The sequence below is a fragment of the Hemitrygon akajei genome, chromosome 16 (assembly GCF_048418815.1).
Source record: "Hemitrygon akajei chromosome 16, sHemAka1.3, whole genome shotgun sequence".
In the NCBI taxonomy this organism is placed as follows: Eukaryota; Metazoa; Chordata; class Chondrichthyes; order Myliobatiformes; family Dasyatidae; genus Hemitrygon; species Hemitrygon akajei.
The window spans coordinates 64,242,734-64,314,822 of NC_133139.1; the positions used below are offsets into that span (position 1 = coordinate 64,242,734).

At 44.5% G+C, this 72,089-nt stretch overlaps 1 protein-coding gene across 1 annotated transcript; it reads left to right on the top strand.

Annotated features, from left to right (window-relative positions):
• Window positions 1-3,907: 3,907 nt before the first annotated feature.
• LOC140740123 (Krueppel-like factor 1) lies at window positions 3,908-56,355 on the top strand. The gene is made up of 3 exons (XM_073069047.1): window positions 3,908-4,162; window positions 39,573-40,584; window positions 54,201-56,355. Exons 1-3 carry the CDS (start codon window positions 4,076-4,078, stop codon window positions 54,374-54,376), a joined length of 1,275 nt encoding a protein of 424 aa, XP_072925148.1. The 5' UTR covers window positions 3,908-4,075; the 3' UTR covers window positions 54,377-56,355.
• The last annotated feature ends 15,734 nt before the right edge of the window (window positions 56,356-72,089 follow it).

Sequence of the window (72,089 nt, forward strand, 5' to 3'; positions counted from 1 at the left end):
TACAAAACATTTATTCAGTTTGCCTGATATTTCATTGTCCCCCATTACTACCTCTCCATCATTGTTTTCCAGCAGTCCAACATCCACTCTTCTCTCTCTTTTACACTCTGTGTATCTGAAGAAACTTTTGGTATCCTCTTTAATATTATTGGCTAGCTTACTTTTGTATTTTATCATCACCATCTTAATGATGTTTTAGTTGCCTTCTTGAATTGAATTGAATTGACTTTATTACTTACATCCTTCATATACATGAGGAGTAAAAATCTTTGTTACGCTTCCATCTAAATGAACAATGTGCAATTTATAGAAATTTATAATAAATATTATGTACAACATAATCAATAGTCAATATAACATAGAAATACAGTTGTGTCAGCATGAGTTAAGCAGTCTGATGGCCTGGTGGAAGAAACTGTCCTGGAGCCTATTGGTCCTGGCTTAAGTGCTGTGGTACAATTTCCCGGATGGTAGCAGTTGGAACAGTTTGTGGTTTGGTGACTGGGGTCCCCAATGGTCCTTCGGGCCCTTTTTACACACTTGTCTTTATAAATGTCCTGAATAGCGGGAAGTTCACATCAACAGATGCACTGGGCTGTCCACAACACCACTCTCTGCAGTGTCCTGTGATTGAGGGGAGCACATTTCCCATACCAGGCAGTGATGCAGCCAGTCAGGATGCTCCCAATTGTGCCCCTATAGAAAGTTTTTAGTATTTAGGGGCCCACACCAAACTTCTTCAACCATCTGAGGTGAAAGAGGTGCTGTTGTGCCTTTTTCACCACACAGCCGGTATGTACAGACCATGTGAGATCCTCGGAGATGTGTATGCAGAGGAACTTAAAGCTGTTCACCCTCTCAACCCCAGATCCATTGATGTCAATAGGGGCTAGCCCATCTCTATTAGTCCTGTAACCCACAACCAGCTCCTTTGTTTTTGCGACATTGAGGGAGAGCTTGTTTTCTTGACACCACTGTGTCAGGGTGGTGACTTCTTCTCTGTAGCTTGCCTCATTATTATTTGAGATTAGGCCAATCAGTGTAGTGTCATCAGAAAATATAATTAGCAGATTGGAGCTGTGGGTGGCGACAAAGTCATGGGTATATGGCTTATGACACAGCCTGAGGGGCACCTATGTTGAGGGGCAGAGGTGAGGGAGCCCCCTCTTACCACCTGCCAATGATCTGACAGGAAGTCCAGGATCCAGCTACACAAGGCAGGGTCAAGGCCGAGGTCTCTGAGCTTCTTGTCGAGCCTGAAGGGAATTATGGTGTTGAATGCTGAACTGTAGTCCAAGAACAGCATTCTCACAGAAGCATCTCTCTTCTCCAGATGTGTAAAGGTGGTGTGTAGAGTTGTGGCTATTGCGTCATCTGTCGATCGGTTGTGTCGGCAGGTGAACTGTAGGGGGTCCAGTTTGGGTGGTAGCAAGCTGCAGATGTAATCCTTGACCAGCCTCTCAAAGCATTTGCTTATTATTGAGGTGAGTGTGACAGGACACCAGTCGTTCAGACATGTTATCTTGGTCTTTTTATGTACCGGAACAATGGTGGATGTTAGTTGGTTTTTCAAAGGCTTCCCAATCCTTTAACTTCCCATTAATTTTTGCTCTATGATATGCCCTCTCTTTGGACTTTATGTTGGCTTTGACTTCCCTTGTTAGCCATAGTTGTGCCATTTTCCTTTAGAATACTTCCTCTTTGCAATGTATATATCCAATGCCTTCTGAATTGCTTCCAGAAATTCCAGCCATTGCTGCTCTGCCGTTATCCCTGCCAGTGTTCTTTTTCAACCAATTCTGGCCAATTCCTCTCTCGTGCTTCTGTAATTCCCTTTACTCTTCTGTAGTACTGATACATTTGACTTTAGCTTCTTTCTCAAATTTCAGGGTGAATTCACTTGTCCCTGAGCGATTTCTTAGCTCTCTGACTCCCAGAAAGCTGTCGCACATGGTCAATAATACTGCTATCTTAACTGGAGGTTCTCAATATGATTTATTACTTATGATTTTATGACTCATGAATCAATTTGTTGTGTTTAGCACATTGGTTGCTCGCCTGTCTTTGTGTGTAGTTTTACACTGATTCTATTGCGTTTCTTCATATTTACTGTGAATGCCCACAAGAAAATGAATCTCAGGGTTGTATATGCAGGCACATATGTACTTTGACAATAAACTCACTTTGAACTCTGATCTTTGATCTTCTTATGTCCGTGTCACACTGGAGAAGAGTTAGGGTCCAGTTAGACAGCAATTGCAGCAAATATTCTGTAAAGAGAAACAGAAAATATGAAAAGGTTTTGGCAGATACTACAAAGGGAGAAGTGGAGTTAATGTTTTGCAGTTTGTATTGACTGTTCCACGATCCTGCCTTGTAATAGGCAGTCTTTCCTGCTCTTTATTCTTTCTCTTGTGCTGTGTCCTCCCCTTCACGTTCTGCCTACATTTTAAAAACTGTTCTAAGTTCTAACTTCTGAAACAACTATTGACCTCTCTCTGCAGATGCTGACTGATGCGCTGAATATTCTGCAATTTTCAAAACACAGTACGGCACAGTAACAGGCTCTTCGGCCCACGATGTTGTGCCAGCCTTTTAAACTACTCTGAGATCAATCTAACCCTTCCCTCCCACATAGCCCTCTACTTTTCCCATGTAAGAGTTTCTTACATGCCCCTAACGTGTCTGGCTCTACCACCACCCCTGGCAGGGCATCCCATGCACCCACCGCTCTCTGTGTAAAGAACTTGCCTTTGACACAAGAACATTTTGAGTTTTTATTTTGGATTGCCAGCACCTAAACAGGAGATTTATCATGAGGAGGGTTTACTTGGAGTAGCCCAATGAGGTGATTGAACTTTGTTTTGAGTATGAGAGGCTGAGAGCTGGGCTGCTTTTTCTCCACTGATGGTCAGCATCACTGTGCAAGAGGCCATGCCTCAAGATGAGGCGACAAGCAATTTGAAATCAAAGAGATTCTTGCAAATGCTCAGTGGGTCAGGCAACATCTCTGGAACGTTTCAGGGCCGAAACCAAAAACTGGGCTCACGGGTGGAGTGAATGGAAGTGATCTGGAAGACAGCAATCCAGTCTGCATTTGAGCCCTGATGTAGAGGAGATCTATGAAGACGTGGACACAATATAAGTTGGGAGGGAGGAACAGGGCTTGTTTTGCTGTTCTTGCTTCATTGCTTATTGTGGTCTGTCTTGTTCTGCCAAGCATGGTGGGCGTGCTATTTTGGTGCCAGAATGTGTGACGGCACTAGTGCCTTGCCTCAGCACACCCCACCTTGGTGTATTGTTTGGTGACACAAATGGCACTTTGCACTGTTTGGTTTCAATATACACGTGAGAAATAAACTTGTATCTTGAATCTTAAATCTTGAAGCCTGAGTCTTGAATCCACCAAACTGTAGGAAGTGGAAGTCTCACCAGGGAAAGCACTGGTGTTCCAGACAGGAGGTAATGGTGAATTTGTTCTTTCTGATGGTGAGGTCTATCTCATTGCTGAAGGGTATCCCCTTGCAAACATAGAATAGTACAACAGCCTTTTTTTGACCCACGATGTTATGAAGAAAGAGCAGGGAGATGGACGATTTAAAATAGCTGGCGTACTCTCGCTGTCTTCCAACTGCACTGTATGGTGCGGAATGTGACCTAATTTTATTTAAAATTTCACAGCTTAACACCCTGCTTTAGGAATTCTGGTAGCTATGAAGTGTTTTCAAGGTTCCTGTGCAAACTCAGGCCGGACTTCAAAAAGTTCCCAAACTATTTTGCAAGAAGTTGAATACTTGTCAATTTCAGAATGTGTCATTCCCAGACACCGCCCTGCGCGGTATTAATATTAAACAGATGTATTTGCATATAAATCACGTGTACGAATATTAATCAGATACTAGTACTGCTGTGGCTCACCATCTGGCAGAGGAGAGGCAACCTGTTACCAAGAAACTTCAGAACCGGGAGGGAGTTGAATGAGTGAGTGAGTGAGTAAGTGAGGAAGGGAGGGAGAGTCTAACCGCTAGGGCTACCGGGACAGTCCCAGGTTGTAACAGCCCATCCCGGAATTACCATGGCTCTAACAGAAGCAGTTCTACCTTCCATCAGCTCGTTTGCCAGTCCCATAAACTTTCAAGAGAAGCAAGACGAGATTATCAAGGTAAGACAAGCAAGAAGAGTTGGGGCGGTTTCTTGGGGCGCCCGGGGAGTTTCGATTGAGGTGGTCAAGATCTGAGTCTGTTTGACACCGCACCGTCCCATTACACCTGGAATTCTCCGAGACCGCCACGCTGTCTCCGCGGAGCGGTACATAGGAATAATCACAGTTTATTATCGGTTTCCGTGGCCAGGATGCGGATTCCAGAGTAGGAGACTGTAGTTTCGGTCAGACACAGGCTGAAGCTGAGGTGACTCTCTCGTGTCCCGGGAGTCATGTCCTGTAGGAGTTAATACTGCGCCTGGTGTGTATGTACGTGTGGTATGTGGACATGGTGTGTGTGTGTGTGATGTGTATTTATATACAGTGGCGTGTGATGTTCGTGTGTACATATTTTATCTGTATTTGTTTTTATATATATACATTATATATGTGTTTCGTATCTTTGGAGTATGTATTTTCTGTGTATTGGTATGTTGTATGTGTATCTGAATGCGGTTTGTATATTTATGTGGTGTGTGTGTATATATTTGATCCATAATGTGTGTATATACAGTATTTTATGAGTTGTGCATGTCTCAAGTATGTACTTATTTATGTGTGGAGTGTATTTTTGTGTATGGGTATTGATATACGATGTCTGTATTTGTGTAGTGTGGTGTATATTTGTATGTGTGTGCACACTGTCAGATTGTCTTCTGCTCATACAGAGAACGGTACAATGTTGTTATTTGTGAGTGTGATCAAATTGCTTTTTATGTTAACTGGAGGTGGCCTCCTCTCGTGTTAAGCAGGTAGGCGGCTTGTCCTCAGGGGTGTGGATCATCCTCGGGTGGGATGGACAGTGTGGATGATCGGGAGGGGGGGGGAGGAGCTGTTTTTGATGACAGCTTTCTCAATGTCTCAGTATTGGTGGTAGGGGAGGGAAGATACTTATGTTAACTGGGAGGCTGGGGAGAGCTCTGGGTCAAGGAGTATCTGTGGGGCATGGGGAGGGGGAGAGGGGAGCGGAATTGTTGACCCTGAATGGGTGGAAACAAAGTTTGAGGTCTAGTGTTCAGGGTCCATCATCAGTGAGTCTGGAGTTTGAGGCCTGCTGTTTGGTGATCAGTAGGTCCTGTGGTCAATGCCAAGGATAGAGGTGCGGGAATCGAATTAGGAGCCCGGAGGTCGAGGCCTGTTGGTTGTAGACCCAGGCCTACGAATCTCTGCATGTCTGCTGGGGTAGGCAAAGGTCCAGTGTCTGAATCTGAGGCTGCTGGAGGCCGAAGCAGATGGACTGCCTTGGGGTTAGAGGACTGTGTGCGGGTGAGTAGGGATGAAGGAACAGGGCTTGCTTCTGTTTTATGTGTTGTTCTGCTAAGCATTGTGTAGTGACATTTGCAGGCTGCCTCCAGCACACCCTTAAGTGTATTGGTAGATCACGCAAATGATGCATTTCATTGTATATTATGATGCTCACATGACAAATAAACTTTAATCTTGACATTTTTGGGTTGGGATCCTGCATCAGGACTCATAATGTAGGGGCTTTGACCCAAAAACCAACAAATCCTCTCACCCTGGATGCGTCCTGGCCCGCAGAGCTCCTCCAGCAGACTGTTGCCCAGAGTCCGGCATCTGCTTCTGTGTCATGCGTTGCGCTTATTGAGTGTACAATCAGCCTGCAAAACCCTACTTAGAGCCCATTGTAATGCACAAAGCACCGGAGGATCTCAGTGGGTCAGGTGGCTTCTGTGGGTCAAATGGCCTTGCATTTGGACTGAGTGTGTGAAGGAGAGATAAGGAGGAGGGAGGGGTGAGGCACCACAGAAGCTGCCTCTCCTGCCGAGTTTGTGTGCTGCTCTGGGTTCCAGCATTTGCAGTCTCTCGAGTCTCTGTTTCAGAGTCTGTTTGTTTCCTCGTGCCTGTGCTGGTAGTGTAGTGCACTTGGACTTCAGAACAAGAAGTCATGAGTTCGAATCCGGCCGGCTCCTGGCATGCTTTCCATTCATGCTGAGCTGAGCATTGAGCTAGTAACTCCGCCACGTAAAACAGACAGACGCTAAAGAAATGGCAAGGTTGCTGCCCAATGCACCAAACAGGGTGTGGGAGGAACTTCGTTTCCTTTATGACACAGGGGGTGTAAGGGTGAAAGAATCACAATCATAATCGCAATTATTATCACTGACTTTTGTTGTAAAATTTGTTGTTTTGCTACAGTAGTACAGTGAATATATCAAAAATACTATAGACTAACATTAGAAATATATTGTTAAAAATGTTAAATTAGATACGTAGTGCTAAAGAGAGCAAAAATATTAAAGTGGGTTCATTGTCCACTCAGAAATCTGATGATGGAGGGGAAGGAGCTGTTCCTGAGGCATTGACTGTGTGTCTTCAGACTCCTGTACCTTCTCCCTGGTGATCGTAGAGCCCAGCTCACACCACTCTCGCAGGGGTGGCTAGCGGCAGTCAGAACACTGGCTTTGCAAGCATAATCCCCGATAAAGCCACCAGTCTGTACAAATCAAGATCCCACAGGCAGGGAAAACCTGTTGAGCATCTCAAACACAAAGTGTTAGCTTGGCACAGGGCGAATGTTGTCTTTGGTATTTACCCCAACACAACAGTTTCAGATGAAGGGTAGGGAGTGCGTGCAAATCTCCCATGGGCAAGTGATTGGCAAAGTGACTCATTTTTTTGGCATTACCATTGTGGTCACATGTGTAGTTTTCAAAGCCAGTACCTGTCACTCCAACGCTCACCTGTCCTTCTGACCGAGGGTCAGTACATGGGGACACCACACTGACTGTGTGTCGCAATAAGAATGAAATGAGTTACAGCTGTGTGATATAATTTAAAGCATTTTGAAACTCATTCATATTTCCTGAAAGAAAGCTTTGTGTAAAGAATGGGACCCAATTTGTAGTGAGCACTGTCCCAGAACATGCAATATGATGGTATTCAATTAACCCAGTTTAGTCAGAGACGCACAGATTTACACAATATAGAAACAGGCTGTTCAGCTTACCCTCAAACATCATTACTCCAATGCTAAAGAAGACCATTTTATTGTCCCATATTCTCATCAATAACATCCCCTCCCGCCACCCACCCTCACCAATTCTGCCATTCACCTACATACTGGGGGCAATTTATATTGGGCAATTCACCTGCCAACTTGTATGTTTTTGGGATGTTGGAGGAAACTGGAGCACCTGGAGTAAACATAGACAGTCACAGGGAGTACATGCAAACTCCACACAGACAGCACCCAAAGTTGGGATGGAACCCAGGTTTTAGAGCTGTGGGATGGGAGCTCTGCACACTGTACCACTGGGTCACCCCGATGTCGGCTGGGAGGCAAGTATTTGTCGAGGCACAACGGAGAACTTACAATGATTTTGTGGCAGCTGTATCTATTGTACCTGAGAAGGCAGGTAGGGGTGCATTATTATGCTTGATGTGAAAGCTGTATCCTGTATTTGTCCAGCAGTCCCTCAGTGGCTGCATCAGAATGCCAAGCTGGATCATGTGAGTGGGACCTGAACCCCACTCTTCTCTCTTCCAGAGATCAGGACCATAGGAATACAACACGAACACGAGAGATTCTGCAGACGCTGGAAATCTACAATAACACACACAAAATGCAGGAGGAATTCAGCAGGCCAGGCAGTACCTATGCAGAGGAATAAACAGTGGCGGTTTTGGGCAAAGACCCTTGTACACGAGTCATTTCGTATGTGACAACAATGTACTGAAATAGTCAAAGTTGAATTTACTGTGACATGCACAGGTTCATGCACGCATGGGTGAAATGAGAAACTTGCAGGAGCACCACAGACACATAGCTACATTCAGAAGAAAAGCAATCTATACAAAATTATGCAAGAAAGAACATAATTAGAACATAGTAGTGTCCAATGGTCAGTGTTGCCATACTGGGTTAGTGATAAGGGTTGTGCAGGTTGGTTCCAGCATTGACTAAGGCACAGGAGCTGAATTAGGCCATTTGGCCCATCGTGTCTGCTCTACCATTCCATTATTGCTGTTTGTTATTCCTCTCAACCTCATTCTCCTGCCTTCACCCCATAACCTTAGACACCCTTACTAATCAAGAACCTATCAGCCTCTGCTTTAAATATACCCAATAACTTGGCCTCCATGACAGTGAAATTCACATATTCACCACCCTTTTGCTAAGTAAATTCGAAGTACAATTATTGTCAAAGTATGTATGCCGTGTACATCCCTGAGATCTGTCTTCCCCACAGGCAGCCGTGAAACAAAGAAAATCATCCAAAGAAAAGCATCAAACCCTCCCACGTGCAGAAGAAAATTGCACAAACAGCTACAAAAAGAGCTGTGTGGAAAAACACAGAATATAAAGCTCAAAATTGAAAGAGTCCAGGCGTATTTAGTTCAGCTCCATGTTCGTTATCTGCAGGCCATCCCAAATAACAACAATTAACAAGAAGCAACCAGAAACTAGAAATGCATCATAACGTGAACCATAGAGTTCAATACACAAACCACATCGATTAAACCTTGCCTGACCCAGAACTCCAGCACCATCCTATGACAGCATTGAGGGACGGAGGGAGAGAGTGAGAGGGAGAGGGACCATTCGAATGCTGGGAACTTCCTTCGGGAGCAGTGTGTGAGAAGGAGAGAGAGGCTGTCGGAATAAGGAGGAAAATCCTCATTACCTCTGTTCTAAAGTGACGTCCTTCTATTCTGAGGCTCTGCCCTTTGTTCCTACATACCCCCACTATTGGAAACATCCTCTCAACATCCACTTTCTCAGCTTTTCAATATTAGATAAGTTCAAAATGAATAGTTGAAGGGAGTAGCTGTTCTGGAACCCCTGGAACAAACTGACCCTCAGCATATACAACAGGAGGGGCAGCACATAGACAAAAGTAGAAGCAGCTTAAAAGGCTTTACATCAAACAGCTTCTTTCAATACAAGAACACTCAAAAAGAAGTTAACGAGAAGCTGCAGGATCAATGTGTAAAGTTAGGTTCAAACCCATTTAATCTGCTGGTGGAACCCACCAGGTCAATCGACATCTGTGGGAGGAAAGGGGGAGAGATTGCCGACGTTTCAGGTCGAAATCCTACATCAGGAAAAGCACAGATTCTTTTCCCTCCACAGATGCTGCCTCACTAGTTGAGATCCTTCAGCAGATTGATTCCAGTATCTGCCATCTTCCCCAGAAAATTCCATCGACAGGGCCATCGTGAACAGCACCCTCACATCTGTCATTACTGTCTGGTTTATTGCGGCATCTTCTCACAATATACAAAAACTGCAACGAATTGTCGGATCAGCAGAAAGGGTCGTGGGCTGCAATCTGCCATCACTGCGGGGCTTGTATGTGTCCAGGGCAAAGAGGAGGGCAGGAAGAATCATTGTGAATGCTACTCACCCTGCAAACTACCTTTCCCAGAAGCTCTCTTCTGGAAAGCACTCTAGGGCTATCAAAATAAAACAAAACAAAAACTTCTCACCATTTTAAAAGTTCCTTCCCTCGGGCAGTTAATTTGATCGACCATTCTAGTTTGCCCCCTCCTCCACATCTATGTATTGCCCCTATCACTGCACTGCATTGTGAACACTTCAAACCACTTTTTATAATACCGTTTACATTGTAAGTACATGCTGGCATTTGTGTAATTATGCTCATTTTATTCCATATCTGTTCTATAACGTCTAACTTTATTTTTTATCTAACTCTTTATTCTTTCTAATTGTTGAATGTTGTTTTTTGTCTCATGTCGTGCCAACATGCCACAGCAAATTCCTAATACACATAAATATATATAGTGAATGAAGTTGGTCCTTGATCCTCTTGTGTCTCTAGGGTAGCACTTTAGAGCACCAGCGACCCAGGCTCATTTCCTGCCGCTGTCCGGGAGGAGTTCTGCATTTTCCCTGTGACTGCATGTGTTTCCTCCAGATGCTCTGGTTTCCTCCTATGTTCCAAAAACACACGTTTTTGGAACAATTAACGTAGGTTAATTGGGTGTCAGGGTCTTCTTGGGCCAGAAGGGCCTGTTACTGTGCTGTACCTCTAAGTAAAAATAAATCTATACTTCGAGTGCAGCACTGAACCAACAAGTGGAAGGAGGTTTGGGTTTCAAATGGCGTGTGTGGATTCTGAGATACATTGCTGTGGTTCGAGACAGGGTGGGCTGGAAGAATGGACCAGCAATGACGTTTCAGTAAACACCAGAAGGACTTGCTTGAATAGCCAGGATTTTGCATTCAATAAATTGAGCAGGATGTTTTTGCTGTGAGGGTGGACAGGATTCATACCTGGAAGGTTGGGCGGAAACGTCATTTTGTGGAGGGTAGATTTACTCTCACCCCTGGTATTGATGGCCATCTCTGGCTCCATCCCTGGTATGATCTTAAGCTTCCTCTCCTTGCCCTCAAGACCCAGTGTTTTGAGTGGTTTTCATTGTCGCAATCTGGAATCCCTGACCACCTCCATATCTGATCTCCTCATGCCCAGTCCTAATTACACTAGCAGTTGCTTTCAAACGTCAAATGTCTAAGCTCTAAAATTCCTTCCGGTTTTCTCTCTCCTCTGTGGAATTTCTTTGGCCAGTGGGTGGTGAATCTTTGGAATTAACTGCCATAGCTGGCTGTGGATGTCAAGTCATTGAGTGTATTGAAGGTGGAGTTGATAGGTTCTTGATTAGTAATGGTGTCAAAGGTTACAGGAAGAAAGCAGGAGAATGAAGTTGAGAGGAATAAATAGTTAGCCATGATGGAATGGCAGAGCAGACTCGAGGGGCTGAATGGTTCAATTCTGCTCATATGTCTTACGGTACTTCATTAAAACCTGCCTCATTTTTCACACTTTTATGACCATCAGTTACATGGATGGCTATGGTCCAAGTGCAGGTCGATGGTACTAAGTAGAATAATAGTTTGGTATGTAGTAGATGGGCTGAATGGCCTATTTGTGCTGTAGAGCTCTGTAACTCTATGACTTTTGTTTATCCATGTTTGTGTATGTAATTGCCTCAGAATTTATTTTGAACTGCCCCTGTCAAGCTCCCTGGTACACTTCCTTATTGCTCAATAAAATATTTATCATTGTTGTTTGATTTGACTTAGGTGCAATTTTTAAAAAAAGGTTAATAGAGGATCCAGATGAAGGGTCGCGGCCTGCAACGCCAGCTCTTTTTTCCCCTCTCCCACTGGGCAGAAGGTACAAAAGCCTGAAAGCCCAGGCTCAAGGACAGCTCCTGTGTCTCTTGAACAGACCTCTTGTACGATAAGATGAAGTCTTGGCCTCACGTTCTGTGTCGTTATGATCTTGCACTTTATTGTTTGCCGGCACTGCACTTTCTCTGTAGCTTTTACATGTTATTTTGCACTGGAATTGATTTGCTTTATTCTACCTCAATGCACTGTGTAGTAATTTGTATAAACAATACGAAAGATAAGCTTTTCACCGTATCTTCGTTCAAGTGACAACAATATACCAATAACCAGAGTTGCACACACACGAAGTGCTGGAGGAATTCTGCGGGTTGGGCAGCATCTATGGAGAGGATCAGTCTTGATAAACGATCTTGGTGTGAAATATCGGCTCCTTGTCCCCCTGCATAGATGCTGAGTTCATCCAGCAGCTTGTGTACATTGCATTAAACTACAAATGTCTGAAGTATACTTCCGGCCTGTCAACAACTGTAAAATGTCACGACCATGCCAATCCATCAGGCTATCGACTTGTTGAAGAATTAAGGCTGAAATCTGAGCAGATTAGCTGTAAATTTCCAACAATTTCTAAGTTAATTTTCTTCAGGAGAGAAAAAAAATCAAAGAGTAACTATAAAAGAATTGGTATTTAAGTAGCAATATACAAAATGCTGGAGGAACTCTCTAAGACAGAAAGCATCTATGGAGGGGAATAAACAAGTCGATGTTTTGGGCCAAAAACCATTATGTTTGGAAAGGAAGGAGGGAGATGCCAGGATAAGAAGGTAGGGTGGAGTACAAGCTGGCAGGTGATAGGTGAGACCAAGTAAGGGGATGTTGAGTGGCTGGGGAGGGTGGAAGAAGCCAGAAGCTGGGAGGGGATAGTGGAAGAGATAACATTGAATAAGAAGGAATCTGTTAGGAGGGGCAATGGACCATCAAAGAAAGGGGAGGAGGAAGGGAACAAAAGGGAGGTGAGGGCAGGTGAGGAGAAGAGAAAGGGTAAGAGGAGAACTAGAATGGGGAATGGAAAAAGAGAGAAGGCAGAGGGAGGAGAAGTCACCAGATGTTGGAGAATTCAATGTTCATGCCATCAGGTCGGAGGCTACTCAGGTGGAATTGCTCCTTCAACCTGAGTTTGGTCTCAACGTGGCAGTAAAGGAGGCCATGGACAGAGATATCAGAATTGAAATGGGTAGCTACCGTTCAGCGTTTTGGGTCCAGATCCTTCGTCAGCCAGTGATGAAATGTTGACTGTCCATTGTCCTCTATAGGTGCTGCCTGATCTTCTGATTCCTCCAGCTCCTTTGTGTGTTGCTCCAAATTTCCAGCATCAGTAGTCTCTAGTGTCTGCATTTAAAGTGTGCTATAAAGTTTTACAGAGACCTAAGATCTGGAATTCTGTTTGGAACCCTCCCTGTTTCTCTGACATTGTATTTTCCCCTTTTAAGATGTTTCATTAAACCCACCTCCTGAGAAGACTTCTCATCACCTTTCTTATAATGTAGCTCAGTCTCAGATTTGGCTTGATATCAGCTGTGAAATGCCTTGGGATGTTTTGCTGTGTAAATGAGCGCCAGAACATAAGTTGTAGTTGAAATACAAAATGAAATTTAATGCTCAAATTATTTTAAAAAAAGGGTTAGTTCTGAAGGAGGAGCAAATAGAAATAGAAAAACTAATACAGTGAAACATTGATTCCAGGAAAAGGATCAGGATTTAATTGGTTTATTGCGACTCCCAATTATTTAATTACACTGCTAGCTTTTCCTCGTGTTACAAAAATGATGTGCTTTATACAATGACAGGGCACGCAATGTACCGTGGGGTGGAGTTGTGTTCAAAATAATGTTTTTCAAAAACATTTGTTGCAGCTTGTTGCAAGATATCTTGCAGTCACAGTGGCTAATTGCTGTTGGGTGGGGATTGTAAGTGATTGGTGAGTGCTCGTGAACTTCTGTCAACATCAAGTGAGGCGAAGTCGCGGGGGAAATAAATAAGGACTTTTTCCTTAAGACAAGACGTTGTGCAGAGTAACACACACAAAATGCTGGAGGAACTCAGCAGGTCAGGTAGCATTTATGGAGGGAAGTAATGAGTCGATATTTTTTTTCTTTCTTGCTCCTTTAGAACGTCGAACACTACTGAACAGTACAAGCCCTTTGACCCACGGTGTTGTGCTGACTTCTTAACATACTCCTAGATCAATCTAGCTCTTCCCTTTTACATAGCCCTCCATTTTCCCAACATCCATGTGCCTATCTAAGAGATTCTTGAATGCTCCTAATGTAACTGCCTTTACCAGCACCCTTGGAAGGCCATTCCATCCACCCACGACTCTGTGGATATATTTAAAGAAAAACACCTTACCTCTGATATCCCGTCTATACTTTCCTCTAACCATCTTAAAATTATGCCCTCTCATATTAGCCATTTCCACCCTGGGGTAAAAAGTCTCTGGCTATCCACTCTGTCTATGTCTCTTATCATCTAGCACGCATCTACCAAGTCACTTCTCATCCTCCTTTGCTCGAAAGAGCAAACTCAACAGCCATGCCATCCCTGCACTCTCTCTGAAGCTTCCACATCCCTCTTACAATGAGGTGACCAGAACCGAACACAGTATGATAATAGACAACATTGGAAATGAGCGCAGAAAAATGCTGAAAATCCTCAGCAGAAACTCTGTTCTTTCCCCTATGAATGCTGTCTGACCGATGGAGTAATTCCAGCATTTCAGTTTTCATTTCTCTCTCAGAAATAGTTCCACTAAAGTGTGGTAGATGGCTAAGAGTGCCAATAATGCAGAAGTAGGTGTGCTTCAGTAAGGATACTGAGACTCAGCAAGCTGTGACAGATAGGTTAAATGAATAGGCAAAGGCTTGGCTAATGGAGTTGAATGTCATGTGCTTTAAAATGAGTAGTCAAAAGGTGGAAAGCTACCTGATTGGGGAATGGCTGCAAATGAGTGGAGTACAGAGGTAATCTTGTGCATGAATCACTGAAGGTGTGTTGATAACTGAGTAGTTAGCACATCGGTCTTTGTTGCAAAGAGGTTGGAATTTCAGTGCAGAGAAATTTTATTACAATTGTACAGGGCTTTGGAGAGTCCACACTCTGCAGGATGATAAATAGCTTTGGTCCCATTATTTTGGAAATGATATGCTAGCATTGAAGGTAAGACAGAAGAGATTCACTAGGTTAGGCTTCACGTTTGGCAAGCTGCCTTATCAAAATATCTAAAAAGAAGCTCAGAAGTTGAGTTTATTGTCATCTGCACAGGTACAATGAAAAATCTGCAGCAGCATCACAGGCAATTGGCATTGGATGAGCAGTGTTCACAAGAAGAGCAAACTAGGCACAATTTTTATATGAATGAACACAATTAGAACAAAATGAAACCAAGTCCATTTTAGTGCAAAGTGATCGAAGTCATCATAGTGTTGCTAAACTGTAGTGATTAGGATTTTGCCAGTTCAAGAATCAAACAGTTGAAAGGAACTAACTGTTCTTGAACCTGGTTGAGTGAGACTTCAGGTCAATGGCTGCTACAAGAAGATGGATTTTAAAGAGATGTTAGCTTTATTTGTCGCATGTACATTGTGTCATTGACCAGCACAGTCCAAGGATTGTATGCTGGGGCAGCCTGCAAGTATTGGCATGCCTGTGCTGCCAATGTAACATGGCTGTAATTCATTAACCCCAACTGAATGTGGCAGGAATCCAGAGAAGCTGGAGGAAACTAATGCTGTCACAGGGAGAACTTACAAACTCCTTACAGACAGCGGTGGGAATCGAACTCCAATCAGTGATCACTGGCACTGTAAGACAATTGTCCTAACTACTGCACTAACCACTGTGTCGCCCCATGTCTTGGCCTGGCCTGTATATTGGAGGTCTTCATGATAGATGTTACACCTCCTGTAGATGCAGGATTATTATTGATGGGGAGGGATGTGTCTGTGATGTACTGGGCTGAGTCTACTCCTTGCAGCTTTTTCAGATCCTGAGCATTCGAACCTTCTAATACAGAATGATGTAACCGTCCAAGATATGTTCAGGCAATTTTTCTGAATGTCTAAATCTGTTAAATCTATATTCTTTGGAATTTAGGAAGTTAAGAGGTAGTCTTATTGAAATAGGAGGGCACAACAGGGGAGATGTTGAATGTTTCCACTGGGGGAGTCTTGAAAAGGAAGACAGAGATATAAGGTAAGATGGACATTATTACAATCTGAAGTGTAGTGCACAGGAATTTCTCCTCACGGAGGGCATGGAGTCTCTGGAATTTGCTCACCTGGTGGGTTGTGGAGGCTGCATTGTTGAAGACGTTTGATGAGTAGGTGGATAAATTTCAGAGACAGGGAACTGGCAGAGAAGAGCACTGGAACAGAATGATCATATTGAATGGCTGGGCGGGCCTGAGAACCGAGAGGCCTCCTCCTTCTATTTTCTTCCTACTGAGGTCTGGTTGCTCTGCTTATTGTACACGAGTGTTATCTTTCCATAACAGGGCTTGTTTTGCTGTTGTTTGGTTGCTTGTTGTGTTCAGCATTGTTCTGCCAAGCATTGTGGACATGCTATGCTGAGTGACACTTGCGGGCTGTCTTCAGCACATCCTTGGGTGTGTTGGTGGTTAATGCAAATGACGCATTTCACTGTAGGTATGTTTCGAAGTACATGTGATAAAATAAATCTGAATCTAAATGTAAATTCTGCACATCTGTATATTGTGCGCAGGAGTCTGTTCTATATACAGTGGATTGTGGTTAATTGGACAATCGTTTAATGGAAGCAGCTGCTTATTTGAGAGAACTATTAAAGAAAAAAACTAATTGAGAAAATTATTTGGGACACTGTGCCACTTAATTGGGACAAGAGACTGTTGCTGAACAATTTCTAAGAACCATTAGTCCTGTGGCCGTTAGGCACTACACCGTGCCGTAGAGAGAACAGTTTTTAAAAAACATCCGTTGCTTGAATACGTGTTCAACAGGCAGTGTGTTTTTTTTGCCACTGATAGTTGGCGAGAAATAAAGAATAAGACAATTCAGAACTGTTTTGCTGCCCGTGGTTTCAAGGATTCAGGCTTGGAGGTGCCAGAAAGGGCTGGGAGTGAAAATGAAATGATCTTACTACTTCAAGTTAGGAGCTAAGATGAATTTGAAGGTATCACCAATCATCTTGAATATTACAATGAAAATGAAGATTTGGAGGATGCAATCGTTGAAAACATTATATGATGGCTGTCCGCTGTCTACATTGGGTGTCTGTACTGATTTTGTTCACTTACAATCAATCAAAAGAATGCGGCGGAGTACACTGGATGGATTCCTCTATCAACAACTAATAGGAACTAATACACAGTTTTATAGTACTGTAGTAGTGTTATATTTTGTTCTTTATTTTACTCGGATACATAGTTTAGATAGATAGATAGATAGATAGATACTTTATTCATCCCCATGGGGAAATTCAACTTTTTTTCCAATGTCCCATACACTTGTTGTAGCAAAACTAATTACATACAATACTTAACTCAGTAAAAAATATGATATGCATCTAAATCACTATCTCAAAAAGCATTAATAATAGCTTTTAAAAAGTTCTTAAGTCCTGGTGGTAGAATTGTAAAGCCTAATGGCATTGGGGAGTATTGACCTCTTCATCCTGTCTGAGGAGCATTGCATCGATAGTAACCTGTCGCTGAAACTGCTTCTCTGTCTCTGGATGGTGCTATGTAGAGGATGTTCAGAGTTATCCATAATTGACCGTAGCCTACTCAGCGCCCTTCGCTCAGCTACTGATGTTAAACTCTCGAGTACTTTGCCTACGACAGAGCCCGCCTTCCTTACCAGCTTATTAAGACGTGAGGCGTCCCTCTTCTTAATGCTTCTTCCCCAACACGCCACCACAAAGAAGAGGGCGCTCTCCACAACTGACCTATAGAACATCTTCAGCATCTCACTACAGACATTGAATGACGCCAACCTTCTTAGGAAGTACAGTCGACTCTGTGCCTTCCTGCACAAGGCATCTGTGTTGGCAGTCCAGTCTAGCTTCTCGTCTAACTGTACTCCCAGATACTTGTAGGTCTTAACCTGCTCCACACATTCTCCATTAATGATCACTGGCTCCATATGAGGCCTAGATCTCCTAAAGTCCACCACCATCTCCTTGGTCTTGTTACTCAGTTAAACGGTAACTATCTTTTTAAATACCTTTTTTAACAATTTCCCTGAAACTTTGGTTAACTGGAGCAGCTGCTTAATTAGTTTAAAATGTACTCGTCTCAATGTGTCCCAATCAATTGTGTTGTGCATGAGTGTGTCACGTTATCTCAATGGCCACTTTATTAGGTACACCTGTTTCTTAATGTAAATATCTAATCAGCCACTCAAGGCCTAATAGCATGAAGAGATGGTCAGGAAGTTTAGTTCAAATATCAGAATGGGGCAGAAATATTATCTAAGTGACTTTAGTTGGTGCCAGACAGGGTGGTTTGCTGGAGGAACTCAGCAGGTCAGGCAGCATCTGTGGAGAGAAATAAACAGCTGATGTGTTGGACCAAGACCCTTTGCGATGACAAGAATTTGATCTTTATCTTTCAGAGTTTAGAAAAGTAAGCGGTGATCTTCTCCAAATAGACAACTTTCTACAGGGGCATGGCTGAGTAGATGTGGAGATGTTTTTGCTAGTGGGGACGTCCTGAACAAAATACAAGATAAAGTGTTGGGTTGGGGGGGGGGTGTCATTTAAAACTAAGATGTGTGAGACTCTTCCAGTGGGGTGTTCTGGACTTCCGGATTTCTCAACTCCAAAGAGTTGTGGAATCTGGATCATTAGAGATAAATAAATTTAAGTAAGAGAGGGGAATTAAGGTTAATGGAGAACTGGCACAGAAGAGGAAATGGACCTGAGGGGCCAGATCAGCCATTGTTATATTGAATGACCGGGTAGGCTTGTGGGGTTGAGAGCTCAGCTTCTGCCTCTACCTTTTGGTGTTCTTCTGTAGCAGTGGCCAGCCACATGGCTGACTGTTTTCCCGGAACCCAGGCTTACAAATGAGAGCAGAGTCGGGAGGAGGTGCATCCAAATTCAACAAAACTCAGCAAGTGTTTCCCCAGCCTGCTGAATATATATCTATGATTCAGCTTTCAGACAAAGACACCTAATTCACTTTCACTGATAGACAACTCATTCGAATTTACAGCAAGTGAGGTATGTGAACATAAAAAGGGAGCAGGGAGAGGACATTTGCCCCCTTCCCTCCCCTCAGTCGATACAATCACAGACAGTCTTTCTCCCAGAGTGGCAATGTCAAATACTTGAGCATGCTGCTTTATGGTGTCAAGGAGAAAGGTTAAAGGAATTTTTATGAGGCAGCTTTCTTTTCAAGGAAGGGGTGGGTGCCTGAAACACCCCGTTAGAGGAGGAGGTAGATGCAGATACAGTGTCAATTTGCAGTGGAGTTGAGATTTCATTCCAAATGCACCCTCTCTGGTCTTTGTTCTTGACCCAGTTCCAGATGGAAAAGGCTGGGCACCAGCTTACCTGCCACTGAGGACATTTTTTTTAGCTTAACTCAGATGTGAGGATGCTCAGGAGGTGGCATTGAGAAATATTAGCTGGTTAGATAATGGTGAATCTCGACTGGGGGAAATAATGCTATTGTGTAATGAAGGTTGTAAGGCTTTTAAAAAGCGTGTTTGCAGGGGTTTATCAAGCTGGAGATCTCAAGTGCAACATGGCAGGTACAGCAAATTGGGTGATTTTTCACCCAATTGCATGCTATTATCCACTCCAATTTGCCTAGTGTCTCAAAGGTCAAAAGCAGATGCAATTTAGTTGGCTCCTCACTCAACTCTGGAACATCTCTGAACAGCGAAGATGCATATATCAGGATGCTCTTCATTAACTTCAGTTCAGCGTTCAATAAGACCATACAATGTAGGAGTAGAATTAGGCCATTTGGCCCATTGAGTCTGCTCCACCATTTCATCATGGCTGATCCAATTTTCCTCTCAGCCCCTATCTCCTGTCTTCTCCCTGTATCACTTCATGTCCTGACCAATCAAGAATCTATCAAGCAATACACACAAAATGCTGGAGGGACTCGGCAAACCAGGCAGCATCTATGGAAAAAAAGTTTCAGGCCGAAACCCATTGGCAGGACATCAATCAATGTATCAATGTTGGTCTTAATTATAAATAAAGACCTGGCCTCCACAATGGCCTGCGGCAAAAGATTCCATGAATTCACCACTCTCTGGCTGAAGAAATTCCTCTTCCTCTCCATTCTAAAAGGACACCCCTCTACTCTGAGGCTGTGTCGTCTGGTCTCGGACTCTCTCACCATAGGAAAAGTCCTCTGCACATCCACTCTATCAAGGCCTTTCTTTCACCATTCGATAGGTTTCAAATAGGTCACCCCTCATTCTTCTGAATTCGAGTGAATACAGGCCCAGAGCCATCAGACGTGCTTCACATGACAAGCCATTCAATCCTGGAATCATTTTCTTTCATCTCCTTTGAACCCCATCAGGTTTCAGCACATCCTTTCCAAGGTAAGGGGCCTAAAACTGCTCACAATACTCACTAGTGCTTTACAGAGGCCTCACCAGTGGTTTAAAATGTCTCAACATTACATCCTTGCTTTTATATTCGAATCCTCTTGAAATGAATACTAACATCACATTTGCCTTCCTCACCGCAAACTCAGCCTGCAAATTAACTTTTATGGAATCCTGCAGAAGGACCCCAAAATCCTTCTGTGCCTCAGTTTTTTGGTATTTTCTCTCCATTTAGAAAATAGTCAACTCTTTGATTCCTTCTATAAAAGTGCATGACCAGACACTTCCCAAGACTGTAACCTGTCTGCCATTTCTTTGCCCATTTTCCTACTCTTGTCTTTGTGTAGCCTCTCTACTTCCTCAAAACCACCTGCCCCTCCACCTATCTTCATAGGTTCTGCAAACTTTTCAACAAAGCTATCAATCCCATCATCCAAATCATTGACATATAAAAGGAATCGGTCCCAACACAGACCCTGGTTGTACATCACTAGTCTCCGGCAGCAAACTGGTGCCAGATCCCAGGTCACTTTATCCCCACTCTTTGCCTTCTGCCAATCAGACACTGCTTTGTCCATACTTGAATACCATCATCTCCTCAAAACTAATCAATAAGCTTCAAGGCCTTGGCCACAATATCTCTTTGTGCAATTAGATTCTAGATTTCCTCATTTGCAGACCCCAATCAGTTCAGGTAGGTAACAACATCTCCTCCCTAATCTCCATCAGCACAGGTTAGCCCCTGCTCTACCAGCTTTACACCTATGACGGTGTGGCTAAGCACAGCTCCAATGCCATATTCAGGTTTGCTGACATCACCACTGTCATTGGCTGAATCAGAGGTGGTGACCAATCAGCATATAGGAGGGAGATTGAAAATCTGGCTGAGTGGTGCCACAACAACCTCTTCTCACTCAACATTAGTAAGACCAAGGAACTGATTATGGACTTCAGGAGAAGGAAACCAGGGGTCCATGAGCCAGTCCTCCTATGGGGGATCAGACGTGGAGAGAGTCAGCAACTTTGAATTTCTCAGTGTTATCATTTTTTAGAGGATCAGTCCTGGGTCCCGCACGTAAGTGCCATTACAAAGAAAGCATGCCATCTAAAACTTTGACAAACTTCTGTAGATGTGTGGTGGAGAGTATGTTGACTGGTTGCATATCAGCCTAGAATTGAAATAGCAGTGCCCTTGAACAGAAATGCCCACAAAAACTAGTGGATACAGCCCAGCCTATCACAGGGTAAAGCCCTCCCCACCATTGAGCATATCTACACAAGATGCTGTCTCAAGAAAGAAGTAGTCATCATCCCCATCATCCCCTCTTCTTACTGCTGCCTCCGAACCCACGCACCCGGTTCAGGAAGTTATTACCCTTCAACCTTCAGGCTCTTGAACCTGATGGGATAATTTCACTCAACTTCACCTGCCCCTTCACTGAACTGTTCCCACAACCAATGGACTCACTTTCAAGGACTCTTCATCTCATGTTCTTGAAATTTATTGCTTGCTTGCTTGCTTGCTTATTTATTTATTTATTTATTTATTTATTTATTATTTCAATTTTTATTCTTTTTGTAATTGCACAATTTGTTGTCGTTCCACATTGGTTGGTTGTCTGTCCTGTTGGGTGCTGTCTTCCATCGATTCTGCCATGTTTCTTGTACTTACTCTGAATGCCTGCAAGAAAAGGAACCTCCATGGTGACGTTTCTGTACTTAGATTATCCTGAATGTGCTGGCTCCAAGGTTTTGAACAGGCCAGTCAGTTGTATTTTTATATTACCAGAATGTCCCAAAACCTTTTAAAATGCAATCACTGTTGTAATGAAAGAATCAGATTAATGTATATTATCACTGACATATGTCATGAAATGTGTTATTTTGTGGCAGCAGTTTATAAAAATATTACTGTAAGTTATAATAAGCAATATAAATAAGTAGTGCAAAAAGAGAGCATGGTCTGTTCAGATGGTGGAGGGGAAGAAGCTGTTCCTAAAACATTGAGCGTGTGTCTTCAAGCTCCTGTACTCTTTGTTGAACAAAGGACACGCCCTGGGTGGCAACGGTCCTTGAGGATGGATGCCACCTTCTCTTCCTGAGGCATCATCCTGGATGGAGGGGTGGCTAGTGTCCATGATGGAGCAAGATGAGTCTACAACAGCCAAAGAAAGGCAACAGCAATTTGTAGACAGCAACTTCCCATAAACAAGGATATACCAAAGACCAGATCCTTCACTTTAAATGGTTGCATGGGGATGGATAGGGCACAAAATTCTCCTTTCTGAACAACTCCATTGGAATTCGTCTCTCTGACTAAATGAGTAGTTATGCCTTATACTTTAATAGTGGCACTTTGGATGAGTGGGGCTTTTAACCCATATTCTCATGAGCCACGTCCCGTTAGTGACTCATTTATCTGTCACTGCCTCCCTGCTCCACTCCCCTACCTGGCACTACTTGCCTGTCACCTTACATTCTTCCTCAGTCCACCAATCACCCTGGACCCTGTCTCACCATTCCCTCTCTCCCTTTGCCCCGCCATCTTCACTCTCAGTCCGGATGCAAGGTTTTGATGCAAAATGTCAACGATTCCCTTCCTCAGTTGCTGCCCAACCCACTGAGTTCTTCCAGCAGACTGCTCCCCAATTGTCTGCTGTCCAACCTGTTTGTTATTTTCACCTTTCTTTACTTTAATTCACACCATCCACAGTTAGTTTTATTAATTTTCAGACTTCAGTGATTAGTTTTATTTGTCACATGTACATCAAAACTATTGTGTCAACAGCTATAGTCTGAGGATTTGCTGGAGGTAGCCTGCAAGTGTTGTCACTCTACCAATGCCAACATAGCAAGCCCACAACTTACTAAACCTAGCCTGTATGTTTTTGGAGTGTGAGACGAAACCGGAGCACCCGGAGGAAACCCACGCGGTCATGGGGAGAACATACATACTCCTTACAGGCAATGAACAACCCTGACCTAAGGTTGCTGGCGCTGTAACCCAATTGCACTGACTGCTGTGCTACATGTAAGGCTTCCAGACAGTTCCTGAACCAGCGTGAATTTGGCACAGGCAGCGAGTCAGAGAGTGAATCTCGGATGTAAATGAAGTCAGACCAGAAAACTTCCCCCTCCGCATCCTGTTCCCAGCCTATGTCAGCAAATAACTTCTGCAATTAGCTGATGTTCCTGACTGCGTGAGCACAATGCTGCCAAACCTGTTGGGTCGAAGAGGAATCTGGTGATTTGTCTCATTACTGAGATCACACAAGCACCACGTTTGGCTTCACTCTCCTTCACTGTATACCCCAACAGCAAACTAGTTCAAGCCAATACACCTGATACCCTCTGCAAGATGTAAACCATTTGCAAGCTTGCTAATTCAATGCAATCAACATTAAGTAAAGACAATTAATTCATTTTGCTCGACCGTGGTTGCCTGTGAGTCAGGAGATTGGCATGTAAGTCTGTGCAGAGGGAGTGCTGCCTTGTGGGAGGAGAGGAGAAGTGATGAACCCTGTTGGACAGAGACAGTGCTACGTGGGGAATGAATGGGCAGTTCTCCTGTATGTCGTGGACTGGTTCAATTCCTCCAGCATTTTGAGTGTTACTCTGGTTATTGGTATTGGTGTATTAAACTGGAGAGGATTCAAAGGACATTCACGAAAATGATTCCAAGATTGAATGGCTTGTCATATAAAGAACATTTGATAGCTTTTGGCCTGTATTATCTAGAATTTGGAAGAATAAGTGGTGTCCTCATCGAAAACTATTAAATGGTGAAAGAGCTTGATAGAGTGGATGTGGAGAGAATGTTTCCTATGGTGGGAGGGTCTAATACTAGAGGACACAGTCTCAGAATAGAGGGGTATTCTTTTAGAATGGAGATGAGGAATTTCTTTAGCCAAAGAATAGTGAATCTGTGGATTTCTTTGCCACAGGCAGCTGTGGAGGCCAAGTACTTATGTATATTTAAGGCAGAGGTTAATAGGTTCTGGATTGATCAGGGCATGAAGGGATATGGGGAGTAGACAGGAGAATGGGACTGAGAGGAAAAGTGGATGAGCCATGATGAAATGGCGCAGCAGACTCGATCGGCCAAATGAACTAATTCTGCTCCTATATCTTATGGTCTTGTTACTGCCACATGTACGAAGATACACTGACAAGCTTGCCTTGCATACTGTTCATACAGATCAATCCATTACACAGCATCGAGATAGACCAAGGTGAAAATAAAATTGCAAAATGGAGCGCAACAGCCACAGAGAGAGTGCAGTGTAGGTAAACAATAAAGTACACAATCATTAACAATGTAAACTGTGAGGTGAATTTTTCCTTTTACAAGAGGTCCTTTTACAGTCTGAAAACAGCAGGATAGAAGGTGTCCTTGAGCCTGTAATATATGCCTTCGGGCTTTTGTATCTTTTGCATGATTCGGGGGTGGGGGGAGGAGAAAATGCCCAGGGAGGTGTAGAGTCTTTCATTAAGCTGGCTGCTTTACTGAGGCAGCGAGAAGTATAGACCGGGTCTATGGACGGGAGGCTGCTTTCCATGATATGCTGAGCTGTGCCCACAACTCTCTGCAGTTTCTTGCAGTCACATACAGATGTTTCCATACCTAGCCATTATACATCCAGATAGGATGCTTTCCTTCCAAAATGCAATGTTACTGAAATACTTAATCATTTATTTATGTTAACCTCAGTGCACCATCTGGATCATTTGTGACCCATTAGAGATCCTGAGGCATCTGATATTTGGACATCACCTTGCCTCACCTCTCTGGCGCCCTGGCTCGATCCTGACCTTGGGCGCTGTCTATGCGGAGTTCGTACGTGTTTCGCCCTCACATTGCTCCTGTTCTCTCTCACATCCCCGTGACAGACAGGTTGGTCATTATTTTAGCGACTGTGACTTGCCCCCGGTGTAGGTGAATGGTAGGACAATCAGAAGCACGTGGGACGGAAGGTATAACTGGGAAAGTTGGACTGGCCCATTAGCAAACATTATCTCAGTGGGCTGAATGGCCTCTTTCTACATTTACTAAGTGTGTGTGTGTGCGGTCTTCTGCTGCTGTAGCCCATCCACTTCAAGGTTTGATGTGTTGTGCATTCAGAGACACTCTTCTGCACACCACTGTTGTAACATGTAGTTATTTGAGTTACTGTCGCCTTCCTGTCAGCTTGAACCAGTCTGGCCATTCTCCTCTGACCTCTCTGACTAACAAGATTTTTTGGCCACAGAACTGCTGCTCACTGGCTGTTTTTTTTTCATTTTTCACACCATTCTCTGTAAACTCTAGAGACTGTTGTGGATGAAAATCCCAGGAGATCATTAATTTCTGAGATACTCAGACCACCCTATCTGGTACCAACAACCATCCACAGTCAAAGTCACTTGGATCACCTTTCTTCCCTATTTTGATATTTCGTCTGAACAACAACTGAACCTCTTGACCATGTCTGCGTGTTCACATCCTTTGAGATGCTGTCACAATATTGGCTAATTAGATATTTGCATTAGTGAGCAGTTATACCTAATAAAGTGGTCACTGAGTGTATGTTGTAAGGAAATAGAGAATTAATATGACAAATATTGGGATGCCCCAAGACCTTGACGGCAGTATGTTGCTACCTTCTAACTAAAGGACTGGATTTGATCGTGTATGGCAATTATTGAAGCATCATCTGGTTTATTACTGAGTGGCAAGCAATCTGCTGGAAGAACTCAGTGGGTCAAGCAGCATCTCTGGGGGTAAGGAGAGGTGGGGAGGGGGAATATCGATGGTTCAGGTTTATCTCTGCCCCGGGGCTGAGGGTCTATTTAGTGATTTAGCAAAAAAGCTGCCAGCTTGAAGACCAAGTTGGGTGATGGTGATCTCAGGTAGGATGTCTTTGGAGTGTTGGGTGGTCCGTCGGTTGTTGAGTGTGAGGGAAGTGGTAGGTAATGTCTCTGCATCTGTGCCTGAGTCACTGAGCAGCAATGGGTTTGAACCATTATGTGTGGGAGTCACCTGTGAAGTATTGTTTATCTACTCCTTTTAGCAGAATATGGACATTGACCCTCATCGTTAATTATTAAGGATGAGGTCTCAAGATACTTGGAGGCACGTGATAAAATAGGCCATAGTTAGCATGGTTTCCTCAAGGGAAAATCTTGCCTGACAAATCTGTTGGAATTCTTTGAAGAACTAACAAGCAGGGTAGACAAAGGAGAATCGGTTGATGTTGTGTACTTGGATTTTCAGAAGGTCTTTGACAAGGTGCCACACATGATGCTGCTTAACAAGCTACGAGCCCATGGCTTTGCAGGAAAGATTCTGGCATGGATAAAGCAGTGTTTGATTGGCAGGAGGCAAAGAGGAGGGATAAAGGGAGCCTTTTCTGATAGGCTGCTGTGTTCCACAGGGGTCTGTGTAGGGATAGATTCTTTTTATGTTAGATGCCAGTGATTTGGAAGATGGAATTGATGGCTTTGTTGCAAAGTTTGCAGATAATGTGAAAATAGGTGGAAGGGCAAGTAGTTTTGAGGAAGTAGAGAGGCTACAGAAGGACTTAGACAGAGTAGGAGAAAGGGCAAAGAAATGGCAGATGGAATACAATGTCAGGAAGTGCATGGCCATGCACTTTGGTGGAAGAAATAAAAGGGTTGACTATTTTCTAAATGGCAAGAAGATACAAAAAAACTGAGGTACAAAGAGACTTGGGAGTCCTTGTGCAAGTTTCCCTAAAAGTTGTTACAGGTTGAGTCTGTGGTGAGGAAGGCAAATGCGATGTCAGCATTCATTTCAAGAGGATTAGAGTATAGAAGCAAGGATGTAATATTGATACCTTATAAAGCACTGGTGAGGCCTCACTTGGAGTATTGTGAGCAAGTTTGGGCCCCTTATCTTAGGAAGGATGTGCTGAAACTGGAGAGGGTACAAAAGAAGTTCATGAAAATGATTCCAGGATTGAATGGCTTGTAACATGAAGAGTGTTTGATGGCGCTGGGTCAGTACTGACTAAAATTTAGAAGATTGAGGGGTGACCTCATTGAAATCTATTGAATGGTGAAAGGCCTTGATAGAGTGGATGTGGAGAGGATGTGTCCTATGGTAGGAGAGTGTAAGAACAGAGGAAACTGCCTCAGAATAGAAGTGTGTGCTTTTAGAACAGAGATGAGGAGGAATTTCTTTAGCCTGAGAATGGTGAATCTGTGGAATTCTTTTCCACAGGCAGCTGTGGAGGCCAAGTCTGTATGTATATTTAAGACAGAGATTAATAGATTCTTGATTGGTCGGGGCATGATGGGAAACTGGGAGAAGGTAGGAGATTGGGACTGAGAGAAAAATTGGATCAACCATGTTGAAATGGTGAAGCAGACTCGATGGGTCAAATGGCCTAATTCGGCTCTTGTATCTTATGGTTGTATGGTCTTATTAATTGGTAAAGCCAATATTTATTGCTCACCCCTAATCTCTCTTCAGTAAGTGGTTTTCTGGGACATTTAAGGTTCAACCACACTGGTGATCCTGGAGTTACATATTGACGAGACAAAGCAGGGAGGGTAAACAGAACATTACAGCACAGCAGGGGCCCTCCGGTCCATGACATGCCAACCTTTTAACCTGTTCTAAGATCAATCTAACCCTTCTGTCCTTCATAGCCCACCATTTTTCTCTCATCCGCCTGCCTATCTAAGAGTTTCTTAAATGCCCCTAATTTTTCTGCTTTGGCAGGGTGTTCCATACACTCACCTTCTCTGTACAAAAAACTCTTGCTTCTGGCATCCACACTATACTTTCCAATCACCTTAAAATTATGCCCCCTTGTATTAGCCATTTCTGCCTGGAATAAAAGACTTTGGCTGGCCTTCATCCAAAGAGAAAAGCCCTAGCTTGGTCAACCATGTTCATAAGGCATGCTCCCTAATCCAGAGAGCATCCTGGTAAATCTCTGCATCCCCTCTAAAAGTTCCACATCCTCTGGTGATTTCTTTCCCTGGAGAATATTAGTGAACCATGTGCGTGTCTACAACTATTTTTAGACTTTATTGCTTCTGATTAGTTTTTTTTGTCAGGTTTTTAACGTTTGCTGTTTATCCCTTCTCTGCTCAGTTATCAGGGTGTCTATTGGTCTCGGGTCTGTACTCACTGGAGTTTAGAAGATTGAGGGAGGAACTCATTGAAACCTATTGATTATTGAAAGGCCTAGGTAGTGTACACTGAGGAAATTTCCAGTCGGGGTAGAGTCTAGGACCTGATGGCACAGCCTCAGAATACAAGGATTTCAAAGTTCAAGTAAATTTATTATCAAAGTGCATATATGTCACCTTGAACAACCATGAGATACATTTTCTTGTGGGCTTACTATAGATAGAACAATAACCATAACAGAATCAGTGAAAGGATTGCACCAAATGGGGCTTCAGCAGGACTGCAAAAGGCAACAAACTATGCAAATACACAGAGAGAAATAATAATAAATAAGTGAGCAATAAGTATCGAAAATATGAGACGAAGAGCTCTTGAAAGGAGTCACGTGGAACATTTCTGTGATGGGGCAAGTGAAGGTGAGCGAAGTTATCTCCTCTGGTTCAGGAGCCTGATGGTTGAGGGGTAATAACTGTTCCTGAACCTGGTGGTGTGAGTCCTGAGGCTCCTGTACCTTCTTCCTGATGGCAGCAGCAAGAATAGAGCATGACTTGGATGGTGGGGGTCCCTGATGATGGATGCAACTTTCCTGCGGCAGTGTTTCGTGTAGATGTGCTCAAAGGTGGATAGGGCTTTACCCACGATGGATTGGGCCACATTCACTACTTTTTTTGTGTTGCTTTTTGGTCAAGGGCATTGGTGTTTCCATACCAGGCTCTGATGCAGCCAGTCAATACACTCTCCACCACACATCTACAGAAGTTTGTCAAAGTTTTAGATGCCATGCCAAATTTCTGCAAACTCCTAAGGAGAGGTGCTGCCATGCTTTTCTCGTAATTGCCCCAGGACAGGTCCTCCGAAAATAATAACACTGAGGAATTTAAAGTTGCTGACCCTCTCCACCTGTGATCCTCTGAGCACTGGCTCATGGACCTTTGCTTTCCTCCTCTTGAAGTCCATAATCAGCTCCTTGGTCTTGCTGACATTGAGTAAGAGGTTGTTGCTATGGCACCACTCAGCCAGATTTTCAATCTCCCTCCTAAATGCTGATTTGTCACCCCCCCTTGATTCGATGTACAATGGCAGTGTCGTCAGCGAAGTTGAATATGGCATTAGACTTGTGCTTAGCCAAACGAGGAGAGCAGAGACCTAAACACACAACATTGTGGTGCACTTGTGATGATGGAGACCGTGGAAGAGATGTTGCTAATCTGAACTGACTGGGGTCGGCAAATGAGGAAATCAAGGATCCCATTGCATAAGGGTGTATTGAGGCCTAGGTCTTGGAGCTTATTGACTAATTTTGAGGTGATGATGGTATTAAATGCTGATTTTCAGCTGATAAAGAGCATTCTGATGTATGCATCTTTGCTATCCAGATGTTCTAGGGTTGAGTGAGTTTCTGTCTAGTGCAGGGATGAGGAGGAATTTCTTTTGCCTGAATGTGGTGAATCTGTAGAATTCATTTCCACAGATAGCTGTGGAGGCCAAGTCATTGGGTATATTTAAAGCGGAGTTTGATGGGTTCTTAATTAATAAGGGTGTCAAGGGTTACAGGGAGAAGGCAGGAGAATAGGATTAATAAATCAGCCACGATGGAATGGCAGAAGACTTGGTGGGCTGAATAGCCTAATTCTGCTCTTATGCCTTGTGACTTAATGTGCCATATCTATTTCTTCCCCCGCAAGGAGTGGGCGATATAGAGATGAGGGAGCGGCTGTCCAAAGCAATAACAAAAGAGAAACTGGATTTCCGTCTCTTGCACTGATTGCGCCTGACGAAATAGTTTAGCTGCAAAAATGAGGCAATGTGGGGGGCACCTGTAATGTGGGAGCATGGCAAGGTGTTACACAACATCTAATGCAAGCAAAGGTTTTGCTGCGTTACAGAATCAAAGGCTTAGTAAAAGGGATGGGTTTAAAATGCCAGAAAGACTAGTGCTCCTGGTCTTTGAACTGGGAAAACAAGTCAGAAGACTGCCTTAAGCCGAGCTTTGTAGGTTCGACATTGTATTCTGTGGGACCGTCACAACCTTTAGATTTTGGTACATATTTTGTAGCTTTTTGTTTCCATATAAAATATCAGTGATTTGCCTTTCTTGTTCCCCTGAGGAAGATTTAAGCAGGTTTGTCCTGACTTCTCATGAGTTTCGAGGAATGAGAGGAGATATAATTGGAAATTTACAAGAATCTATGGGGGCTTGATCAGGTGGATGCAGGACAGTGGGGTGTCCGTGGTAAGGAACAATAATCTCAAAGTAAGGGGTTGCTCACTTGGGGGTAAGATGAAAAGATTTATCTGTGGAGCAATGGATTGTTGAAATTCTCACCCAAGAGAGCTGTGGTGGCTCAGTTGCTGAGTTGATTCAAGACGGAGCCAGACAGAATTTTAGATAAAGATTAAATTTTTTTTAAAAGATTATCTTTATTTGCCATATGCAAATTGAAGCAGTTAAATATATTGTGAAATGTATTGTTTGCATCAAATAAAATCAGTGAGGATTATGCTGACGGCCTGCAAGTGACGCATACTTCTGGAGCCAACGCAGCATGACCGAAACTCATAAACCTAACCTGTACACCTTTGGAATGTCGTAGGAAACCAGAGCACCTGGAGAAAACCTACACAGTCACAGGAAGAATGTAGAAACTCCTTGAGAACATTGGTGGAAACCAAACCTCAATCTTACAGCTGGCGCTGTAATAACATCATGCTAACTGCTACACCAAGGGTTTACGCTAACCGTGTAAGGGTACGAAGGGATTATGGGGTTAGTGCAGAGGGAAATGATTAGCCATGATCTGAATGAATGCCAGCAGAGATGCAAGGTGCTACACCAAGGGTTTATGCTAACCGTGTAAGGGTACGAAGGGATTACGGGGTTAATGCAGAGGGAAATGATTAGCCATGATCTGAATGAATGCCAGCAGAGATGCAAGGACTGAAAAGCATAATCCTGTTTTTGATGTTCCTCGGGGTCAGATATGTTCTAGTAGCCACAGAGTTCTAGTCAGGCACACGTTGACCTTGAACTCACTTACCATCATCCCTTTACCTGTTAACAGCCTCTCCTAAATAATCTTTGCAAGTTCCTGTTTAATGCCATCAAAAAAGTATGCCCCAATTTAGGACTAAGAGTCATACAGCAAGGAACAGGCCCTTCAGCCCAACTTGTCCAAGCTGTTCAACACTCCCATCTAACTAGTCCTCTTTGCTTACATTTGGCCCATATCCTTCTAAACTTCTCCAATGCATATATCTGTCGTAGTGCCTTTATAAATGTTATTAATATACCTGTGTCAACCACATCTTTTGGCAGCTCATTCCATATATTGACCACCCTCAGGGAGATCAAAACTGAACACAATATTTCAAATGTGAACTCGCCAACATCTTATAGAACTGCAACACAATGTCTCAACTTCTGGAGGTTGAAGGCCAGTGTGGCAAAAGCCTTCCTGTCTACCTGCGACACCACTTTCATGAAAGCATGTACCTGTACTTCTAGGTTTATCAGTCCTCCTAGATTCCCCCAAGGCCCGTGCCATTTTGTGAAAAGTCTGCTGCTTAATATGATGGTTATCTACTGCCTAGTGTGGAATGAGATGGAATCTCCAAGGAGTTTCCCAGTCCTCTGGGCAATATATTCCCAAAAATCTTCATGGATGCTGCATTTCCTCCTTCCACTTCCAAAACTTTCCACAGCCTCAAGACATCCTAAAATGCTTTGTGGTTATTGGAGTGATTTCTGGTGTTTTCAATACTGTAACACTAAACCACAGTAGCTATTTTAGGTACAGCCAGGTCCCACAATTGGCAGTGTTTTAATTGCCAGACAATACCAGAACACTAGGGAAGTTGCCCCTACTTTTAGATACAAGACCATAAGATATAGGAGCAAAGTTACACCATTCAATCCATTGAGTCTTCGCCAACACTCAATCATGGCTGATTTTTATTTTAAATCCCCATTCTCCCACCTTCTCCACGTAACCCTTAACCACCTTGCCAATCAAGAACAAATCAATAAAGCTTAAATAAAGAGGAAGTCTTGACCTCACAATCTATCTCGTCATGGCCCTTATAGCTTACTCTCTGCCTGTACTACGTTTTTTTCTGTAACTGCAGCACCTTAGGTCATAAGTCCATAAAACTTAAGAACAGAAGTAGGCTGTCCTGACATCGAGAGTCTGCTCTACCATTTGATCATTGCTGATTTATTTTCCCTCTCAACTCCATTCTCTTGCCTTCTTTCTTCAGTCTTTGATGCCCTTAGTAATCAAGAACCTATCACCTGTGTTAAATATACACCATAAGATATAGGACCAGAAGTAGGCCATTTGGCCCATTGAGTCTGCTCTGCCATTCAATCATGGGCTGATACAATTCTTCCAGTCATCCCCACTCCCCTGCCTTCACCCCATACCCTTTGATGCCCTGGCTAGTCAAGAACCTTTCTATCTCTGCGTTAAATACACCCAATGACTTGGCCTCCACAACTGTCTGCAGTAATGACTTTCACAGGTTCTCTACACTCTGGATGAAGAAATTCCTCTTCATCTCAATTTTAAGGACATCATTTAACTCTGAGACCTGAAATAGAGACAGGGAGTCTTTTGCATCCATTTGAGGGAGAAGATATTGAGGCTTCATCTGAAATTGGGCATCTCCATCAATGCAGCACTTTCCCCTGTTCTTCCTGACAGAAATCCCAAACTCTATACTGGGGAATGGTTTGCTTTTAACCCTTGATATCCATGCTTTTTAATCCAGGAATCCTCCTAACATAATTAACATTATGACCTTCCTCGTGCACGAGGGAGGATGAAGCTGATAAAGTAAGACCTTATCCACATAGGATTACTAGAGTAGGGTTATATGGTTTCTGTCCAAGACAGCTCCAAACACAGAGCATTAGAGCCCCCGCCATCACCAACGCAGCTAATCCTCCCTGGGGCTGAGTGCTCTCTCCTTGCATATTGGCTGAGTCTCCAACCTCTCTTCATGCCAAGAAGCCGAGAAGATGCTTGATACACAGACAAGTCTGAGCATGGATCGGAATCTGTTAGCTCACATTGCAACATATTCAGGGCCTCCGTGCTAGCTCTGGACCCGTGCCAAATGACTTGCACAATGACACACTACAGCAGAGAATAAACATACATTTCTCAATTATTCATTAATTAAGCAATAAAATCATAAAAGTTTTAGAAGTGAGTTTATTCATGTTTTTGAGTAAATTCATTGGGAACATTACAGCTACTCTGCGATGGTGTGGGAAACCACTTTTTAAACTGGGAGGGAGGCCCTTCTCATGCTGGGGGGGGGGGGGGGGGGATTTGTCTTTCCCACAATGGGGTGTGCACTCTGTCCAGGACAGTGGCAATGCTCAGCAAGATCCCACAGAAATGAGTAGCTGAAGGAGTTGTTCCCGGGGGGTGGTGTTTGGGCTGGACACTGGGAGAATTGTAAACTGGGAAGGGATGAACTGTCGACATTTAAAACAGACATGGCCATAGATCGGGTTCCAACTTAAAGACTATCAAGACAAAGGAGCAGAATTAGGCCATTCAGCCCATCAAGTCTTTGCTCATGTCTGATTTATTTCCCCTGAACCCTATTCTCCTGCCTTCCCTCTGTTTCCTTTGACACCATTACTAATCAAGACCCTATCTGCCTGCACTTTAAATATACGCTAGTCTTTGTCTTTGGTCATGGATTCGTACAACATGGAAATAGACCATTTGGCCCACCATTACCATGCCGACCATCAAGCATCTGCCTACTCTAATCTTGCACTGATCCCACCAATTTCCCTGCCTCCCCACCACCCACCCCAGTTTCTGCCACTCCCCAGTACGCTTGGGAAAATTTACAGTGGCTAAATAACCCTTCAGCCCGTGTGTTTTTGGCAGAAACTGCAATATACCGGGAGCAGACCTACCAGGTCACAGGGAGAAGGTGAAAACTCCACAAAGCCGATACCCGAGGTTGAGGTTGAACATGGGTTGGTATAGCTGTGAGGCAGCTTGTCTACCTGAGGTGCTATTGTGCCGCTGGACCCTCAGGATGTGAGGTGGAGACCCTCGGGTAGTGAAGAACCTTTGTTGTGATGTGCCAGGCGCAAAAACAAATTATAAACACGAGATTCTGCAGATGCCGTTAATCTTGAGCATCACGTGCAAAGTACTGTCATGTAGAATCTATGGGGGGGGAATAAGCAGATGAAGGGTCTCGGCCTGAAACATCAACAGCTTTTCCCCTCCATAGATGCTGCCTGACCTGCTGAGTTCCTTCAATAATTTGTGTGTGTTGCAAAAACAAATAACCACACAGCGGACAGATACTCCTGGTCATTACATTTGTTTCTTGACATTTGCTGAGGGCTAAGTACTGATGAGGGTACTCTGGAAATCTCCCCTGGTTCCATCAAAGAGTGGGAAGGAATTGGTTCTGTTATGAGAAGGCGGGTGGGGCAGTAGTACACCCAGAACAACCATCTGTGCCATAATTCCCCGTAGGTGTGAATTTTTCCAAGAAGTGGTGTGGGACATTTTCTGCACCAGCAGTAATTGATTCCAACTGGAACAACTTCCTGAGTTTAGATGCTTTAGGTATCATCTGGAAGCCTGAACCTGCCCAGGTTCAAGCTGACACATAAAAGCATCCATGGTGTTTCACGTACACCAGTCCTGGCAAAGTTCTAAAGGGTGCCCAGGTACTGGGACATGGAGCTGGAAAGTCAGCTCAGTGCCAGTGATTCCATGAGCCTGCTGGAGGCTGGAAGCCGAAGAGGATGGCCTATCCTGGGGTTAGAGGACTGTGTATGTGGGGAAAGAGGGAGGAACAGGGCCTGCCTCACTGTTGTTGTTTTGTCACTTGGTATGATCTGTTATGTTGTGTTCTGTCGTGTTCTGCCGAACACGGTGGACATGCTATACTGGTGCTGGAATAAGTGATGATACTACTTGGCTGCTCCTTGAATGTGCTGGTTGTTAATGCAAATGGTGCGTTTCACTGTATGTTTTCAATGTATACCTGATAAATTCACTCGGTGGCCACTTCATTAAGTACTGTATTTGAGTTGCTGTCTCCTTCCTGTCAGCTTGAACCTATCTGGCCATTCTCTTCTGACCTCTCTCATTACCCGGATGTGAAAATCCCAGGAGATCAGCAGTTTCTGAGATACTCAAACCACCCCTTCTGGCACCAACAATCATTCCACAGTTAAAGTCACTTAGACCACATTTCTTCCCCATTCTGATGTTTGGTCCGAACAACAACTGAACCTCTTGACCATGTTTGTGCACTTTTGTGCATTGAGCTGATGATTGGCTGATTTGATAGGCGCATTAGTGAGCAGGTGTACCTAATAAAGTGGCCACTGAGTGTAAACCTGTATCTAAATGTGTATAAATCCTGCAAAGTGAGAGAGCATGTCGAGAGAACAATCAGTGAAATAGGTGAGTTCTTGGGCTTTATAAAGAGAGATAAATAGTGCAGTTACAGTGGAATAGTACACAGCGTTGTCGATTATACAGCATAGTGCTCCAATGACCTGGGTTCCAACCTGACCACTGCTGCCCGTGTGGAGTTTGCACATCTCCCTGAGACTGCATGAATTTCCCCAAGATACTCCTCTTTCCTCCCACTGAAGACATGTGGATTGGTCGGTGAATTGGTACATGGGTAACGTGAGGAAAATAAAAATGGGATTAGTGCAGAATTAACGTCAAAGTTCAAATTAAATTTATTATCAAAGTATGTATCTGTCATCATATATTATCCTGAGGTTAATTTTCTTGTAGGCGTTCACAGTAGAATAAAGAAATACAATAGAATTAATGAAGAATTACATACAAAGACTGACAAGTTGAGTTTATTATACCTGTGCATACATGTACTAGTGACAATGAAATCCTTACTTGCAGGCCGTTCAGCTCATGGTACTATGCTGAACTTTTAATCTACTTTAAGATCAATCTAACACTTTCCTCCCAAATGCAGTAGCCCTCCATTTTTCTATCATCCACATACCAACGAGTCTCTTAAGTCTCCCTAATGTAGCTGCCTCTACCACCATCCCTGTCAGAACTTTCCATGCACTTGTACTCTTTTTTAAAAAAAACCTGACATCTGACATCCCTCCCTCCCCCCCCATACTTTTTTCCAGATAAAATTATGTCCCAATAAACACCAGGTAGGTAGCACAAACGGTGCAAAACGAGTGAGGTAGCACTTATGGGTTCATTATCCATTCAGAAATCTGATGGTGGAGAGGAAGAAGCTGTTCCTGAGGAGTTGAGTGTGTGTCTTCTGGCTTTTGTACCTCCGCCTTGATGGTAGCAATGAGAAGAGAGCATGTCCTGGATGATGGGGATACTTAATGACGGATGCCGCCTTTTTGAGGCATTGCCTATGAAAGTCTCCTTGATGCTGGGGAGGCCAGTGTCTGTGATGGAGCTGGCTGAGTTCACAACTTTCTGCAGCTTTTTCTGATCCAGTGCTGTGGCCATTCCATGCCAGATAGTGATGCAACCAGTTAGAATGCTTATCCACCACACTTCCACACTTAGTGTTTTAGAAAAACAAACAAACTTGTCCTGCACATATTATTTGAACTTATACCCTCTCATCGTAAATGTATGCCCTCTGGTATTAGACACTTCAACCATAGGGGTGGGGGGGAGAGGAAAGAGTGTTTCTTATCCACTCTACTAAGCCTCTCTATAAAACTTGATCTGGTGTCTGCTCCAGTAAGGAGTCGAGAGGAACTGGAAGGGTGGGGGGGGGGGGGGGTTTGCAAAAGGATAACTTGGAGTGATGTGGGGGGAAAATTCAGAGAACAGGCTTATTCTAGTGGGAGCCAGCACCAGATACAAAGGGCTGAAGGGCCCCCCATGATTCTCCAATGAGGCCTGGCGATTATCCCCGGGCGGCGCTGACCCAGGCTCACGTCCCGTCAGTGGAGGCAGGCCCATTGATCTCTTGGACCAGCTGAGGGTGGTGAGGAAACTCTGGCTGGGAACGCATGTGAGACAGAGGAAGTAAGCCAACTGTGCTGTCATCACTCCAACGCCCTGCAGCAGTCACGCAACCCGGCACTCCTGCAGCCGGTTAGTGGGGCAGGCAGTAAACCAGTGAACAGCTGGGAGCCTCGCACTCTGAGGTTAACAGCTGCACTACCTCACTTGGACAACAACACTTCTGTTCTCAGCTTATCCAACTGCTGCTCTCTATTTGAATATATCATTCTGATTAGAGGCAGTTGACTGCTAATTCCAGTCTGTGGAAAGCAATGGAATCGGAAATCAGCCAATGGTAATCGTTTACAACAGGGAACAAAGTTTATAAAAGAGAGATAGCAATCAAACTAGACTTCACATGACTCATAATAAACCTGTTCCGTTGGTTCCAGAATGTTTGCACTAGAAGGAAAAGGCTCAGCAATTATTTCACTTTATTTTCAACTTGGTCTCAATTTACTTAATTGCACCAAGTGGACAATTTATTAGGTACACTTGTACACCTGCTTATTAATACAAATATCTAATTGGCCAATCACGTGGCAGCAACTCAATGCATAAAGCATGCAGACATTGTCAAGAGGTTCGGTTGTTGTTCAGGCCAAGCATTCGAATGGGGGAAAGAAAAGTGATCTCAGTGATTTTTGATTCTTGGTGCCAGATAGGGAGGTTTGAGTATCCTCTTGTAAGAAGTTTCTGTCAGTCCTCCCTGTGGAGTGTGTGGGTCTTGTCCAGGTCCTCTGATTCCCTCCCACAGTCCAAAGATGTATCTGGTAAGTTACATCTGGTCATTGTAAATTAGCCCATGATTGGGTTAGGGTTAAATGGGGGTTGTTGGGTGGTAGGACAGCTGGTTAAGTCCTGTGTGGAGTTTCTATGGTTTCCTGTGACTATATTAGATCTGTGTTTCCCCCCCCCCCCCCACCAAACCCCTTCCCTGGATGTTCCAGTTTCATCCCAAAGACATGCAGATTGGTAGGTTAATTGGCCACTCCAAATCCCCCCTAGTGAGGGATAGAATCTAGGGAGTTTAGATATTCAATTTAAGATTTATTGATCAAGTGAATTGAAACATAAATATAGTAAAATGTATAGTTTGTGTTAACAACCAGCACAGCAAGGATGTGCTGGGGTAGCCTGCAAATATCACCACTCATTCTGGCACTAATATAGTCTGCCCAACATATTCAGAAGATCGACAGAGTTGATGAGTATGCAGGGAGAATAAAACTTGGGACTAGAGTAAAATGGGTGATTGATGGTCAGCACAGACTCAGTGGACTGAAGGGCCTGTTTCCTTGCTGTATGACCCCATAACTCTATTTCCAGGTTTATATCTACTGCATCTGTCTGAAATGCTGGATCTTTTAGATGTTTATTCACTCAGGATTTCCTAATTAAATTCCCTTCCTTTTTAGGGCACTCTCGCTGTTGCCCATTTGGTGAGAACAGCCATATGTGTAATATTATATATAATAAAAACTGTAGATGCCAGAAATCTGAAACCAAAACAGAAAATGATGGAAACACTCAGCAGGTCAGGCAGCATCTGTGGAGAGAGAAAGAAGGGTTAGCGTTTCAAGTCTCAGACCCTGTATCAGAATATGCTGGTCAGTGGTATGGATCCTTTGGATGAATGTAGGGTCTTGGACTTGAATCATGAACTTTGTTCCTAACTCCACACAAGTTGCCTGACTTCTTGTGTGTTTCCAGTTTCCGGATATTACCTTTATGTAGTAACACACTTCAAAGCTGCTTCACACAAATGTGCTTGGACTAGTATTGACTCCTAGCTTGGAAAGGAGTTGTTAGGGTTTATTCAAAGCAGCCAGGGTTGGCCACAGCTGCCCCCCAAGAGGCAAAAAGGGTATCAATGTCTAGGGATGATGTTCCATCGGCTGGACCCTGAACACTGGAAGGCGAGACTATCAGGCAGAAAGTACAGAAGCATGAAGTCCCACATCACCAGGCTCAGAAACATTTTCCTACAAACATCAGGTACTCCAATTGACCTGTAAAACCCTAACTCCACCTCAGCACAAGAGCACCACGGGCTACCTTTTGCACTACCACAGACTTGTCCCTGTTTTCTAATTTTGCATTAAGGTCTTAATTTTTGCACAATAATTTTCTCTCTCTTGCTTCACTGGTTATGGTTAATTCATGCATAATTTAATCCCCATGTGTTGTTGCCTGTGCCTGTGATGCTGCCTCATCGTATCTGTACCTCACCATAGGTCTGACTAGATCTGACCTGATAGTTGTGGAAAGATTAGAAATTGCAAATGGACAGTTCAGAGGACAGTGGTTTCATCTAGGTCTGGAGGAGATGGGACCGGGGAGTGGCTTGGTCAGCAGTATGAATAGCTGGAGAGCCTGTACCCAGAAGAGCAGGGGTTTCAAGGGACTAGGTCTGGTGCAGGAATACTGCAATCAAACTTTATCACTGAGCCTCTTAACCTTTGTGTTTCAGTGGTGGGAGGTCGAGGACAATTCCACGAAGCAGAACTCCAGCGGCGGCAAGAACCCTGTCGGAGATGGACCCCGGCCGGTCCTGGCCCCCGAGCAGATCAAGCGCGAGGACGAAGACTTCGGCTCATTCTTGGACCTGGATCTCCTCTTGTCAGACCTTTCTGGTGCAGAAACTGGTGCCGGCACACCTGTGGCCCCTGGTTACCCACTGGCACATGTGCCAGAGGGCGGTGGTGGCAAATTCAAGAGGGTGGCCCCCCAGCCCACGGACTGGAACGGCTCAGACACACCAGCCACCAGCCTCGTGGCTGAACTCTTGTCCACCGATGTCCAAACCAGCCAGCTGAGACCCGACAGCCAGGCGGGATGCGCGGACCCCCACAATAAGACCTACACCAACCTGGGAGGCATGGAGCAGGGAGCGTCCGTGCCACAGAGGGAGAGACTGGTGACCTGCCCCCCCATGGCAATGGGAAGTGGCGGTCCTGGTGCTCAGAAACAGGACCACATGGTGCCCGTCAGCTCTGGTGCCAGGGCTCTGGTGGATTACAAACCAGGCCTGATGCTGAGGTGCCATCCTGTCCGCCACTTCTATCCTCAGGTAGGAGAGGCTCCTGGAGATGTAAGAACGCAGCCCAGGGACCAGCGGGTCTCCCAGTACCAGCTTGCTGAGCACTATCAGCACCAGCAACATCTTCAGCAGCAGGGCGCCCACAACTACCACCTGCTCTCCCGGAGCCCCTCCTACTACGCCCAGCAGACCCCCCATCTGTACCAGGGTCACATCCACTTCTACACGTCCAACCTCAAGGGGGCCCTACCCGGGCACGCCGCCACCCTCTCGGCGGCCTCTCCCCTCCTTCCAGCCGGCGTCACCGAGGAGCCCAAGCACAAGCGTACTCGGAAGACCTGGGCAAGGAAAAGAGTGGCCAGCCACAACTGCGATTATCCCGGATGCGGAAAAGTCTACACCAAGAGCTCCCATCTGAAGGCCCACCTTCGCACCCATACAGGTAACACAGAGAGAGAGAGAGAGAGAGAGAACACTTAGAGGTAGTGGAACAATGCAGCTGATGGTTCGGCTGAGAAGGGCGCAGAGAAGGTCCGCTCAGAAATTGCCTGGGTTGAGTCTTTAGAATATAAAGCTGTAGCCTCCCAGCTCCAGAAAGCCCAGTTCAATCCTGCCCTTGGTGCCACCTGTGTGGAGTTTCCTTGTTCCCCCCTGAGATGTAAAACATGGAACAGTTTGGCCCACAATGTTGTGCTGTCCTTTTAACCTACTCCACGATCAATCCTTTCCTTCCCTTCCTCATAGCCATCCATTTCTCTATCGTCTTTGTGGCTATCTGAGTTTCTTAAATATCCCTAATGTATCTACCTCCACCACCACTCCTGTGTGTTTTTTAAAAAATAAATCTGCCTCTGATATCCACCCCATGTTATTTCCTCCAATCACATCAAAGTTATGCCCCTCACATTAGCCATTGCTGCTTTGACACTAGCTATCCACTCTATAATTGCCCATTACCATCTTGTACTCCTCTATCAAGTTACTACTTCTCTCCTTCACTCCAAAGAAAAACACCCTAGCGCACTCAATCTTTCCTAATAAGATGTACTCTGTAATCCAGGCAGCATCCTGGTAAATCTCCTCTGTTCCCTCTCTAAAGCTTCCACACCCTTCCTATAATGAGGTGACCAGAACTGAACACAATACTCCAGGTATGGTCTATACAGTTTTATAAAGCTGCAACATTACTTTTCTGCTCTTGAACTCAAAAGCCCTGACTGATGAAGGCCAATGCATTACCCTATCAACTTGCACAACAACTCTGAGGGCTCTGTGGACTTTGATTCCAAGGTCCCTCTGTTCTTCCACACCGCTAAGAATCTTTTGCTCCGCCTTCAAGTTTAACCTTCCAAATGCATCATTTCACCCTTCCTCAGATTGAAATCTATCTGCCACCTCAGCCCAGCTCTTTAGATATAGGGAGAAATCGGATAGGCTGTACTTGTTCTCCCCGGAGTGAAGGAAGCGGGGGGAGAAGGACATAAAATTACAAGAGGCACACCTCGATGAACGGCTGTCCAGGTGAAGGGTCTCAATCCAAATCATCGACTATCTATTCCCCCCCCCCCCAATCAGTTTCTGCAGCACTTTGCCTGTTGCTGGTTAGGAGAGACTTTGATAGGGTTAGACAGTCAGCATCTTTTTCCCATGGTAAGTGTTTCGAACACTTGAGGGTGACTGGAAGGATTTTTAAAGGGGATTTTTAATTTATTTGGAGATACAGAGTGAAATTCAGCCTTCCAGCCCAATAAGCCTATGCCACTCAGTTACACTCATGTGACCAATTAACGTACTAATTTGTAGGTCTTTGAAGTGTGGTGGGAAACCGGAGGAGCCAGAATAATTCCACATGGTCACAGATAGAATGAACGGTCTCTTTATGCTCACCGGCAGAAATGAATCTGGGTCGCTGGCACTGTAGAGTTACACTAACCGGTATGCTCAACAGGGCTCATCTGGGATTTGAACCTGCAACCTCTTGCACATCAGTCTATACATGTCCCTAATGGAGAATCATATCTTTAGACCAATGATTTGTGGCGGTAGTTCTTCTACACAGAGTGGTTGATATTTGGAACAGATACGAGAGGCATTGAGATGGTACTTGAATAGGCAAGGTGTGGAAAGGTAAGTATATGTGTAGGTAAATGGGATTGGTATAGGATAATGTAAATGGGCTGAAAGGACTATTTCTATGCTACCTTTCTCTTGGATCATGATATCCCAAAATGCAACATAACCTGCCCCTAACTCTTTCCCCTTCCCCCAACTTTTTTTGGCTTCTTCCCCCTTTCTTTCCAGTCCTGATGAAGGGTCTTGGCCAAAACATCAACTCTTTATTCCACTCCATAGTGTAGGTGGATGGCTGACAAAAAGTCAGTGGGCCAAAGGGCCTGTTTCCAAGCTGTACCTCTTTCTGACTGTATGTCATGGTGAGTGTCTCCAGCATTCCGTGTGTGTTGCTCTGGATTTCCAGCACCTACAGAATCTCTCATGTTTTTGAGCTCTGTTGGATGTTGTGTGGGTATCGCAGCAACCAGTTAGTACTTGTTGAAGGTGCCCACGGGGTGGGGGGGGGGGGGGGAGTTAGATGAACTGGTTTCAGGGAGGAGGGATTTCAGCTGTAAGTATGGACTGGAGAAGGTGGCTGTTCTCGGACTGAGGGAAGTTTTGGAGGGGACTTCATGGTTTAGGGAGGGAGATCTGATGGAGATGTTCAAGGACCAATGGGAACGAATTTAAAGTTTGGATCTGCAGGTGGAAAATTATTATGGACTCTACCCACCCAGCAAACTGGCTTTTCCAAAAGCTCCCTTCTGGAAAGCACTGTAGGGCTAACAGAACAAAAACTTCATGCCACCTTAACCTTGCCCTGGCAATTAATCTGATCAACCATTCCAGTTAGCCTCTTCCCCTGCACCCCTCTCTAACTGCTACTCCTGTCACTGCACTGTGAACACCTTAAACTACTACAATGTAAATAACATTGGAAAGTAGATGCTGCTATTATATATTTATAAACATTTTATTCCATATCTATACTTTAACCTCTGACTTGAGTGTTTATATAATCTTTTATAGTATATGTTGGTGTTTTTGTTGCACGTTGGACCAACACACCACAGCAGGTTCCTGATGGATGTAACTATACGTGGTGAATAAAGTTGATCCTTGAAGAGACTGCGAGGGGAAAAGGCTTAAACCGAGAGTGATGATGTTCCTACACATTGGTGCTATGGGTAAAGCCACTGCCTCACAACACTAGAGACCTGGGTTCAGTCCTGACCTCTGGCACTGTCTGTTCTCCCTGTGACTGTATAGATATCCCCGGCCCATTGCTGTACATCCCCAAAAAATGTGAGGGTGCTAGGTTAACTAGCTGCTGTAAGTTTCCCCTATTGTATAGGTGACAAGTGGAATCTGGCAGGAGTTGGTGGAAATGTGGGGAGAATAAAATCAAAGTTAAAAGTAAATTTATTATCAAAGTCCATGTATGTCACTATCTCCAATGCTGAGATTCATATTCTTGCAGCATTCACAGTAGAACTAAGAGCTACAATGGAATCAATGAAAATCTGCATGCGAAGAATGACAAACAACTAATGTGTAAAAGAAGACAAACTGTGCAAATCTAATAATAAAAAGTAAATTGCGAGCTTGAGTCGTAGAGTCCTTGAAAGTGAGTCCATGGGTTGTGGATTCAGTTCAGCGTTGAGCTGAAGAATGTAATTAGGATTAGTGTAAGTGGATGGCTGGCAAAAAGTCAGTGGGCCAAAGGGCCTGTTTCCAAGCTGTACTCTTTCTGACTGTATGTCTGTGAAGGTTCTCAGTCATCCAGGTCATTGTATATCAAACCGTGGTAACTCAAGGCAACTGGACTTGTTGTGTTGTCTTGAAGATGTTTTGCTACTCACCCAAGAGGCTTCTTCAGTTCTGATCCATGATGGGTAGTTTTCTGGTTTATAAACTGAGTTATTTAAAGATATAGCAATCACATGAGGGTTGTTAAGATTCGTAGAGGTAATGAGAGGGTCATTAGTCTTATCTTTGCATGAATGGAGGTGTGGACTGTTGTGGAGATGCTGGAGTAAAGATGTTAGGACTGTACTGTTGATTGGTGTTTTACTCCACCCCCTCTGTTCAGGAAGGGTTAACACCTCAGGCCAGGACTCGGCTGTATATCTACACCTACAGGGCAAGGGACATTCCTTTGATAACATTTTGGACAGGGAGGACAGGTGGTTTGAAAGAGGGGTTGAAGAAGCCATCCTTGTCAAACTCGAAAACCCATCCCTGAACAGGAGTGGGGTACGACACCACCTATCAGTTACTTACAATCAACACGTACAAACAAGCTGGATGAACTCAGCAGGTCGGGCAGCATCGGTTGAAACAAGCAGTCAACGTTTTGGGCCGAGACCCTTCATCAGTGCTTACAATGCAGTCCTCACATCTCTACCTTGGTGCCTCCAGAACGCTTCATACCTCCATCCATGCAAAGATAAGACTAATGACCTTCTCATTACTTCTATGACTCTTAATGATCCTCATCTGATGCTATACCTTTAAGCAACTCAGAGACTATAAACCAGGAAGCTACCCACCATGGATTAGAACTGAAGGAGCCTCTTGGATGAGTGTCGAAACATCTTCTAGACCACACAGCAAGTCCAGTTGCCTTGATTTACTACTTATTGATATTTCTGATTGCATGAACTGGAGCTCACTGCTTCAATTACTATAATTTGTATATTTAGACGGAGACATAATGCAAAGAGTTTTACTCCTCATCTATGTGAAGGATTTAAGAAATTAAGTCAATTCAATTCAAGGGGTTGTGGCGACCTTGAATATCTTCTAGAGGGAAGATAGGATAACTTGCAGGGGAAGGGGAAAGAATGGGGATAGGATTGAGGAGTTGACCTTGCTAGCAGCTGGTGCGGATTTGATGGGCTGAATGGGTTCTTGTGTGGTTACACGCCTCAGTTTTGAAACTCTCCAAAAGATCTCTCGGTTGGCTCTCTCTAGCCTCCACTAGCCAAAAACAACCAGCTTCTCTGGTCTAACAACTCTGCCACATCTCTACCCTGCTCTGCTACCAGCCTCCTGTCTTACAGTCAACAGCTGCAAACAGATGTGCCTTGAAGTATCTCCACCCACGCTCCGCGATTACATCCATTAGAACAGCTGCCTCGCCCTCCTTTATCTTTCTTTAAAACCTACTCCGGATCCCCTGAGGGTGGCATGGTCCTGTTTCCACTGCCCGAGACCTGGCTTCACCCCTGAGCTCAGGTGCTATCTGTGCGGAGTTTGCAGGTTCTGTGGGTTTCCTCCCACATCCCACATTCTGGTTGGTGCCAGTGTGTGGAGCTTCCCCAAGCACATCCCTGGGTTGTGTTGGTTGTTATTGCAAACAATGCATTAAAGTCCAGAAATTCTGTGGATGCAGGAAATTTGAAGTAAAACACAAAATGCTGGAGGAACTCAGCAACATCCAAGGAAATTAACAGACAGTTGATGTTTACATGTGGTAAATTTGAATCCCAAAGATACATGGGCCACTAGGTTAATTAGCTGCTCATTCTCAAGGTAGTACATGGTAATCTATACGGACTTTGACTTTGGCTTTTAAATTGCCCTGAGTACATGGGTGAGTGGTAGGAACTGTGAGGAGCTGATAGGAACGTGGGGAGAATTAAGTGGGATGAGTGTAGGATTGATGCTGATTGCTCCATTCTGTTCCTGTTGAGTAGTTTCTGTTTGTGTTCCTTGGATCTTCTGCTTGGTGGCTATTTCTATAGGATCTCTCTGTAGTGAAAAATCTGTGGCTGCTTTACCTTGTTAAAATTGCTATAGTAATGCAAGTTGCTGTAAACTCACTTGTCTGTCAGGGGATCACCAATGAGGTGAACCAATATTTGGGTGCTGGTGGAGTGAGGGGAGGGGTGAATTTCAAATGATCATTTATTCTAATTTCTCTTTCCCAGTACTGACAAAGGGTCTTTGACCTCATTTATTGACTGGTTTCTTTCTCCACGGATGCTGCCTGACCTGCTGAGTGTTTTAAGTATTTACTGTTTTTATCTCAAATTTCCAGCATCTTGTCATTTTTTCTTTTTGATTCTCATGTAAGTTTTAGATGTCATCCACTTGCCTTGGGCGCTCCATGCCCCAGAGCCAGTTCTGTTATCTCTACTCCATCAGAACCCAGGACACTGAATCTCTGTATGCGTCACATGTGCCTGTTTTGTTAGTGACCTATAGGCAGTGAGCAGCAACTAAACCCCTTTCCAACTAAAGCTCACTGCACAGGCTTCTTTCATCTAAGCTCAAACTTGCCTAGTGGCTGTCATTTCTGTCGTTGGGTCTTGAAAAAACAAAATAAACACCTGCAGATGCTGGAAACCTGAAATAAAAATAGGAAATGCCAGAAACAATCAGCTAGTTAGATAACATCATGAGACAACATTTCAAATCCTTGACCTTTCATTAGAACAGGTTCGGCAACTCTATCTGTTCCCTCAAAATGCCTTTAAGCTCATTCTGTAGTCTCCTACATTGTACTCAATGCAAACTGCATGTGTGTACGTTATTGCAACATAATGTAATTCTGCTTACTGGGTGGAATTCAAAAGGTGAGTATAGTTTGAGGTTCTGGAAACTTACTTTGTATTTTAGGAATAACTTTATTTATGAAAGTGTTACACACATTGAGGTGTATAAAATCACGAGTAGTATAGATAGCGTGAATACTCAGTCTGTTTGCCAGGGTTGGATAATTAAGAACCAGAGGACACAGGTTTATAGAACAGTACATTAATGAAGCACTACTCAGACCCTGCTCAATGTCTGGTAACAGCAGGAATTTGGGCTGGAACAGACAACAAATTGCACCTCTGGAGATAAAGGGACAGTCTCTGATTTGGGTCAAGACCTTGCGTTAGGATCAAGAGTGTTGAAGGGAGATGGAGATCAGAACCAGGTTTATTAGAAGACCGTAAGACATGGGAGCAGATTTAGACCATTCAGCCTATCGAGTCTGCTCCACTGTTTCATGATGGCTAATCCATTTCCCTCTCAATCCCATTCTTCTGCCATCTCCCCATAACCTTTCATGCCCTGAAAATAAAGAACTTGTCAACCTCTGCTTTAAATGCACCCAGTGACCCGGCTTCCACAACCACCTGTGGTAACACATTCCACAGGTTCACCAACCTCTGGCTGAAGAAATTCCTCCTCAACTCTGTTCTAAATGGAGAACCTCTATTTTGTGGCTGTGCCCCCTCGTCCTAGACTCCCCCACCAAAGGAAACCTCCTCACATCCACTCTATCTAAGCCTTTCAACATTTGATGGATTTCAATGAGATCCTTCTCATTCTTCTAAATTCCAGTGAGTACCAGCCCAGAGTCTTCAATCACTGCTTAAGTGATAACCCTTTTGTTCCCAGAATCATTCTCGTGAACCTCCTCTGAACCTTCTGCAATTTTAGAACATCCTTTCTCAAATAAGGTGCCCAAAACTGTTGTCAATACTTTAAGTGAGGTCTCACCAGTGCCTTATAAAGCCTTAACATTACATCCTTGGTTTTATATTCTAGTCCTCTTGAAATGAATTCTACCATTGCATTCATCTTCCTCATCATTGATTCTACAAATTAACCTTTAGGGAATCTTGCACGAGGACTCCTAAACACCTTTACACCTCAGATTTTTGAATTTCTCACCATTTAGAAAATAAATCATTCTTTTATTCCTTCTACCAAAGTTCATGACCGTACAGTTTCAGGAAGTGTCTTTAATCTGCCAACTCTGTCTCAGTCCTTCTGCAGCCTCTCTGCTTCCTCAATACTACCGGCTGCTCCAGGTACCTTTGTGTTGTTTGCAAACTTGGCCACAAAGCCATCAATTTTATCATCCAAGTCATTGGTATACAATGTAAAAAGAAGCGATCCCTACACACCCTTGTGGAACACCATTAGTAACTGACAGCCAATCCAAAAAGATAGATAGATAGATAGATACTTTATTCATCCCCATGGGGAAATTCAACATTTTTTCCAATGTCCCATACACTTATTGTAGCAAAACTAATTACATACAATACTTAACTCAGTAAAAATATGATATGCATCTAAAATCACCCTCTCAAAAAGCATTAATAATAGCTTTTAAAAAGTTCTTAAGTAGTTTACTTAAATACATTGAGTCCTAACACAGGAGGAAGAGTATAGGAAACTGATACAGGACTTTGTGATATGGTGCAACTCAAACTACCTGCGTCTCAATATCACCAAGACCAAGGAGATGGTGGTGGACTTTAGGAGATCTAGGCCTCATATGGAGCCAGTGATCATTAATGGAGAATGTGTGGAGCAGGTTAAGACCTACAAGTATCTGGGAGTACAGTTAGACGAGAAGCTAGACTGGACTGCCAACACAGATGCCTTGTGCAGGAAGGCACAGAGTCGACTACTTCCTTAGAAGGTTGGCGTCATTCAATGTTTGTAGTGAGATGCTGAAGATGTTCTAAGGATCCCTTTATTCCCACTCTTTGCCTGCTGCCAATCAGCCAATATGCTAATATCTTTACAGTAATACTCTGGGCTCTTAGCTCATTTAGCAGCCTCATGTGTAACATCTTGTCAAAGGCACAAAAGTACACAAGTACACAACATACACCAATTCTCCTTTGTCTATCCTGCTTGTTATTTCTTCAAAGAATTTCAAAAGATTTGTCAGACAATATTTTACCTTAAGGTAACCATTCTAACTTTGGCCTATTTTGTCATGTGCTTTCAAGTGCCACAAACCATATCCTTAGCAATCAACTCCAGCATCTTCCCAACCACTGAGTTCAGGCTAATTGGCCTATAATTTCCCGTCTTCTGCTTCCCTCCCTCCCTTCCTGAAGAGTGGAGTGGCATTTGCAATTTTTAGTCCTCCGGAACCATGCCAGAATCTATTGAATCTTGAAAGATCATTATTAATGCCTCCACAATCTCTTCATCTACCTCTTTTTGAACCCTGGAGTTCATCAGGTCCAGGTGACTTATTTATCTTTACACTTTTCAGTTTCCCAAACACCATCTCCCTGGTGATAGCAACTGCACTCATGTCTGGCATACTGCTGGTGTCTTCCATAGTGAAGACTGATGCAAAATACTTATTCAGTTTGTCCGCCATTCCTTATTCCCCATTACTATCTCTTCAGCATCATTTTCCTGTGGTCTAATGTCTACTCTTGCCTCTTTTACACTTTATATATCTTTAAAATCCTTTGGTATCATTTTTGATGTTATTGGCTAGCCTACTTTCATATTTCAACTTTTCCCTCCTTATGGCTTTTTTAGTTGCCTTCTATTAGTTTTTTTAAAAAATTCCCCATCCTCTAACTTCCTGCTAATTTTTGCTCCATTATATACCCTCTCTTCTGCTTTTATGTTGGTTTTGACTTCCCTTGCCAGTCACGGTTGCACCATCCTGCCTTTAGAATACTTCCTCTTCTTTGGGATGTATCTATCCTGCAACTTCTGAATTGCTCCCAGAAACTCTGGCCATTGATGCTTTGCCATCATCCCTGTTAGTGTCCCCTTGCAATCAACTTTGTCCAGCTCCTCTCTTGTGCCTCTATAATTTCCTTTACACCATTGAAGTACCAATACATCTGACTTTAGCTTCTCCCTCTCAAATTGCAGGGTGAATTCTCAGATTATGATCACTGTTTCCTGAGGGTTTCTTTACCCTTAATTTCCTTAATCATATCGAGTTTATTATGCATCACCCAATCCAGAATTGCTGATCTCCTAGTGGGCTCATCCACAAGCTGCTCCCAAAAGTCATCTCAGAGGCATTCCACAAATTCTCTCTAGGAATCCAGCATCAAGTTGATTTTCCCCAATTTATTTGCATATTGAAATCCTCCATGATTAACATAACATTGTCTTTTTGACATGCTTTTTTGATCTCCCACTGTAATATGTAGACCACATCAGGCTATAATTTGGAGGCCTGTATATAATTCCCATCAGGGTCTTATTACTCTTGCAGTTTCTAAACTCTACACCAAGGATTCTACATCTTCCGATCCTATGTCACCTCTTTCTGAACATTTGATTTCATTTTTTGTTTTACCAGCAGAGCCACTCACAGCTACCAATGGCAGGTAGTCACTCTGCCTACCTGCCTGTCCTTTCAATAGATTGGATATCAAGCTCCCAACTACAATCGTCTTTCAGCCGTTACTCCATGATACCCACAACGTCATACCTGCCAATCTCATAACTACATTGCAAGATCATCTACCTTATTTTGTATACTGTGTGCATTCAAATATAACATCTTCAGTCCTGTATTTGTCACCCTTTTTCAATTTTGTCCCCTCTTTTACACTGCAACCCATCCCACTGACTGCAATTTTGCCCCATCATTTGCATATACTTCCTGACAGTCTTACTATACACTACCTCTACTTGTAAACCAACACCCCTGTCAGCCCTATCACTCCAGTTCCCACTCCCCTACCAAATTAGTTTTAAACCCTCCCCAACAGCTCGAGCAAACCTGCCCGCATAGATATTGGTCCACCTCTGGTTCATGTGTAGTCTGTCCCTTTTGTACAGATCAAGCCATTCCCAGAAGAGGTCCCAATGATCTGTAATTCTGAAAGCCTGCCCCCACACCAGTTCCTCAGCCACACATTCATCTACCAAATCATCCTATTTTTGCCTTCACTGGTGTTTGGCAAAAGCAGCAATTTGAGATTATTACCCTGGAGGTCCTACTTTTCAACTTTCTACCTAGCTCTCTAATTCTCTCTTTACAACCTCCTCTCTTTTCCTTCCTACATTGGTACCAATATGAACCATGATGTCTGGCTGCTTACATTTAGAATGTTGTGAATATGATCCGAGATGTTCCTGATCCTGGCACCTGGGAGGCAATATACTATCTGGATTTCTTTATCATGTCCACAGACTCTCCTATCCACTCCTCTGACTATGGAATCTCCTAATATCAGTGCATTCCTCCTCTGACCCTATCCCTCCTGAGCCACAGCACCAGACTCAGTGGCAGAGACCTGGTTGCTATGGCTTCCTCCAGTAGGTTGTCCCTCCCAACAGTATACAAAGCGTTATACTTGTTATTGAGGGGAGTGGCCACAGGGGCACTTTGTACCAGATGCTTATTTCCCTTCCCACTCCCACCTATTCACCTGCCTCCTGCAACCTAGGGGTGACTTAGCTCCCTGTAGCTCCTATCTATCATCTCCTCCGTTTCCCTTAATAGCCGAAGGTAATTGAGTTGCAGCTCCAGTTCTTCAGCGTGTTTTCTGAGGAGATACAGCTTCATGCACCTGGTGTAGATGTAGTTTTTCTGGGTGGCTAGAGGTCTCAAGAATTGCCATATCCCACACGTACGTCGTGACGTATCAGTGACATATGTGTGAAGTTTCTGGTTCTGCGGCAGCAGTACAGTGCAATACTTTTTTTTTAAAAAAGTTGCAATAAGAAATAAAAATAAGTAGTGCAAAAAGAGCCAGGAAGAGATAGTATTCTTGAGTTCATGGACTGTTCAGATATTTGACAGCTGAGGGGAAGAAGCTGTTCCTAAAACGTTTAGTGAGTGTCTTCAGGTTCCTGTACCTCCTCCCTCATGGTAGAAATGAGAAGAAGGGAATTCCTGGATGATGAGGATCTTTAATGATGGATGCCATATTCTTGAAGACGTCCTCAATGGTAAAGAGGGTAATGACCATGATGGAGGTGAGGAGGAGGAGTGAGGCAAGTGCCCTATCCTTCTGTCTCCACAGATACTTCCTGAGCTGGTGAATTCCTCCATCAGAGAGACACAGAACATCAGTTTCTTCCCCCCTTTTCCTTCCAGATACATTTTCAAGGAACAGATGGTCTCCCAGCAAAGTGTGTTGCTCCCTTTAGAATGCAAACTTTGTGACTCTTGGTTAAGATTTGAACCCTCATCTTTCTGTTTCAGATTATGTAACAGACAGGTGGTGGGATGGGGGATAATGGGAAGGAATATTTTGTCACTTTGATGGGCTGAGTGTCCTAATTCTGCTCCTATGTCTTAAGTTCAGTAACCTGGATTCGATCCCTATCAAATGATTTATTTCAAGTTTACCTTTATATTCTGGAATCAAAAGTGCAGTATTAAATTTGCAGTTGGTTTCAAATTCAGGAAGAGTGGAGCTCACTGAGAAACTACTGAAGGACATGAAGATAGCAGAAAGGGACAACACAGTAGTGTAGCAGCTAGCATAACCAGGTACAGTGCCAGCTGTCTGGGTTCAATTGTCAGCGCTGTCTGTAAGGAGTTTGTGCATTCTCCCTGTGACCACGGGCGGTTTTCTCTGGGTTATCCAGTTCCCTTCCACATTCCAGAGATGTTAGGGTTAGGGCTATTAAGTTGTGACCAAGCATAGTAACACTTGCAGATGCTGGAAATCCAAAGCAACACACAAAATGCTGGAGGATCTCAGCAGGCCAGGCGGCATCTATGGAAAAGAGTGAACTGTCGCCATTTCAGGCCGAGAGCCTTCTTCAGGACTGAGAGGGAAGGGGGGGGGGGGGGGGAGACGTCTGAATCAAAGGTGGGGGAGGGGAAGGAGGCTAGCTGCAAGGTGATAGGTGAAGTGAGGTGGGTGAGAAAGGTCAAGGGCTGGAGAAGAAAGAATCTGATAGGAGAGGAGATTGGAAAATAGGAAAAAGGGAAGAAAGAGGAAACCCAGGGGGAAATGATACTAGGCAGGTGAGAAGAAGTAAAAGGTCAGAGTGGGGAATAGAGGAAGGGTAAGGTAGGGAGAGAAATTTTGTTCACTGGGAGGAGAAATTGATATTCGTTCTGAGGTTGGAGGGTAGCTAGGGTGGCTTCATCTTGGCACAGGAGGAGGCCATTGATTGACACATCGGAATGGAAATTGGAATTAATTAAATAATAATAAATAAATAATCAATAAACATCAAGAACCTGAGATGATAAGTTCTTGAAAGTGAGCCCGTAGGTTATGGGAACATTTCAGTGATAGGACAAGTGAAGTTGAGTGAAGTTATCCCCTCGGGTTCAATAGCCTGATGGTTGAGGGGTAACAACTGTTTCTGAACCTGGTGCTGTGGTCTTGAGGGTCCTGTACCTTCTTTCTGATGGCAACAGTGGGAAGAGAGCATGGCCGGGGTGGTGGAAGTCCCTGTTGATGGATAATGTTTTCCTATGACAACGTGTTATGTAGATGTGGTCAAGGTTGGGGAAAGCTTTACCTATGATGCACTGGGTCAAATCTACAACTTTCTGTAGGAATTTCCGATCAAGGGTATTGGTGTTTTCATACCAGGTTATGATGCAACCAGTCAATATACTCTCCACCACACATCTATTAAAGTTTGTAAGCGTTTTAGATGACATGCCAAACCTTCGCAAACTTCTAAGAAAGTAGAGGTGCTGCTATGCTTTCTTTGTAATGGCAGTTATGTGCTGGACCCAGAACTGATTCTCTTGAATAATAACACTGCGGAATTTAAAGTTGCTGACCCTTTTCGTCTCTGATCCTCCCGATGAGGATTGGCCCATGGACCTCCAGTTTCCTCCTCCTGAAGATGATAATCAGATTGGACACAGATTCCAAAAAATCAATCCTTCAGTCTCCTCTCTAGTTGGACAGAGACCTCCTTCACTTCCGGTTGCCCAATCAAAGGCCCTTTCCCACCCCTGGACATCTGCCCTCTCCCATCAGGCAGAAGATCAAAAAGTTAATGGTAGTTGTTAGAAGAGGCATAGCCGAGATAGTGTGGATCTTTGATGATGGAAGTTGCCTTCTTGAACTAGGTTTATGATCAGGATATCCAGGCAGGAAGGGCATGGATGGAGAAAGGATGTAGGACTATGGAACATGGACATAAAACAGTACACCGTAGTACGGTACAGGCCTACAATGTCGTGCCATCTTTTTTCCCTACTGTAACATTAATCTAACCCTTCCCTCCTTTGTAGCCCTCCATTTTGCTGTCACTCTTCTTGTTAACAATCCTATGTTTTCCCCTTTGCAGGAGAGAAGCCTTACCACTGTACCTGGGAAGGCTGCGGCTGGAAGTTTGCCCGCTCTGATGAGTTGACCCGCCATTTCCGGAAACACACAGGCCACCGCCCCTTCCAGTGCCATCTTTGCGAGCGGGCTTTCTCCCGGTCGGACCACTTGGCTCTCCACATGAAGAGGCACATGTGAACTACCCGTTCCCCCACAACTGGCCCTGCTGCACGCGGACAACCTCCCTACAGGCGACCACTTGAGGAGACGGGGCCATGGACGGACCTCCGGGGTCATCAGTCACAAGTGGGGGTGGGGGAGGGGTGGACATTTTCAGTGGTGCGGAGACCCATGGTGAGGAGGTTGTGTGGAAAGCTGATTGAAGGCAGTGCGTTATTGGGCACCTGTCCTCCATGGTTGGGATGAAGACAGAACCTCTCCCTGCTTCAAAGGACAGGAACCCAGTCATGAGCTGGCGTTGTGAGCTTCTCTGTCCTGACATGACTTAGGTTCAAACTGTTCCTGACCTGTAGCACCGATCGTAGGGGGGCACAAACTACAGGCAGAGTGGAGACCTCTGCCTATGGTCCTGTACAACATTGGTCACCTACCTGTAAACTCGGCCCTGGCCCTGTGTGCCTGGTGTTGGCCGAGACACAATTTCCTTGGAGCTGACATTGTGTGGGATGGGGTCCTCCAGAGAGTGGGTCTGGCGTCTTTCACTATAGTCCCTGTGTTGCCTATGGTTCCTCAACCATTATTCACAACACAGCGTTGGAGGAAGCCGGGACCATGGGTGCCTGTGTCTCCATGAAGGTGTGTACTCACTGGAGTCCAGCACTGAATGGGCATTCTGGCGAAGGCAATGAGATCCCTTGCAAGCCACCCACAAGCATCCACAGACACACAGGTGAAGGCACATTGAGCAATACCACATGGATACAGGCTCTTCAGACCACCAAGTCCATGCTGCCCATCCAGCTAGTCCCAATTTCCTGTGTTTGGCTGAGCCCCACCACCTACCTGTCCAAGTGCTTCTTAAATGATACAGTTGTACTTGCCTCAATCACTTCCTCTGGCACCTCGTTCTATATACAGTACTCACCCCCTCTGCGTGAAAAATTTGCCTCTAAGGTCCCTTTGAATCTTTTTCCCTCTCACCCTCAACTTATTCCCCCCTCATTCTGGACTTTCTGGACTCTTCTACCCTGGGGAAGAGACGGTTATTGTCCACCCTGTCTATGCATCTTATAATTTTAAACACTTATGTAAAGTCCACCTCATTCTCCTACATTCCAAGGAGTGAGCTTGTTATCGAGTATTGCCCTCTTCTGGAGCACATACACTGGGGTCTGGGTAGGTTTCCTGCCTCCACCTCCTCTCTGCTCTGAACCCCAGGCGCCAGTAGAGTGAAATAATTTTTAGCCTGGTTTTTCTTTAATTCAGCTGCCAATTACATTCAATCAACAGCCATTACATCATACGCTTCCCTTCCTGTTCACCCTCTCTTGGCCTTTCATGACTTTGTTTGTATTGACTCCCTGCCTGAGGAGTTACTTCTGGTAGGCAGACCAATGGCGTTCACTGCAGAGTTCAACGTGCCCCTCTATACCTGCTTCTAGCAGAAGAGGCTGAGAGCCAAGTCAAATGTCTCCACCGTCATTTTAAAGAGGCCCTGAGGACATCTCTAAAAGAACCTCTCCACCTTCTCTCCATTCTGTCAGTCCTACCTTTCAACCTCCCCATCTTTACATCTGACAATTCCACCCATCCAAATATCCCCATAATTTTCCAATCCCATTTCTTCTCATATTCCCAATCCTCAGGAATATGTGGAAGATGGGTTGGGGAGATGTGGGGAGAATCTGGATCATCAACACATTCCATTGACCTGACTTCTGTCAGAAATGGATCCCAGCTCCCCTATTTGTCCCACTTCTTTTTCTAGGATGATTTTAATTAGGCTCAATTTCCATTCGGGCTCTGGTCTGTCCTTGGGATTTCAATGTTTTATATGAAGCATTTTCTAGGACCCACTGTAAATAGCATCGAGTTCAAGGAGCAAACAATGTAAATAGATCACTATGGAGCAATGAATCTTGTCTAATTAGGGTGGGTGTTTATTTTGTATTTCTGCCCTGATGGTTGAGCTGAAATAAAGTATTTGAATATTGTCATTTGGGACTGTTATGTGCATAGATTCAATCTATCCTCTCTCTGTTGCAGGAAAGTTTTAAATGGAGCAAATTCAATGCAAAGACGGTTTACTTTGTAAAGTAAAGTAGTTCCAAGCCTTGGGAAGGTTGTAAAGGTTGCTGTCTGCTTCCATGAATGGAAGGAGTTGAGGATTGGTTTGGGGTGACTAACCTGACCAAATTGCATGGTAGCAGAGCAGTTAGAGTAATGCGATTAAAGCACCAATGACCTGGGTTCAATCCCTGCCAGTGTCTGCAAGGGGTTTGTATGTTCTCTCCGCGATGGTGTGAGTTTCCTCTGTGCGCTCTGGTCACCTCCCACATTCTAAAAACAATATGGATTAGTAGACTAATTGGTCACATGGTACAACTGGACAGCTGGGGTTCGTTGGGAAGATGGACCTGTTACTGTGTTGTCTCTCTGAATCAGTAACATAATTGAATTAGGGATATTGTAGCGAAGCTTGCCAATGGAGTAAGTTTCATAGTGTGTCTTAAAAGGAGGAGGGAGAGATCTCCAAAGTTCAGGGAATTGGTGAAGGGTGGAAATGAAGGAAGATAAGATGGCCAGGATTAGAAGAGTGCAAGGTCTTAGAAGGTTGTAAAGGAGGAAGGGATAGTGAGACATGGGATTCTGCAGATGCTGGAAATCCGGAGCAACCCATGCAAAATGTTCGAGGAGCTCAACCTATTTATGGAGGGAAATAGACAGTCGATGTTTCAGGCTGAATCCCTTCACCATGACTCCATAGATGTTGCTTGACCTGTGGAGTTCCTCCAGCATTTTGAGTGCGTTGCAAGGAATTAGTGAGCATGAATGTTGTAGGACCAGGGGAGATTAGTGAGATAGAGAAGGGCAAGGTCATAGGGGATATGTGTGATGGAATTCTAAAATGGAAGCATTGCTTAGCTAGGTGAGTGTGGGTGGGTGGATGTAGTTTTGATGGGAGACTGGCACTTCATGTATGGTGACCTCCAGTTACTGTGACAAATATACCATTGGCATATTTGTCTGAAGATGATAATAGGATTAGGGTTTTGGCAGCTGGAGGATATAATGCTGAAACTTTACAAGGGCATTGGTTAGACCTGACGCGGAGTACTGTGAGCAGTATTGGTGCCTTATCTAAGAAAGGATGTGCTGACATTGGAGAGCGTCCAGAGGAGGTTTATGAGAATGATCCCAGAAATGAAAGATGCAGCATATGAAGAAGCATTTAATAGCTCTGGGATTGTGCTCACTGGAATTTAGAAGAGTGAGGGGTGATCTCATTGAAAACCATTGAATAGCGAAAGGCTGAGATAGAGTGGATGAGAAGAGGATATTTCCTGTACAGGAGGAGTCTAGGACTAGAGGACACAGCTTCAGAATAGAAAGATGTCCCTTTAGAAAAGAGATGAGGAGCATTTTTCTTTAGCCGGAGGTTAATGAATTTGTGGAATTCATTGCCACAGATGACTGGAGGCCAAGTGATTGCGTTTATTTATTCATTTGGAGATGCAGCATGGAATGGGCCCTTCTAGCCCAATGACCTAGCAACCCACTGACTGAACCCTAGCCTAATCACAGGACAATTTACAACAACCAGTGGCCTGTGGGAGGAAACCGGAGCACATAGAGGAAATGTGTGCAGACAAAGAGAGAACATACAAACTCCTTCCAGTCAATGATGGAGTTGAATGCTGAATTCCAACGCCCCCCAGCTACAGTACCGTCACGCTAACTGCTATGCCACAGTGTTTCAAAGTGGCAAAGTAAACTTATTAACGAAGTACATACACTGTATGTCACCACATACAACCCTGGGATTCATTTTCTTGTGGGTATACTCAATAACTTTATAGAATAATAACCATAATAGAATGAACGAAAGACTACACAACTTTGGCATTCAACCAGAATGCAGAAGACAACAAACTTCCATCAAGGAGGAGTTACAGGAGCCTGAAGACAAACGTTCAACGTTTTGGGAACACCTTCTTCCTCTCCACCATCAGATTTCTGAATGGACTAATGATCCTCACTATTTTTGCTCTTTTTGCAGTAATTATTTAAATTAATTTTATATTTATGCAAAATTTATGTATTGCACTGTACTGCTTCCACAAAACAACACATTTCATGATATATGTCAGTGTTAGTGAACCTGATTCTGCTTCTGAACATGAGATGTTGGAGCTAACATGGATCCATTTGGGATAGCTGACTAGATTAGCTGCATGCCCTCCTGCTAGCCAATGTCCAGTCCCTACCCATGCTCTAACTCCTGGTGGAATATGTTGTCCTACACCAAGTCGGAGATGGGGAGCTGGATACACCTCTTTCCAGAGCTCTCATGTCAACAGCAGATGGTATTGGAATTGAAGCTAGAATTGGAATTGGTTTATTGTTGTCACATGTGAAAACAGTGAAAAGCTTGCCTTGCATTCTGCTCATTCAGACCAGATCTTTGCGTGGTGCATCGAGGTAGTACAAGGTGAGACAATAACAGAATGCTGAGTAAAGGGTAACAGTTACAGAGAAAATACAGTGCAGGTAATCAATAAGGTCAAGTGTCCAACCTATCGTACTAAGGAACTATTTAATAGTCTCACAACAGCAGGATGGAAGCTGTCCTTGAGCCTGGTGCAACACATCTTCAGGCTTTTGTATCTTCTGCCCGATGGAAGAGGAAGCATAGAGAGTGTCCAGCTGATCTCAAATAAAGGACGTCTGGAATTGTGTACTTCTGCAGAATGCAGGAAGCACAGAGGCCAATTTTCACACAGCAAGATCCAACACAAAGTCATATGACACTGGTCAGTTTTATCTGCTTAACTGCAGATGCTGGAAATCCAAAATAAAACAGAAGATGCTAGAAGGTCAGGCAGGGTCTGAGGAGAAATAAACCCTGTGATCGCGTGGGTTTCTTCCCACATCCTTAACATATGTGGGTTGGTGGGTTCATTGGCCGTTGTGAATTGCCTGTAGTGTGGGGTGACCAGTGAAATCAGGGGTGGCTGTGGTGGGGAGAACCAGATGGATTAGTGCTTGGTGGGAATGTGGGGAGAGTCAAATGGATTAGTGTTTGGTGGGTCAGTTTGGACTTGCTGACTGTTTCAATGACTGAGAACAGGTCAGGATTACATAGAACAGTACATCACAGAATGGCCCTTCAGCCCACAATGTTATGCTGACCTTTAGAAACCTGCTCTATGATCCAAGTAACACTTCTCTCCTACACAGACCACAACTCTCCATTTTTCATTCCTCCATGTGCCTATCTATGAGTCTCTTAAATGCCCCTAATTTATCTGCCTCTATCATTGTGGTGAACTACATATGCCTGTCTGGATACGCCCCCCCTGCTGACTGCTCCTGTGGCTCCTCCCAGAGACCCCAGTATAAAGGCGATTGGAGCCTGAGCCCTGCCCTCAGTCTCCAGGATGCAGTGTGGTGGTCAATTGCTGCTTGTTCTTTCTTCCAGTCAATAAAAGCCGATATCTCGCCTCACGTCTCAGAGAGTTATTGATGGTGCATCAATCATCATCCCAGCAGCATGTTCCACACACACACACCCACCCCCTCCCCCCGGGTAATAAATACCAGCTTCTGACATCTGACCTAAAAAGGATGTCCTCTAGCATTGCCCATTAACACATTGGACTCTGTGGGACTTGCGGAACACACACCCTGATGACAACAACCCACACAAAATGCTGGTGGAACACAGCAGGCCAGGCAGCATCTATAAGGAGAAGCGCTGTCGACGTTTCGGGCCAAGACCCTTCATCAGGACTAACTGAAAGGAAAGATAGTAAGAGATTTGAAAGTAGTGGGGGGAGGGGGAAATGCGAAATGATAGGAGAAGACAGGAGGGGGTGGGGTGAAGCTAAGAGCTGGAAAGGTGATTGTCGAAAGTGATACAGAGCCGGAGAAGGGAAAGGATCATGGGACAGGAGGCCTCAGGAGAAAGAAAGGAGGGGGGGAGCACCAGAGGGAGATGGAGAACAGGCAAACAACTAAATATGTCAGGAATGGGGTAAGGAGGGGCATTAACGGAAGTTAGAGAAGTCAATGTTCATGCATCTGCTCTCAGGATGAAGCTTTTCATTCCAGGACGAAGGAGATGTCTTCCTTTTTTAAACAAAGGGGCTTCCCTTCTTCCACCATCAACTCTGCTCTCAAACGCATCTCTCCTATTTCCCGCACATCTGCCCTCACCCTATCTGCCCGCCACCCCACTCGGGATAGGGTTCACCTTGTCCTTACCTACCACCCCACCAACCTCCAGGTCCAACATATAATTCTCCGTAACTTCTGCCACCTCCAACAGGATCCCACTACCAAGCACATTTTTCCCTCCCCCCCTTTCTGCTTTCCGCAGGGATCGCTCCCTACGTGACTCCCTTGTCCACTCGTCCCCCCCATCCCTTCCCACCGATCTCCCTCCTGGCACTTATCCTTGTAAGCGGAACAAGTGCTACACCTGCCCTTACACTTCCTCCCTCACCACCATTCAGGGCCCCAGACAGTCCTTCCAGGTGAGGCGACACTTCACCTGTGAGTCAGCTGGTGTGGTATACTGCGTCCGGTGCTCCCGGTGTGGCCTTTTATATATTGGTGAGACCTGACGCAGACTGGGAGACCGTTTCGCTGAACACCTATGCTCGGTCCGCCAGAGAAAGCGGGATCTCCCAGTGGCCACACATTTTAATTCCACGTCCTATTCCCATTCTGATATGTCTATCCATGGCCTCCTCTACTGTCAAAATGAATCCAAACTCAGGTTGGAGGAACAACACCTTATATACCGGCTGGGTAGCCTCCAACCTGATGGCATTAACATTGACTTCTCTAACTTCCATTAATGTCCCTCCTCCCCTTCTTACCCCATCCCTGACATATTCAGTTGTTTGCCTGTTCTCCATCTCCCTCTGGTGCTCCCCCCCACCCCCCCCACCTTTCGGCCTCCCGTCCCATGATCCTTTCCCATCTCCAGCTCTGTATCAATTTCGACAATCACCTTTTCAGCTCTTAGCTTCATCCCACCCCCTCCGATCTTCTCCTATCATTTCGCATTTCCCCCTCCCCCCACTACTTTCAAATCTCTTACTATCTTTCCTTTCAGTTAGTCCTGACAAAGGGTCTCGACCCGAAACATCAACAGCGCTTCTCCCTATAGATGCTGCCTGGCCTGCTGTGTTCCACCAGCATTTTGTGTGTGTTGTTTGAATTTCCAGCATCTGCAGATTTCCTCGTGTTTACACACCCCGATGGACTGTTTATTGTCGCTGGTGATTTTAACCACGCGACCCTTAAGTCAGTGCTCCCCAAATTCCATCAGTATGTGGACTTTGCAATGAGAGGGGAAAACGCGTTGGACCTGGTTTACACAAACATCCCCGACGCGTACCGGTCAGAGCCCCGCCCCCACCTCGGATACTCAGAACACATCTCTGTTATGCTAATCCCAGCATACAGACCGCTTGTCAGGCGCTCCAGACCAGTTCAGAAACAGGTGAAAACCTGGCCAGCAGGAGCCATCTCTGCTCTTCAAGACTGCTTTGAGCACACTGACTGGCACATGTTCAGGGAGGCTGCAACCGATGGCGACTCTACCAACTTAGAGGAGTACACAGCATCAGTGACCAGCTACATCAGCAAGTGCATTGATGATGTTACTCTGTCCAAGACCATCACTATACGCGCTAACCAGAAGCCATGGATGACCGCGGAAAGCTGAGCCTACTGGGTCTGAACACCTCCCTCTGCAACTGGATACTAGACTTCCTGACTGGGAGACCTCAGTCAGTCCGGATCAGGAGCAGCATCTCCAACACCATCACACTGAGCACAGAGGCCCCCCAGGGTTGCGTGCTCAGTCCACTGCTGACCCATGACTGTGCTGACACACAGCTCGAACCACATCATCAAGTTCGCCAATGATACGACCGCGGTGGGTCTCTTCAGCAAGAGCGACAAGTCAGCTTACAGAGAGGAGGTGCAGCGGCTAATGGACTGGTGCAGAGCCAACAACCTGTCTCTGAATGTAAACAAAAGAGATGGTTGTTGACTTCAGGAGGGCACAGAGCGACCACTCTCCGCTGAACATCGACGGCTCTTCAGTAGAGTTCGTTAAGAGCACCAAATTTCTTGGTGTTCACTTGGCGGAGAATCTCACCTGGTCCCTCAACACCAGCTCCATAGCAAAGAAAGCCCAGCAGCGGCTCTACTTTCTGCGAAGGCTGAGGAAAGTCCATCTCCCACCCCCCATCCTCATCACATTCTACAGGAGTTGTATTGAGAGCATCCTGAGCAGCTGCATCACTGCCTGGTTCGGAAATTGCACCATCTCGGATTGCAAGACCCTGGAGCGGATAATGAGGTCAGCTGAGAAGATCATCCCACCAAGATCTCTTCCCACCATCACGGACATTTACACTACACGCTGCATCCACAAAGGAAACAGCATTATGAAGGATCCCATGCACCCCTCGTACAATCTCTTCTCCCTCCTGCCGTCTGGGAAAAGGCTCCGATGCATTCGGGCTCTCACAACCAGACTATGTAACAGTTTCTTCCCCCAAGCTATCAGACTCCTCAATACCCGAAGCCTGGACTGACACCTTGCCCTACTCTCCTGTTTATTATTTATTGTAATGCCTGCACTGTTTTGTGCACTTTACGCAGTCCTGTGTAGGTCTGTAGTCTAGTGTAGCTTTCTCTGTGTTGTTTTTTATGTAGTTCAGTCTAGTTTTTGTACTGTGTCATGTAACACCATGGTCCTGAAAATCATTGTCTCGTTTTCACTCTGTACTGTACCAGCAGTTCTGGTCGAAATGACAATAAAAGTGACGACTTGACTTCTTGTGATCTTTTGCTGCCTTCTTGTGGATAATTCAAAGGATTCAAGGATTCAAGTCACATTTATTATCAAACTATGTGTGTGATATATAATCCTGAGATTCGTCTTCCCCACCGATAGGCTCGATCAATAGCAGAACCACATATGGAATAAAAAGGAGACGTAAAAGAAGTGAAATGAGTTGCTTTGTGACCTGTCTTGAGGATGTTGCCCTTGGTAACGTTGTTCGCTGGCACCATCTTCTGGAATGCATCCACACTGCATTCTTCCAGGTGCATTCCAGAATGGAATTCTTCTGGAAATGCATCCGGTACTGGATGAATCAGAATCAGGTTTATTAACACAAGGGATTCTGCAGATGCTGGAAATCCAGAGCAACACACTCAAAATGCTGGAGGAACTCAGCAGGTCCTGATGATGGGTTATAGCCTGAAACGTCAACTGTTAATTCACTTCCACAGATGCTGCCTGACCTGCTGAGTTCCTCCAGCATTTTGTGTCAGGTTTATTAATATTGACATATACAACATAGGACAGTACAGCACAGTACAGGTCCTTCAGCCCATGATATTGTGCTGACCTTTTAACCTACTTTAAGATCAATGTAAACCTTCCCTCCCACATTGCCCTCCATTTTTCTGTAATTAATAGAATTTATGATGTTAACTTTGTTGATGTAAAAATTACAAGAGGTATCAAGAATAAATAAACAGTGTAAAAGATGAATAAGTTTGTGTTAATGTTATCACCAATCTGTACTGAACATGGTCTCCCGATGAGGACATCAAGAATTCAAATTCTGAGGGGGTTACAGAGGCCTGGGTTGATTAGTACTGAGGAGATGATGGTTTAGAATGCTGAGCTGTAATTCGTAAACAGCGTACATATGTTTGGTTGTTGTCTAGGTGCTGAAAGCCAAGTGGAGAACCAGTGAGATTGTATCCGTTGTAGACCTATCGGAGCGGTAGGCAAATTGCAATGGGTCCAGGCCGTTGCTTAGGCAGGAGTTAATACTAGCCATGATATGATCAAACTCTCAATGCACTTTATCACAATAGAAGTGAAAGCTACTGGCGAACGGCTGCTGAGGCAGCTCACCCTGCTCTTCTTGGGTATGACTGATGCCCTTTCGAAGCAAGTGGAATGGATATTAGAGACATCTCTTGGAGAATGGGTTTTGTCATGATCTGGACTTGTGACAAGAATTAACATCCCACTGTCATCTGGGGAGTTGAAATGTAATCTATCAAACAAATCTGTGATAAAAGACAGCTGGAAGCTTGATCAGTCAGCCTGGAACTGAAATCAGCCATTCCTGCCCTGCAGCAGAACCTGAATCAGGTTTATTATCAGTGACAAATGTCATGAAATTTGTTGTTTTGTGGCAGTTGTACAGTGCAAGACATTAAAAATTACTATAAGTTACAAAATTAAATACCTAGTACAAAAGAGGACTAGGAAGGTAGTGTCCATGGGTTCATGGACCATTCAGAAATCCGAAGGCAGAGGGGAAGGAGCTGTTCCTAAAACTTTCAGGCTCCTGTAATTAGAAGAGGACATGTCTTGAATGGTGATATCCTTAACGATGGATGCCACCTTCTCCAGGCCCAGCCATTTGTAGATATCCTTGATGATGGGCGGTTTGAGCCTGTGATGGAGATGAGGGAGTTTACAACCCTTTGTATTCCCCTTCGATCCTGCACACTGGAGCCTCCACATCAGGTGGTGCTAGAACTACCATAAGTTTTCCTCTTCAAACTCAGAATCAGCTCATTAAACCATTCAGTTCGCGGGTGGACAAGACCTACTGTCAACAGGCAGGATATCATTTTGGTAACTACAGAATAGGTGATAAAGTAATGTGTAATTATTCTAATTTTACAGCGAACAGGATGCTAGGGTTGACAGGCTGAAGGCCCTCCTTCTGATATCTATGGTTAAATGGAGATTTCCTTTTCTTCCTCCCTCTCTCACTCTCTCCCTTTCAAACTATTTCACTACGCTCCTCCCTCCCTCTCTCACACACTCCCACTCTCTAATCGCGTCTCTCTCACTCATTCCATCTCTCTCCTTTTCTCTCTCTCTCTCTTCCTTCTCTCTCCCTCCTCTCTCTGCCTCTTTCTCTCTTATTTCAGTCTCATTCTCTCTTTCTTCTTCCCTCTCCTTCTTCTCTTTCATTCTCTGCTTCTCTCTATCAATCTATATCACTACACCTCTCTCCCTCACTTTCATTCTCCCCTCTCGCTCTCATTCTGCTCCCCGTCTCCTGGAAAATCTCTATCAGCAGCAGATTTCTGGTCATCCTTCACTCATCACAAGAGGGCAGCAGTTAGTCACAAATGATTCCTGCCTTTGCCATCCAATTAGTGTTAACCTTGCATTGAGTCAATCCAAAAAACACTGACCCATTAAGTGTTGACCAAGGTTACGTTCCCAAGTATCAGCATTTATTTCACAGCCCCTTGTCTCCTGGCAAACTAAGTGTTCATCCAGATGCTTATGTCAAAGAGTTACACAACATGTAACGAAATCATCAAGCCCAACTCATCCCTTCTGACTGGTGAGCACCCATCCCTGCTAATCCTGCCTTCCAGCACTTGGCCTACAGCTTTCCGTGCCCAAGTGATCCAGGTAACCGTAAACAGTCGATGTCCCTGCTCTCTCAGGTGGTATTCACCACTCTCTGGGTGAAGAAACTCCCCTTTAGACCACCTCTAACTCCCTCACCTTACCCTGAAACCATGCCATCTAGTTTAATCTACTTCTGTTAGACTAGAGGGAAAAGTTTCATTCATTTGCTTCGAGAAAGGTTTCTTTTGAAACCATTTGATAAATGTAGATTATAAACGTAAGACAGTTCTGCAGATGCTGGAAATCTTGAGCAACGCACACACAATCCTGGATGAACTTAGCAAGCGAGGCAGCATCTGTGGAGGGGAATAAACAGTTGTGAAGAGAAGACAAACTTCTTCAGGGTAGGCATACCTGAAAGAGACTTCGCAGTGGAGCATCATTCTGTGTATATTGCGATGTGTAGCTGGTAGAGTCTTTATTACGGAGCAGATCTATCAAAGACAAGATAGCATAGGTTTAAGGGAAGAGGAAGGAGTCGACTTGAGGGATGGGTTTTACAAACAGTGAGTGTTTGAAATCCAGAGCATGCTGACAGATGAGATGGTGGAATCAGATACAACCACTAAGCTTATAGAAAGATTAAAGAAAGATTAGTTTTATCTGTAACATGTACATTGAAACATCAAAACATACAGAGAAATTATGTCATTTGTGTCAACGACAAACACAGTCCGAAGGTGTGCTGGGGGCAGCCTGCAGATATCGCCGTTTCCAGCACAATTTACTAACCTGAATCTGTATGTGCTTGGAAAGTGGGAGGAAGCCTGGAGGAAATCTACACATTCATGGGGAGAACATGCAAACTCCTTACAGACAGCAGTGGGAATTGAACCCTGATCTTACAGCTGAGGATGTATAGTGTTACACTGCGACGTTACCACACTGCTTAAGACACAGTTAGACAGGCACTTGAAAAGGCGAAAGAGAGGACCCAATACGGGTGGCTTGGTAGCTCAGTGGTTAGTGTAAAGCTTTAGAACACCTGCGATCCAGGTTCAATTCCCGCCTCTGTACGTACATTTGAATTCAATCATTGGATGGTTATTCCAGGCTTTGGGATTGCAGGTTCAGCTGGTTAATCATGATATTAGGGAGAAATCCAGAGAAGAAGGGAAGGGATTTACTGAGCTTGCTGTGTGTGTAACGCGGGGATGAAATCTGGGGCAGGAGCAGACGGAGACCAGAGAGAGGACAGCAGATGTTGCCTGACTGTTGTCAGAAGCAATGTTCCCTCTCAGGTGTGTGCCTGTGCCTGCACACACATCTTTGGCTACTAGCGCACAAAAGAATTTAAACTGCATAAAAAGAGATTGCCATCCTTTACCTTGTTGGTGTGTTAATTATATTTCATGATCGAACACAATCACATTTCCTTTTCCAGTTTCTGATATGGACTGTGTTGACAATGTGGAGTTTGTGATGATTTGTCTGTAGATTTTAGAACTGGCTGTTTTTGTTGAAGAAATTATTCAGTGCGCGCATAGTGTTGTCACTGGGCAAAAAAATTGCACAGCACAAGATTTTAGCCGACACTGGTCATTACAAATTAGAGGGAACATCGGTCAGAAATGGCTTTATAAAATTTCTAGGACAAGTGTTTTCCTTTTTACTACCTCAGTGTGATAATGCACAGAATGATCCGTCTGGATCTGAATTATGAACTCCACCTCTCAGGAGTTTGTACGTTCTCCCGATGATCACGTGGCTTTTCTCTGGGTGCTCTGGTTTCCTCTCACATTCCCAGGTTAGGATCAGTGGGCACGTATGCTGGCACCGGTAATGTGGACACGCTTGTGGACTGCCAGCGGCACACTGTGACGGTCATTGACGCAAATGACACATCACATTGTATGTTTCAATGTACCTGTGACAAACAAAGCTAATCTTTATCTTTACATTACATTCCCCACCATCGCGTGTATCAACAGGAGGTGCTGCCTCAACATCCATCATCAAAGATTCCTACCATCCAAGCCGTGCCATCTTCTCCCAGCTACCATCAGGCAGGAGGTCGAGAAGCCTGAAGTCTGACACCACCAAGTTTAGGAACAGCTACTTCCGTTCAACTACATGTATTTAGTTCTTGAACCAACCAATGCAATCCTAATCATTAGAAGTCAGCAACACTCTGAGCAGCTTGATCACTTTGCACGACAATGGACTTTGTTTTTTTTGTTCTAGTTGTGCTCTTGTAACACTTGTGTGTAATTTATACATTGCAGCCTCTTCTGCATTGCTGAGATCCATCGTAAACTGGGGGGCTGCTTTGTCGAGCACCTCTGCTCCATCTGTCAAAAGCAGCACTTCCCCGTGGCCAAACGTTTTAATTCCGATTTCCACTCTCATTCCGACGTGTCAACCCACGACCTCCTCTTGTGTAGGGATGAGGCCACCCTTAGGGTGGAGGAGCAACACTTTATATTCCTGACGAAGGGTTTCGGCCCGAAACGTCGACAGTGCTTCTCCTTATAGATGTTGCCTGGCCTGCTGTGTTCCACCAGCATTTTGTGTGTGTTCTTTATATTCCGTCTGGGCAGCCTCCAACCTGATGGCAAGAATATTGTTTTCTTCTTCTGGTAAAAAAAAATCTCTCTCTCTCCCCTCATTTTTCTATTCCCCAATATAACCTCTTACCTCTTCTCAGGTGCCTATCACTGCCTCCTGGGCCCTGTCCTCCTTCCCTTTCCCCTATCAGATTACTTCCTCTCCAGGCCTTTATCTTTCCCACCCACTGGGCTTCATCTATCACTTTCAAGCTGCCTCCCTTTCCCTCCCCCCGGCCTCTTCCCCCTTCCTTTTGAAGAAGGGTCTCGGCCCAAAACGTTGAGTGTTTATTCATTTCCATAGATGCCGCCTGATCTCCTGAGTCCCTCTTTCATTTCGTGTGTGCTGCTTTGGATTTCCAGCACCTGCAGAATTTCTTGTGATTCTAACTGATATTTATGCATTTTTTCTTGTGAATGCTGCTTATATGTGCCTGTGATTCTGCTGTAAGTTAGGTTTTTCATTGCACCTGTGACCGTAAACTTGACTTTGATTTTGGATGTCACAGAAAAATGTTTCTCGGTACTGTATCTCGGTACCTGTGGCAATGACAAATCTATCCATTCCAATCCAAGCAGAGCAGGAAACCCAGACTCTGGGCTCAGGATGCCAAGAGTATTTTTCACTCACATGAGATCTGGATATCAGGATCCATCCTCCTGTGATTTGCCAGAATGTCTGGTAGTGCCAACTACCACACCCCCCAACCCCAAACATAAAGGAGTCACGTGTGTTCCCCATGGTTGTTGATACAGCCATCTCCATCAAAGGCACTAGTCTCCACACACATGACGTTGGCATCCATCATTAAAGACACTCATTATCCAGGACGTGCCCTCTTCCTATTACTACCATCAGGGAGGAGGTACAGGAGCTTGAAGACACACACTCAGCATTTTAGGAACAGCTTCTTCCTCTCACCATCAGATTTTTGAATGGCCCATGAACCCTACATGACTATTAGACCACACCAAATTAGGGCAGAATTAGCTCATTCTGCCCACTGAGCCTGTTCTGCCATTCCATCATGGTTAATTTATTATCCCTCTCATCTCCATTCTCCAGTCTTTTCCCCCGGAACCTTTGATACCCTGACTAATTAAGAATCTCCACTTTAAATACACCCACTGACTTGGCCTTCACAGCCATCTGTGGCAATGAACTCCACAGATTCGTCATCCTCTTGCTAAAGAATTTCCTCCTCATCTAGAGGGACATTCTTTTATTCTGACATTGTACCCTCTGGTCCTAGACTCTCCAACTGTAGGAAGCATTTTCTTCATATCCACTCTATCTCAGCCTTCCAATATTTGATAAGTTTCAATGAGATCCCCCCTCATTTTCTAAACTCCAGGGAGTACAGGCCCAGACCCATCAAATGCTCTTCTTTTGAACTATTTACTTACTTATATATTTCTCATTGTAACTTCTAGTATTTTTCGTGTCTTGCATTGTACTGCTGCCACAAAACAACAAATCTCATGACAAACAATATATCAGTGATAATAAAGCTGATTCTTATGTCCGTGCTGAGCCTGAAGTACAAAGGTTTCACAATCATCGACTCACTTTCAATACGTCGGCACATCACCAGCCCAAGTCACTGAGTTCGTACTGACACATGGCTTGAACTCAGTGGAAAAGTTTACTCTTTAATCTTACACCATCGCTCTGGATCTGCTTGAATGAGAGATAGATAGAGCCAGCCAGCCCTCTCAGATAAGAGAAGCAACTGTCTCGTAAGCAGATGGTATCTCCACACTGTGCTACGGCCCATTAGCAAAGTTGCAGTATTTACTTCCTTGCACACCTGAGAAAAGATCAGGATAATCCCACTTCAGATACCAGAGGCAACTACACCTTGTGTTTCGTAATCTTGTTTTACCTCCCAGGCAAGTTCTTTGGTGGTTCTATGAACACACTTGGGTTGTTCCCACAGCACGAAGGGAATTCATTACTTTATAGAATCAGAACCAGAATCGGGTTTATTATCACAAACGTACGCTCACCAAGTGCATGCTCACGGTTCTCTGCTGCTGCAGCCCATCTGCCTCTTGGTTTGTTGTGTCCTGTATTGAGAGATGCTCTTCTCCACACCACTCTTGTAAGGTGTGTTTAACTGAATTATACTCACCTTCCTTGAACCAATCTGGCCACCCTCCCCTGACCTCTCTCATTAACAAGGCATTTTCACCCACAGAACTGCTGCTTGTTGGATTTTCTTTTGTTTTTTTACCCCATTCTCTCTAAACTCTATTTTGCACAAAAATACCAGGCGATCAGCAGTTTCTGAGATACTCAAGCCACCCCATCTGACACCAACAATCATTCCACAGTCAAAGTCACTTAGATCACGTTTCTTCCCCATTCTGATGTTAGGTCTGAACAACACCTGAACCTCTTGACCGTGTCTGCATGCTTTTATGCAGCGAGTTGCTGCTACATGATTGGCTGGTTAGATATTTGCATTAATAAGCCAGTGTACAGGTGTACCTAATAAAGTGGCCACTGAGTGCACGGTGTGAAATCTGTAGTTTAGTGGCAGCAGGACAATGCAAGACATAAAAATGACAACAACCTACAAAAATAAATGAATGTTGCAAAAGAGGAATAATGAGGTAGCGTTCATGGGTTCACAGGCTGTTCAGAAACCTGACAGTGCAGGGGAAGAAGATGTTCCTAAAATGTTCAATGTGGGTCTTTAGGCTCCTCCTTCCTGATGGTAGCATTAAGAAGAGGACACGTCCTGAATTGTGAAGGTAATTCACGATGGATGCTGCCTTCTTGAGGTGCTACCTTTCAAACTGTCCTCAGTGTTGGGGGGAGTTGTGCCAGTGATGTGGCTGTTCAGGGAGGCATAAATAAGGTGGATAGTCAAGGGTAGACAGTGGGGGAGAGAATCGCTGAAGGGAACCCATGCAGTGAACGTGGACGTGGTTCCGAGGTGTTGCTTAACTTGGAATGGAGTCACTTTGTCGAATCCTTTATCTCCGTCCGTCCCAGTGGCCACCCATTTCAATTCAATTCAATTAGCCCCCACTCTGATGGCATGAACATCAATTTCTCTAACTTTTAGCAATCTCTACCCCCACCCGCTTCCCCTTCTTTCTTTTTCAATTCATAATTCTGGTTCTCTTCTTCCCCTTCTGTCCTCCTCACCTCCCTCTGGTGCCTCGCCTTCTCCCATGGTCCACTGTCTTCTATCAGACCCCTTCTTCTTCACCCCTTTACTTCTTCTACCTGCCCCCTCCCAGCTTCTTACTTCATCCAGTCTCTCCTACACACCCACCATCCCCCTCAGCTGGTCTCACATGCCAGTTTGTACTCCCCCCAACCCCCCCAAACCCACCTTTTTTTTCTGGCTTCTGCCCCCTTTCTTTCCCGATGACGGACCTGACTCTGATTGTGATTAATCTTCACCACTCACTCCACGCCCAGTCCTTCCACCACTCAGCTCCAAGCTGCCTTCCTATCGGAATCATTTGTGATTTTTATTTTCGGGATGTTTGACCCAAGACCTTGAAACAGGGAATAATAGTGAGCCTGAGAGTAGTTGATGAGGAATAGGCTTCTATTTCAGCATTCATGAACTCCTCAATGGTCTCCGAACCTCTACCACAATAACGTCTCTCTTCATCTGCAGAAACAACCAAAGCATTCATTAATATTTCCACCACACACAATTAATTC

Excerpts from the sequence above, each read along its gene's own strand:
- LOC140740123 (XM_073069047.1), top strand. The coding sequence starts at position 4,076 with ATGGCTCTAACAGAAGCAGTTCTACCTTCCATCAGCTCGTTTGCCAGT. Across the intron at positions 4,163-39,572 it reads AGCAAGACGAGATTATCAAG|TGGTGGGAGGTCGAGGACAA; the intron begins GTAAGACAAGCA and ends TTTGTGTTTCAG. Across the intron at positions 40,585-54,200 it reads CCACCTTCGCACCCATACAG|GAGAGAAGCCTTACCACTGT; the intron begins GTAACACAGAGA and ends TCCCCTTTGCAG.